The sequence below is a fragment of the Trematomus bernacchii genome, unplaced genomic scaffold (genome assembly GCF_902827165.1).
Source record: "Trematomus bernacchii unplaced genomic scaffold, fTreBer1.1, whole genome shotgun sequence".
In the NCBI taxonomy this organism is placed as follows: domain Eukaryota; kingdom Metazoa; phylum Chordata; class Actinopteri; order Perciformes; family Nototheniidae; genus Trematomus; species Trematomus bernacchii.
In genome coordinates this window covers 2386831-2458919 of record NW_022988098.1, presented here as the reverse complement: position 1 = coordinate 2458919, position 72089 = coordinate 2386831, and the positions used below count along the sequence as shown (strand labels likewise).

Here is a 72089-nt window from a genome sequence, read left to right as displayed (position 1 = left end):
ATGGGACAATATATGGGTTTTTATCGCAGACGGCAAGATTGAGATGTATTACATTAGTGACTTGTAACAAAAATCTGTCTGGCTTGTTGTTATAGAAGAGAAGTGAATACAGCCTGACTTAAGACGCATGAGAATTATCATGTAAGAAAAACAGACTTACAAAATGTTGCTTTGCTTTTCTTTATCCTTACTTACATGCAGGAGGACCTCATTATTATTTTAGTTGATTGGATGGGTTTTCACTAAAAGTGATGTCCACTAAAAAGAAGATGTTTCCCATCTGTGATGCATTGAAAATATTTGGTTATCAACAAAATGTATGGTAAATTATTCGATTAAGGTTAAGAGTAATTTAAAGAGTTTTAAGCATTTTGAACGTTATCTGGCCAATATTGAGGATTGCAATATTATCGGAAAGATAATAGTGACATCAAATGTCACTTTTGTTCATATTGTCCAATATAAAACTGCAGTGTAACTCAATTGTATTACTCCCACTCTCTGCTTATACACACACAGTCCTAATAAAGCAGAGTCATTAAACTGTTATTGGCTAAAGATTTGTTATTATAACTTTAATTTTGTAATCTACTTTGTCATAAATATTTATTAAAATTGAGTTTTTTCTCCAGTAATAGTCAGTTTTGATTTATTCTGCTCAAACACATTTTCTCTGCACAACTATAAAATGCCAGAACAAAAAACAGCTACAGCGCCTTTGATTGTGTGCCACATGAATTTCACCATAAGTTAGCAATTGAAGATACCAAGGAATTTCCATAACTCAGGGGTAATGTCTGAGTTGGCGGTAACTTATGGTACGATACCGCCTCAGTTTCCTTTATGGAAATGAGTAACCATTCCACCCCACTCCTGCCCACTGGTCCCCTCACAGCCCACTGCTGGACTTCTGTCCCGGGGCCCATCCGTTGGCTGGCTCCTAATCCGGTTAGGGCTGAGGGGGTCTGGCGCTTCCCATCTTGGCCGAGCAGGCTGTGCTAAATGAGGTTTCTACTTGCCCTGGGGAGCCCAACTTTAATGGACCCTGGTAAATTAATACATAAAGAAGAAGAGAGGCAGAGCAGTGCAGGGAAGGCTGCCTCGGACCAGAGGAGAAGGAAGGACAGTGACAGTAATTAACAGGTGAAGTTATCAGTCAATCCGCTGATCACTTCAATGTGAGTCTGTCTCTCAGATAATCAATGACAAAGCAGCATCGTGAAGCACAACAAAGCAAAACGAATGTACTGTAACCGGCAGCGTTGCTATAAGTTAAACAAGGCTGTAGTGATGCCATGAAGCTTGTAGTGACTCAACATAGAGGCAGAGGTCTATACACCGCTCAGAGCACTTCCTCTCTCCCACTATTGGAAAGAGACTATTGTGTGTATGAATGTATTTATAAGCTGTATTCACTGTTGTTGCTGCTCAGAGCCCTTTGGTATAGTTAGAAAATAGCTCCATCTCTATGCCTCACACATGCACAGACTCACAAACAAACAGCCCCTCCACTCCACCCTTTCCCACTGGGTCCATGGGATGGGCAGCGGACTCATGGGAAATGAGGTAACACACACATACAAACACACCCACACCCACACCCACACACACACACACACATATGCATGCATAGAAAACACAGTGGCAGTGTAGCGCCATTCAGGTCTCTGTTCTGCTCTGTCCATCAAAGCTGTCAATCTCGGGGCATTTCTCATTGCCTCCCCCCCCCCCCCACCCTCCACCCCCCTAGACCTCGACCCACCTTTTAAGGCCCAGAATATTTGGTCCTGCCGGTTGCCACGGTAACCATCCAGATGTTGGCCTCTGATTAGCTGGCGACGGTCAAATGAAATCAGAAGAGGTGTGATAAGATCACGGGGCGACAGAGACTGGGAGAGTGGTGGCCGCAAGCAGGAGAGGGTGGGGGGGGTAGGAAGCCATAGAAAAAAGGGGGGAGGTGGGCATTAGAGAGAGAGGCTTGCACACACATTCACAAGCTTTATGCAATTCACTGGGGAGTGCTATTTTCCCCCCCAAACACTTCCCTTTTCAGTCTGTGTAATCTTTCTGCTCGGCAGAATGTAAAAATGGCACCAATTTTCAGTCGCGCAAAACCAAACAATCACGCTCTCTGTTTGTTTTCTGAATGAGAATGTGCCATGGACATTTGTACTGAGTGACAACACAGCACCTTTGACTCTTCCTGTATTCTCCGGAGAAAGTCAAAAAATAGAAACAAACGGATGTATGGCTGCAGAGCCGTAGTTAATCGTACGGGGAGCTTGATGTGAAGTGACCTATGTGACTTTGAATATGCAGTCAACGCTGTGCTTCCTCTCCGGCGAGGCCGATTCCCCCGAGCGATACCACGGCTACAAACTGCACAATCAAATGGCTTTTACACAAACTCCAAACAGCACTTCTCTTCTCCCCTACCTGTCCCGCAAGTACCTAATCGCATCCAAAGTCCCATTTCCTGTCAATGAAATTACATTAACCATCTCCCTCTAGGTCCTTGTCCAAAGTGACCCCAAACTCGCTGAGACTGATAAGAGTGCTAACTAGGTAAAGGCTGAAGCACTTCCCAGTGTTGGGTCAGTGAAAAGAGCTACAGTGAAGAGAACTAAAGGAGGTGGGGGGGGGTGGGCCATGCCCCTAGTCGCTCCATTTTCCAATAAACTCCGACAATCAGATCAGCGCTGCTTTAAATGGACGACTTGATGGCAGCAGGCTGCATTAGCCGCTGGTGTTCTCCCAATGCGATTATACGGAGACAGTGACAGTTTCCAGCCAAAAGAGGCAGGTAACACACACAGGAAAGACCACATTTACAGCTATTTAAATAAACAGGAGACACACATATCAATGACCTTAAGTTTGCATAAAAATAAAGAATGAACATGACACACACAGTGACACCGATGCAGGACCTCTTGTGGCCAGCCATGTGTGGTGCTAGTTGGTCGCTCTGAGGCAGATGTCATTATTGTCGAGCCACTTGAAGTTGTTGGCCAGTAATTTGGGTGTATTAGCAGCTCTTTCGGGGCAGAGGTCTTGCCCCGAGGCTGCGTTATGTGTCTGAGTGTGTGTGCTTGTTCAGATGTGTGTACGCTTGTTTGTGTGTGTGGGTGATTGATGCACGTAAAAAAAAACGACTCTCTCTCTTGCTAATGGCTCCCCTGCTTTGAGGGCCAGCCTTTTACGGTCATATAATTACCCTAGATAGTTTTGATGCTCACAATGAGGCACTTTTCCGCTGTGCACGCGCCTGACATGAGAAAGCTGGCAACAAGCTGCTAAGTGCAACAGGCAGTGTCATAAAAATGGTTGCCATACCTAAGATAGCTAAAAACCTCGTTCAGGGCTCCTCCTCGGGACTTAAAGCGAGAGGAGAATGGTCCCTCAGTGTTGCTTATCAGGTAAAATAAACCTCAATGATGCAAACTAATGGCTTGGGTTATATGAGAACGCATGTGTGAGGTGCAGACTGGAAACTCTGCTCCTTATCACGGGGCTAGACAGAGAGGAGTGAGACTGTACTTAACAGATTTAGACGCTCAGTGAAGCCCAGCACCTGGACAGAGAGAGAGAGGGGAGGAGAGTCGAGTTACAGCGCTGTAAGAGATACAGAGGAAACCTGGACAGGTAGAAAGTGGGGAAACTTTCAGCGAGAAAGCAGCTGTATTTATCATTCATGCAGTTTATATGCTCCTTTTGCAATCTACAATTTCAGCATATTGGGTTTAGTCAAATGAGTTTCTCTTTTGTAAGTGCCACATAGCAGAAAGAAAGGCTAGATGTAGATGGAAAGATTTAAAATGAGTTTACTCGTGTACGCTGATAAAAGAAGACCACCGGCTGTTTTTTTAGTGTTTTATGTCGGAAACACATTTGTGCGACGCAGTGCTACCTGACGCCTTCTGATCCCGTGGCTGATGATGGACTGCGGATCAGCCAGTTAATTTAGGCCAGATAAAAGCCTCTCATCTCCGCCGAGGTAGATTACTGTAATAGCAGCCTTTCTCATCTTTTGATCTTTTTTTTACTGCTGCGTCGGTTCATTTGCATGTGTCAGAGATACAGCTTTATTTAGGGCGCTTATTAATGGGAACAGGAGGGATTCTAGATACTAAAACCTGAGGCAGATTAGCACTGACCCCCCTGGATCACACATGCTGTTTCTTTACATACATTCATGAACATATTATCTGTGTGTGCAGGTACACACTCACATCCTATGATACTGTAGATGTATACGTGAGTACGCAGGCATATCATCTAATAACTCTGTATGCGCACAGAAGAGAACACGCGCTTGCAAAGTGAACACATGCAAACAGCATATTTAGAGTGACGCCGAAACACGACAACACACACACACTTAAGACAAACACAAATACTCCTTCATGCCTGCCCCTCACTGACAGCACATTGGACTTCTAAGCGCTCTCTCAGGCCTCGCTCTGTCATCTTCCTGTCTCTCCCCGGCTGCTTCGCTGCAGCAGATATGGTCGATGTGGACGTGTACTTTGTCCAGATCATCCGTGAGATGAGATGAGAGGAAGTGGGAGGTATTGTTCTTCCTGTGGCGCTAAGCCCCTGGGCGATTACCCTGTCAGGAGGGAGAACTCAGCGCCGGCGCCGACTGCCACAAAACCAGCGCTAAATCCCAACTGATCGTAAAAGAGGCCGATTTTACACTTTAGATTCCTCCCATCTCTTAATGCGGCCGATGAGGCAGAGGATCTTCGCCTCTCCCTCATCTTATCCGCGGCTGCTATCCTCCTCAGACTTTGGCGTCAACCCCTAAGCTTGCGCTGCGGGGATAAGACTCAACGCCTTGTCAGGCCAGATCAGTGTGATTTTACAATGCAGTCCGAGAGAGAGGGGCCCGTAGAGCCTAGCATGGCAAAAACAACAGCACAGAGCCCCTTGCACAAGCTCTGCTCACAAGTGACTCTTACCACCTCTGTGTATCTCACTTGCTCAAATGAGATACCACAATCTAACAACACTGTTGTACACAAAACCTGCCAACTGCATCTCCTAAATCTGACTACCTCACACATACCTGCACTCTCTCCCACCCCTTTCCTCTGACTATCTTTAAGTTTATCACTGAGGCTGATCTCTCTGAATGCCTCATTGAACTCCTCCATCGCTTTATCTTATCTGTTTTCTCAGAAACACTCCTCGGGACAGTTCTTCAAATTCCTCATCGAGTCGTCAAAGCAGGTTTTTATTTCTAAGAGAGATCACCTGAGGATACTTCCCCTGAATTGTCATATGTGTGTGACAGATGATGTTTATGTTAAAAAGGAGTTAACAATGGCACGGCAGTTATGACAGGGCATAATGCATTCTGCTATCACATTATTATGAGGTTATTATAACGTTCCTTATGTGTCAAATTGAAGATGGAGGAGGGCAGATTGAGTGAAGGTGAAATAAGAAATAACTGAAAAGATAGTTCCCCAAAAGGAGCATCCAGCTGCTTGATGACACCCTCCTCTCTGCCAAGTCGTCCGACTGATTTCCTGTTTGAGTTTGATTATCATATATGGCCGCGACGGTATATCATCCCCTCCCTCACTTCTCCTCTCCTTTAGTTTTACGAGTGACAGTTGCGAATAAAGTAGAGCGTAAATCTCTGGCAGTAATAAAGCTGCTCAGGCCAATGTTCCTTCCTAATGCTGCTTCGTCTTTCCCTCATCACAAATTTGTACTTTTTTTTACAAGACAAGCCCCGACTGCCTTTCATTGCTCGCACTAAGTCATCCTCAAGTGTCAGCTCTCAATCCAGGTTTAAGAGTATTGGGAGTGTAGCAGGGATACATCCTAGAGAGTAGCAACACACATCATAAAAATTAGAGTGCGCTCAAATGCTCTGCCCTTACACACTTATCACAACTTTTGGACACACACACCGTTCCCTCTGCCTGACCACATTCCTGTAAAGGGCGATCATGAATCTTGGCCCAGGAATCTGTGTCCTCCGCTGGTAAGGCAGCCTGTGGCAGCTCTCCTCCTATCCCCATTAAAGTCATCCGTGGGTGGGCAGGAGAGCCCCACACCTCCCTGACCTCCATCCATCAGCCAGGAGGGAGTACTAGCTTCAGCCCACTAGATCCTAAATCCATCTGCATGCAGCACCAGCCACACACACCCAACACATGCCCTCCAGCAGCATCTAACCTGTCCGAGGCCCACAGGTGTCAAAACATGCACTAACAGCTCCAAACACACAGCCCGCAACCGTCTAATCAGTCAACTGCTAGATAAGGCCGTCAAGTGGTCAGCTTTCCAGCTAATCACTGACAAATCCATTTTCTGCTCCGCGTTTGAAAGCAAGGAGAAGGGCAGAATGACATGAATTCAGTAACATTTGAGAATGATCACAAGGGAAGCATGTGACTTATCTAATAAAGAATGCGCAACACACATTTATCACAAAAGGCTTGATTCTGGGGTCAAAATGCCCAGCCATGCTTCTTCATTCAGGAGGGGTTTCTGTTTGTCGACAATAAGAGATATAGGTCTTTGGTTCACAGGTGGGTCTCAGGATCATTTCCCCAAATCATTGCACCGTGTAATTGACCGGAAACTGAATCAGATTGGTGCTAAACTCACTCACTGTGTGCCAGACACATGATCGGATTGTTGTTTGACAATATGTGACAATTTGGAAAAGTGGAAACTCCTGAAGATGCCTGTGTTTATCTTTGTTAAGGATGCGTTAGCTGTGCACAAAGGTGAGCTACTTTTACGACACAAATTTGACACAAAACGTTACACTACGTCCACACTGAGCCGCCTAACTCTTAAAACACAATTTTATTCTATGGTTGGGCTTTCCCATCAGACATTTTCACACAAAAGGACAGCTTTTGAAAAACTCTCTCAAGGTTGGAAAAATAAATGATGTGTTTTAGTGTGGACATGGAGCTTTTGGAGAATGATCAGGAAAGTTAGGAAGACAACTTTCTGTCGCCTCTTTTCAGTTTTGTGATCATTAGCGCAGGAGTTACCATGTTCCTGAATAAAAGGTAGCATTTGAGTTGCTTTCAAACAGAGAACTAGAGATCGTGTTGTGAAAAATGCAGTCACAATATTTGTGATGATAACGCAGTAACAAATTCTATGTGCACAAAAGTGAGCTACTTTTACACACATTTGAAACAAGACATTACACTACGTCCACACTAAGCCGCCTAACTCTTAAAACATAATTTATTCCATGGTTTGGCTTTCTCATCAGACATTTTCACACAAAAGGACAGCTTTTGAAAAATAGCATTTCAGTAGCTATCAAACAGAGAACTAGATATCATGGCCGCTATAGGGCCACATTTTGCCACGAGTACACACATATGAAAACAACCCCATCCACACTTGGTCAGGGCAGGTAAGTATTTGAATAAACTTGTTTATTGGGAGTTCAGCCGTATTACAACACGCTATAGGTGATCAAAGAGAGCCCAAGTGGGATCTCTAAAGTGAAAAGGTTTAGACATTTTCCCATCGCAAACCTTTAGCTGAAAACCTCAAATGAAATGCAGCTGATATCCCAAGACAATGCTTGGCTACTCTTTAAACTTAATCTGGGTACTTCCCTGATCACCAAAGAAACTGACAGGACAGAGTAATTACTATAATTTCTGGTAGGAGACCCATATCATTACTTTTGAAGCAAGTATTTCACTCACTCACAATTGTACTGACAAGCCATGACAGTAAACACCATCCCAATAAATCAACCGGGTCCTGACGGGAGTCTTTCAGTAAAAAATGGATCCATGGAGTATGAAGACACAGAGTCAGATGGTCATTTGGCCAGTTAGAGCTTGTTAGGTCAGACAAACACAGACCCTGAGGCTGCCACAATGTCAGAGGCCAAAGACTGAGAGACTATGCAGGAAAACCCTCGCATGTGAAGTAAAAATGCAGTCAGTAAACAACAGATTATTCAAAAACAGGGGGTTTTAATAAATATGTGGGGACATGGATATTGCACACCCATGGATGTCAGCACTCCCTCAGTCGATCTGACTGTTTCTCACAGGGGTGGGACTGTGGGAACCGTGCTGTCACTTCCTGTGCCCGCGGGCCTCAGCCAATCGTCATCAGATAAGATCCTCAGCTCAGCCAATCAGAGCTACTTCACATGGTGAGGCGGGGGACGCGATAAGGACATAACTTGCCAGGGAAAACGTCTTGATCTCAATTGTACCCCCTTAACAAGCCGACCCTCTCCCCCCTTCCCACCAAAATAGTTGTTTGGAGACAAGGTTTCTTTTTGTCTTTCGCCCATAATTACGCTCCCTTTCATCTGCCCCCCTGTTCCCCTTGACCTCTACTCTGGGGTCAGTGGCCAGGATATCCCACTCTCTTGGGCCGATAATGTGCCTTTTAGGGTGGATGAAGAGGGGCATTCATGCCAGGGCAGACAGGAGAGCAGCGAGGAGAGTAATCACTCCATCACACTCTGCCCCCGTCTGTCCCGGCTCCTGCCCAAACACCCAAACAGCTCGCCTCGCTCCTCACATCAAAGACCTTGCGCCCGGACGGCAGCCTCGGCTCCGGCCCTGCGCAGCACAGAGGGCGACTGTGTCACCGGCCGGGGAAATCACAGCGGTCCACCAATGCAGTTGTCATCACCGTGGAAAACCCCCCTGAGAGTTTTCACGGTTTGATGATACAAAAAGACGATAGCAAGAGATTTGAACTCACACTACCAAAGGTGGAAGGACACTTGCTGCACGCACACACTGTAAAACCCACACACACAGTCATCAAACAGACCTTTAATGAATACAATGAGTCATTAAGGAAGTTTGTGACTCTTGGGGAATTTTCCATTAGCTGGACCAGTCCCACAGACCTTACATGCATTAGCATTGTTCCTGAGCAGCCATCACAGGTGGTGATCTGGCTTATAAAGTAGTCCCTGGATGCTGTCTGAGCAACACTAACTGCACTCAGGTTATGTCAACATTATGAATGTATTTCAAAGTGGAGGAAGCCAAAGGAGCGTCGCGGCATATCTACGGCATGTCTTGGTGAATCTGTCTGGTTTTATTTCACTGTAAAATGTTGGAGGGCCTCTCTTGACCCTGCATGTAAGGAACAATAAGAAACATGAGGGACAGTATCTTAAAACATTCCTTTAAAAAGAAAATGGAGAATGACTGGAAGTCTGCCAAAGTCCTGCACCATACATAGACCAACTGCTCTGAAATACAGCAAACTCAACTCTCAGGTCTTACGTGCAGGAAACCAAAGATCTTTATCGAAAATGTGCGATAATGGGCCTCATGCAGGAAGTGATATACAAACACATTTATCTTAGTTTTGTGCTTAAATTCAAATTAGTTATTTTATTGCCAGTACCCATTGATTGCTGGGATTCACAATTTGAACTCAACTCTTCAGAAAGGTAAAAGAAGATTTTACTAAAGCACTCAAATTGTTTATCCAACGCAAAGTCACACATTTTTGAGAAACATAAGCAAATGCATGAAAATCATAAAATCAACATTAGTATTATTATAAATGTTATTAGATATGTTTAAATAATCATCATGATTACATTTTTGGGCTTAACAAATAGTTAATTAGTCCATAGATCCCAATTAAGACTATTAAAACCCTTGTGCGTTCAGAATAGCACAGATACACTTTTTTAATTTTCCTGTAACGCCAGTTCTGACACTGGAAATCACGTTTCACGATTTATTTAGGTTTATTAACAGTATGTAAATTAAACTGCTGCTGAAGTAGTAGTCTTCTTACAGACTGTCATAAGGTGGCATCTCTCTGATTCTTGTGCATGTGTCAGAGCATTTGCACAGAACAAAACACCTGCCATTATATAGTATTTAGGGGCGTATCTATATGCTTATAATACACAATCGGACACATGGCTCCAATTTATGATCAAGAGGAATTCATCAGTCAGCACACGTTGGTAGGAGAAGATTTGGAAGGTTTTTGGTGCTTCTGAAGAAAAGTGAAAGATAGAAGAGCAATTTAAGAGCATGAGGCCCTTTTTAAATTAAGTCATTTCAGTCAGAATTGTCGATAAAATGTAACATGACAGACTGTATTGTATGTACTGTATTGAGCTGTGATGCTCCGGCTTCATCAGCAGTGAGGCCTCGTGCAGCCACCGGCCTGAATAGACCTCCACCAGTCTGCCTGCAGCCTCCCAGCCTTTAGAGTTTCACTGTGATCAATAGCTGGATTAATTGCTGAAAGGGCGGGGGAGGAGAGTGAGGAGAAGGAGGAGGTCGCCAGGGCCTCAGGCAGGGGAGGGTTTCAGAAGGTGGGGGTTAAGATGGTGCTGACAGGCAGGGAAAGCTGAAGGGATTTAAAAGGGCGAGCGGAGGGGAGCTGAAGTTGGAGCAGTACGAGCTGGAGAGGGAGTTTCAACCAGCCCCCCTCCACCCTACCCCACCCCAGGTCACCTGGCAGCGTGCAGGGCGGCGGGCCGTCAGATTAGGATCTGAGAGAGGGAGATAACGAGTTTATTGCCCCCTGGACGGGGCTGTTGGAGCCAGGGAAGGAGGAGGGCAGGCCAAGCAGGCCGGGGCGGGAGGCTGAAGGCTGCTGGGTGTTAGTGTTTGTTTTAACCTGGGGAGATAGATGCAGCCAGGCAGGGTCTTTATGAAAGAGAGCAGTAAAACAGATAGGCAGCATGGTTAGAATACCAGCAACACCACTCATCCATCACGCCCCGACACACACTTGCATATGCGCATGTGCTTGGAGACACACACTCATATACAACCTTATAATCTCTGTGAGTGTTTTTTATGTAGCTGCACCAATTGATTGTCAAGTGCTCAGTGAATAAATGATATTGCAAATAATTATAACACTTGTCATTTCCGCCGCTGTCCCAATTGGTGCGGGTTGAGTAAATTCATATCCCAACGTATAATTCCACTTTCTCATTGATCAACAATGTGTACTCTCATGTTATCTCTTGAGTTATTGGAAATGGGATAAGCCTGATCCTATTACAAGCAAACACAGAATAACGTATGAAATCTATATGTATTTCACACCGCTGTGATCTTCGGTCACTGAATTCTGCACACGTAGTGGGAGCCTGTATTAGCTTTGCGTGTCTGGCCCAGGCGCTGCAGGAGAGATAAGGGGAGCGGATATGAGAAATATGAAAAATAGCTCTGTGATAGGATGATCAGTGAGAATGAGCAATACGAGCCGCGGTGACAAATGGGACAGGGAGGCAAAGAGGAGAGCAATGCAAAACGGCATGAGAGCCAAGGACAGGATGATTTCTCCAAGAGGAGACGAAACATACTTTCTTAAAGCGAACAGGTCAATAATAACCTCCTGATATCAGTCATTTATTCTATTCCACATTTTTCAGTTTCAAGTCCTCTGTGAGAGTCTGTTTAACAGTGATACAGAAACACACTCAGCAGCACAGCAGCTGCATGGATTACAGTGCACATACTAAGGTTTTTAACAGCAAAAATGCTAAAAAGGGCCATTTAATCACAAAAATCTAAATTACATGTTTGCCTTTTTAGCAAACTTGATTCTTGTTGACAGTTGGAGAGTCTGATCACAGAGATGTATGCTTCCTCTTACACTATCAAGTATCTAAATGGCAGCTTGTGAATCTTAAAGTACCAAAAAAACTAGTTAGAACAGCAAAGTCTCTTTCCATAAATCATTACAAGGAAAATATACAGACGTTGTTGAGAGTAGTTTCATGAATTAACTATTTTCTTTATTTATTCAACCTTTATTTAACCAGCAAAGTGTCATTGAGTCCTGGCCAAGATAAGCAGCAGCACAGTTACAGAGCACACATTAAAAAACGACAACAGAGAACATATATGATTAAAATCAGAACATCATTATAAAAAGCATCCACTGACAGTAGTCTGCTTCTTGGTCATTAAGAAGTAACGTGGTAGACGGTATCCAGAGATCCTAGGCATGAAGAAGATGCATTCAAATAAACCACAGACCGTGTCTACCAAACTACCCACCATATCTACGCGCAGGAGATAGCATTTATCTAATAATTAACGAGAGATTGATGAGAAGATAATTTCTGAAAAGAGACATTGTTGTTTACTTTTTCGAGTTTGGACACCGCCAGCAAAGTGCCATCTTGTGGAGACATATTTGACAGAAGGGAGACATCTTCATGGCACATTGTATTTTGATAAATACAACAATAGGTAAGAGGAAAAGTATCTCATTTTAGAATTTGGGATTAACCGTCCCTTTAGGTCTTGCTTCTTAATACATCTTATCTTTCCAAAGATAAGATTATATCAGATGATATGATTGGGTTTATCAGTGACCAATCCAGCCAAACAATTGACATCCGCGGCATCAAGAGAAATAGTGTGAATGGCACAGATCCTCCTCGACACACAAACCCCCACTTTCTCTTAAACACTCACTCTCATACACACTCAAAGGGATTTTGGGGCCCTGTGGAGCGGCACGTGAGCAGCCCTCTGTCAGCTGTGTTTGCAGTGAGGCAGGCGAGGGGCACCCTGCACCTCCGAATGAGAGTAGCGACCCAGGGAAATGGGAGAAAGGAGGGGTGCCCCTGTGGAAAGGCCAAGGCCCGGAGAGGAGAGAAAAGAGCGTCCACAAAACAGCTTTCCTCCAGAGAGGGAGAGAGACAGAGAGAGGAGGAGGAGGAGGAGGCTGCTGCTGGAACAATGCCCTTCAGCTGCAGGTGCAATGGCTAAGACCGTGTGTGTGTGTGCGTGTGTGTGTAGAGAGCACTTTCTTTTTTGTGTTAATTGAGCTGATCTGTTGTCTTTTTCTCTGCTGCAAGTTTAACTCAAAGCTGATTAACATGTGGCCTTTTTGAGATCCTCTGTGTGCAAAGTGTGTGTGTGTGTGTGTGTGTGTGTGTGTGTGTGTAGAATTACAGAGTGAGCTGCATTGCCAGTGTGCGCTGAGTAATGACACAGGCACAGGGTGTGTAGACACAGGCAAACAGAGAGTGTTAACTTGATTTGCACTTGTATGGAGCACAGAGCAATGGTTAACACATCTGAATAAAGGCTCTGTGCGCTACATGTCGTACAATGGGACGTGCGCAGAGGCATCACTCAGCCACTAGATTAAATAGCATACTCAGAAGATTAGAGGCTTTATACCTATGGTAACAGTAGCAACAGGGCATTCAGCTCACCTACTGTATTTACTAGTAGTCTTTTCACTTTATTCAACTTATCCTCAGACAAGGGTTCGTATGATTTTTGTATGGGTAGTTATGTTGTTATTTTTTCATTTCCAACTACGTGAGCAATCCTGTTTTAAGAATCTGTTAAGGCACACAACTACTTGGTTTAGGAAATGAAAGTGGTTCAGTTCAACTTAAGTAGCCAATGTTGATTTTGTAACTTGCTTATTACGAGTAAGTTACATATGTAGCTTTTGGCTTCACTCATGGCCTCCTTGGTAGAAAGTCCTGTGAGTTTTGGACATGTTTCTCCAACCAAACCTCCTACCAATGTACTCTGACGTTGATATAACATCATCTGACTTTCTCAGTGGCAGCTCTGCCCTTCCTGCCTCACAATTATTTATAATACAAACAAATTGATTGAGTGGATTAAGCTATCATTTATTGTGCTTTACTTTTCTTTGGTACAAGTACAAAGCAGGGCTTGATAAACCAAAAACCACGATATTTTCAAGAAACATTCTGCATATCAATATTGCTAGGTTATTGTAAGGTTTAGAAAGGGTTCATTCACACATAATATTGTATGATATATTTGAAAATGATCAGTAATGTTGATTTAATATGATTTAATGATCATTTATATGATTTATATAATTTATGCGAAAAAACAAGTTTGTATTCTGAGCGAAGTGCATCTGTTAACAAATAAAAAGTATTTAAAAATAGAAATAATGTTAATATGACCAAGTGGGTAAAGGCAAAATATATAGAACAGCTAGAAAAGCTCACTCTACTGTAATGCATCGTTTAAAACAAGAAAAAGACAACACTTGTAATACGTTATCCAAAGTCTGAGATGATATCTAGCCTCATATCACTTATAATCAAAGATTACCCAGCTCTAGTAAACATGAAGGAGAGCAGCCAGTACATTGCATCACTTCAAACACAGCCCTGATGCAGTGACTTCTTCTCTTTACACAACTTTATAAAACACAAATACTCTCTATTATGACAGTGGTAGGGACCATGTTAGGTTAAATAAAGAACACTTGAGTTTCACATCAAAACTCTTCGGGGAATGGTCTTAATAAGGTCGGGGGTCCTGACGCCGACAGTCTGTCCCCAACAGCCGCCCCCATGGAGAGAGATCCTGAGATTCAGCCCCCAGCAGACTGGCCGGGCCTGTTTGGACAACTGGTTCCTATCCTGCTCTCACACGAGGCACGGCAGCCCCCAGAGGACGGCCCCGCAGCCCGAGGGCACACCGGGGCCTCAGCGCTAACACGCTTGGTAGCTAAAGGTACCAGTGTACCACCCACCGGCTTTTCGAGGTGGTCCTCACCTACACACACAGGAGCAGAATTGGAGGGCATAAAGCGTGCATACATGCGTGTCGGCTCTAACTCCCACACATACAAACTTAACGCACCTCAAAGTGAGAGCCCGGGGCCGCCGGCGGGGCGCTCAGACAGTAACACAGAAACATGTGTATGGCCTTAAAGAAGACACTTCACAGAGGAGTGTGTCCCCTGTTCCTCCCCCCCCATCCCACACCTCGGCCCGTCTCTTTCATAGCAAATGATTGGGAGAGAGAGGAGCAGAGGGGAAAGATGGGGAACCGTGATATGGAGGAGCGAGAAAGATGAAGACAGAAACAGAAAGATTCTGCTCTCCACCCCTCTCCGCAGATATTACTGCTTAATTAAAAGGGCAGCATGTGCTAAGTATTATTCCAGCTGAGATCTCTATCTCCAGCCTATGTAATAAGATCTTCAGCAGGCTTACAGCTAAATTTTCGAGCAAATTTCCTTCCTATTCTTTGCCCTTATTTCCTCTTGGCCTACGTGTGTTTTGTGCTGTCGCTGCAATCTTTTTGCGTGCCTGCATTGTGAGTGTGTGTGTGTGTGTGTGTGTGTGTGTGTGTGTGTGTGTGCCTTAGCTGAGCAGGACTGTTTTGCATGTTAATTAATGTAATATTTTGTACACCACTCGGGAGCGTGTAAGTGTTCTCTTGAATGTGTTCCAATTAAGAAACATCCCTCGGGCACAAATTGGTTTGGACACACTGAAAATGTTCCCATATTTTTACATATTTGGGAGACGGTGAGGAACGTGAACAAAATGCAGAGTTTAGACGCAGTGCAAGTGTTTAAAGATGTTTGGTTTCTAACAGAGGAGCCTCATTCTCCCCACCTGTCTAACCAAAAGCCGCCAATCCTCGTCTCCATCTGCTCAATATCTCCACGGTGATTCACGTCCGCTGCTAATGCTGCTAATACAGAGATGGAGGATGGCTTGGGTGACAGGCTTCGTGCTTTTAAATGAACATCTCCAAAATCTTAACTGTGAAAAACACTTTTAAAAAAGGACTATTAAATGCTGGAATACACCACAAATTCTGTCTATACAGCAATCACCTCCGACTCAGTTCATGTTATGAGGGAAGACAGATTTACATACAACATGCACTCACATGTACACACAGAGTAAGCACGATTGCCAAGTCATTCATGTATCATGGCTACTGGAGGGGGGGGGTGCCCGTGAGCCCCCTTTTTGCATTTTTTCCAAAAGAGTGGCTTTGGACTCACATTCAATCATCTGGTAAATTAGTTTAATCCTGCAGCAAATCTGTCCCCCTCCTGGGACATTTCCAGAGGTGTCAATCGGAGATAAGGGCTGTGTGACAATAAAGCCACCAAACCACGGGGGGTTGGGGGGGGGGGATGTGAAGCACTGTTCTTTAACTCTTCCATACATTTGAAGCTATTTGATTTATGGGAGCAGAAAGACAGACAGCCCTTTCTTTTTTCATTAAACTGTTTAAAGGAGGGAGAGAAATGACAGACAGTGTGCTGGACAGAACGGATACCTTTAACAAATCACATAGGATTGCGTAGTATCTGTATGTCAGGAAAATCGCACTGTGAGAACTAAAATTGACAAAAATAAGAAAACCTTTAGGTAATTTTAATACGGACAGAATGTACTTTCGGGGGAAAGCAGCGGGTGTTTATATGTAATTAATTATTAGTTTATAAAAGGGCATTGGGGTGCTTCAGGATTTAAAAAATAAAAATCTCTGACGTAGGTAGAGCCAAAAGTCTCATTTATAGTCCCATAGCGTGTATTAATATTTGTTGTCATTATATTTATTTGCTTTAGTTGTGCATTAAAGGATCTTAACCACAGCAGCTGGACCAGTGATATACAGACATTCATCACCATAAACAAGCATACATATTAAAACCTAAACACACACCGATGAGCACTCACACACACTTACACACACATTTAAACTGTCTCTGTATGTCTCTGTCTCCCTTCAGGTTGTGTCAGGCCTCTGCAGATCACTTCTGCCCTCTATTGACTGGGACTGGGTCTGCAGCTGCAGAGATGTGGGGTAAGAGAATTAGACTAGATGTACAGATTAGGTTGTGATTTAGCATGGCTTTATATAAAGTATCCAGAGAGTCAAAGTACAGAGTCATTAGCTGCTTAATTAGTAAAGGGCAGCTGGTGTTGGGAGCAGTGTAAAAGAGGAACCGGAAGATAGAAATGATAGTATGGTGTAAATGTTAATATAATCATCAAATAAGTCATGCTTCTTTGATTTAACTGTCATCACTTTAATTAGAATTTAATCTATTCTTTATTTATATTTACGATTTCAAAGATTCCTAAAACTTTAACCGGAAGGCAATTTCTAAAGACAGAATCTGACAGCAGATAATAAACAAAGGATTATTATGAAAAAATAAAAATAGAAAAGCCTTTATAAAGTACAAGTATTTATCACAAATTAAAAAACGGAAGTTAAGAAAATAACCATTTGATTTTTATAAATGAAAATATCTGGACTTTATTTAAAGAAGTTAGCCAAAGCATTTGTATTTTTCCTGTATTAAAAACAATGTTCAGTAACTAAGATCTTTGTTTCCGTCATTACTGCGGCTGAGTATTAAAAAGGTGGAGTCCATTAACTGAAGTGTCTCACATTACCCTAGACTAGCTTACCTCTCAACAATAAAAATACTCAATACAAACACACTCTGTAAACATATACAAGTTTCCACAAACAGTGAGCAGAGAGCTAAAGCGCTGCAGGATGGCACAAAGGAGCGGTGGAGCGCCGGATGATTTAATGCGAGTCATTTTAACATTAAAACAAGTGGGGCACAGAGGAAACAAAAAGACTAAAAGCGGAAAGGAAACTTCAAAATGTTCTTTGAGGAAAATGAGATCACAGGCTGCAATTATATAATTCTTGTCAAGTGATGGTGCCGATAGCCTAAGAGGAATGCACGCACACACACACACAAATAAACTCCAGTGGGAGAACAGCCTCCCTGGCTGCGTTTTTAAATGTTGGAAAGTTATGGGGGTCACATGGGGGTCAGGTACAGGAAGAGTGTGTGTGTGTTGCATGTGTGTGTCAGCCCCTGAACACTGGGCCCCTGATAAAAGCACTTCTTCTGATTTCCTCCTATGGTTTTAGTTTTTTGTCCATTTGGTCCCTCTCTTTCTAGTTATGATGAAAGTCAAAAAGCCAAGCGTTCCCAAGTGTTCCCCGATGCCAGGAGCAGATTTGAAGTGGGAGCATGACTTATAAAGTGTGTGTATGCGTGTGTGTGTGTTTCAGTGTCTCAGGGCTTTGAGAAGCAGTCAATCTTGATATGGCTCCTTCACATGGACTACAACACAACCGCATGAATACAAACATATATAATGAATAGTCAGTAATAGTATGGAGCGGGGCTTCCAGATGATCACTCTGAATAAACCAAGCATTCATTCTGTGGCCTACGTATCATGGACGCTACACATCTCCACATCTCCCAGTTTACAAAACCCATTTACAACACCGGGAGGGACTGGAACACAAAAGGTCCCAGTCTGAGCCCTTGTCCTCCACACAAACACACACACACACACACACACACACACACACACACACACACACACACACACACTCACACTCACACTCACACACACAGAGCACTGGTGGGGCCAGTGGGTCTGCTGCTAGGTTCCCAGGGAGCCTCACTGGTCTGATGGAGGCACTTTGTCTGAAGCCGGGGCAGACTGCAGCAGACTCCAGAGGAGATGCCTATCAGCTACTGGCTATGCCACGGCCTGGAGGAGAGAGGGAAGGAGAAAAAGAAAGAGAAAGGAGGGGGGGGGGGGGGGGGGTACTACAATACAAGATGCTGAATGAAAAAATAGAATAGCATCAACATTGAAAAAAACTGTAATTGCTCACTTGAGACAGAAGTTAAAAAAATTCACACCAGCCTGAACTTTGGAAGGCTGTATGAGGCTACGATAACACAGGAAATAAAGAAGTCCTCCGAGTTGTGTATCCAGATATTGAAATCAGCGGCGGTCAAGCGATCGGGATAAATCCCTCAACGGGCGAATCAAGTTAAGGTCTGCTCTCCATGGCAGATAACAGTAGCAGTGGAGGCCATAGGCGAGTGTTGACAGGCAGAGTGATGTATAGTGAAGCTGAGTCAGGTCGGTGACACGCTGAAGGTCAACAAGGAGCACGACCTCTCCAGGTGTGGCCTCCAACACGGCAGGCAAACACAGCACACTTTCTCCATCCCCGCTTTTATCCTGCTAAATGATCTCTGACAGGTTTGAAATAATATGCAATATACAGTTCATCTTTCAGCCTGTCAGGTATTGTAAGGTGCTAAGCAATGATAGGAACAACAGGAAGCGGATAGGAGGATAAATGCAATTCCTCGCTGCCGTCTTTTTTCCCTAATCTCTGTCTCATTACAGCGTGGGGTTATGGATTGGGTGGGTTAGCCGGGGCAGTGGTAGACAGATCTAATGTGTGCTGTCTGCTGCATGGCGACTTCTTAGTTAGAGCGTGAGGGCGCAGGGTAGGGGGGGATGGAAGGGGTGCTGCAGGGACTTGCACCGTGACCCAAGGATCTCCACGGCCTCTGTCAGCGGAAAATTCGATTACAACAGTTGGACCAGGGGGGGGAATGAAGAGGGGCGTCAGGCAGTCTAAATATGGAGGGCTCAGTACGTCCATAATCACTTTATACAAGTTAGATGAACCAACAGACTTATCTGGTTCTCGCTGTCCAGATTGCCAATGCCAGTGTCAAGCATACGTGTGTTGTGAAACGACTGTGACACAAATCCTAGTCGTTGCACCTCAGCGGTGTCCTTTTACAGAGAACCAGACGGAAAAAAAGTGTACAGTTGAATCAGTGATATGTCTGAATGGATGTTTTTTGACACAGTCGCAGCCAAAACAGGCCAATTCAGATGGTGCCATTCAAAGTTTTCTGAAAACAGGCACAAAACATGAAGCACAATGTTTGCTTGTTTTATCAACCCAAGGTGGAAAATCTATTTTTTTTCCTGCGATAGCAAAATATATTTTTCACCAGGTCGAATTATAGGATATATACAATTATGTGGCTGCTTATGTGAACAAAGATGAACTTTCGCTCCGATATGAATCAGTCAGATGTGTAGTCAATGGTGAGACAGCGAGAAAAAGGGAAGGAAAAAAAACAGGAAGGAGTAGTCTGGTGGAGAGCCACTGGCAGCGACTGGACGGTGGCGGTGGTGACGAGAAAGGGAAGCAAAAGAGTGTGAGTGTGTGTGTGTGTGTGTGTGTGTGTGTGCGGGGAAAGGGGGGTTGATGGACAGAGACAGAGCAGAAAATTGAAGTACATGTAACATGACACAAATGGACAAAAGTATTTAGCTAATGATTTATTATTAAACAGAGCAGGCAGCCCTCCCCGGCCCGAGCCCCCAGCCTAGCCCAGGCCCCGGCCCTATTGTAGGGAGATGGAGAGGCAGATAAGCACGGCTGTAATGGTAGTCAGATGGCAGGTGGGCCGGCCGAATCCGGGGTTAATCACTGCTAAGTGCTGTGGAGAGGGGAGGACACGGGGCCTGGCTGAAACACTGTATCCTGGGGGGGCACTGGGAGGACAGGTAAGTCAGCCCAGGTAACTCACCTCGGAGGCTCAGAGAGACAGCTGGACTCTCGCACTGGTTGGCTAATGGTGTTAACTCAACAGAGTCGCCACAATGATACGTTACATCAACACACTTGCCTCCGTCTCACTCTCTGTCGTGCTCTTTCAAACCATGTTAGGCTCTTTTGTACACGCTCCATCCTGCCTTATTGCTTGGAGCATTTCCGAGTAACACAAGTGATTTAATCTGTCTGAGAGGAAGGAAAGAACACTGTGTTACAGAGTCAAAAAAAATATATAGTGACTGTGTTGCTTTAAATGGAAATGTTCTGAAGCAAAACAAAACAACTTTCAAGAAATGTTTGATTTTAAAACATATCAAGGAAAGATTTCTTATAATGCTGACAATCTACAAACTAGAAAACTGACTTCTTTAACTCATTTAAATTCATTCACATTTGAACAAAGAGTGCACCCTAACTCCACACCCTAAACTGCATTTGCCTGGAGCCGAGATCATACTACATGTAATACAACAAGAAGCAGCCTCTCCTGACACAGCATGAAATGCGGGCCGCCGTGCGTTTAAACTACGGATGACAAACCCATAATGAAGGCGGTAATTGGAACAACATTTTCAGCTTCACGGTGCACGTCTTGCTCTGTATCCCTGCCCCATTGGGGCCTCACTCCCAAATCATTCCCAAACGTCCTGCAAATCAAAACAAAACACGGAGAGAGGAACACAACTTTACAGAGCAGTGACTTCTGATGGGCCATTTCAGCTGGAGACTGCAGTCTGCGTGGAGGTGGGCCTTACCATGCCCCTTAACATGAAACAGGCCGCTACTCTGGGCTACATTCAGCCGGGGACATTTCAGAGCACTGTTACTCTAACTCACATGGGCTGTTGTTGTGTTTGGAAATAAAAAGCTGCACACAAAAGAAAATAGCCAACACGCAATCTGCCCAGCGATAACAGAGATGTGAAGCGAAACCAAGCACACACACACACACACACACACACCTTCATCTTATAAAACAACCATCAACAGTATAACCAGCTTATTCCTCTGCCTGCACCCGTAAAATGGAGTCGTCGTAAACAACAGATGAAGTCATCTTGTTTCAGAACAAGAGAAGAGAAGAGGTCAAGTTGAACAGAGAGCCTTAGTTAAATCATCTGCTTGTAGTAAACAGTTGAGAGGAACATCTATCAGCCAGGCACGTGCCGCTGACAGTATAATAATAAGGTAGCGAGAGCTGGAGCGTGCGCTGAAAACAGATGAAGAGAGCCACTTCCCTCCAGAGAGAGAGAGAGTGAAGGAAGAGGGGACAAATAGAAATTGAAAAGTAGCTCATCACCTTCTCCATCAGCGTGGCGGGTGGTGCTGGTGTGACTGAACACAGCAACACTGTGGACCCTGTTCATAATCACAAGGTTACTGTTCATTGTTGGACGTGACCCGGTGGACATGAGTGACAAGGTGGGCAGCCGCTGTGCTACTGTGCGGATAATTAGCTCATGACGACAAAGTGAACTTTGATGTACAGTCTCCCGCTGTAACGCTTTAATGACCTCAGAGCGCTTTTTTTGTATGTATATGTTTGTGTGGAAAATGCCTGCACACACTCAACACATGGACACTAAATGAGCACACACTTTCCCTCGCACACACACCAGGCTTCAGCCAGCCAGTGGGCTTGATGTCAATCAAGTGGGTGTCTAATTAAAAGTAACAGGAGGAAGCTGCTGGGGACAGCAATCGCTATCGGACTCACATTTTCATATGAATGGCCTTTTTTAATTAAACTGAACGGCTAATAAGCCTCAGTATCCAGACCATGTAGCAGTTTAACAGACAAAGAGCCACAAAGAAAAACACACACACGCACGCACGCATAGAAAATAATGGGGGATGAGAGGTAAAGACAGAAGGATGAATAATGAAGAGTCAGAGTGATGCATTGCCTTTGAACCTGTTGGCACTCCTTTGTTTGTGGAGGCGCTCTGCCAGCAGCTATTGTTGTCAACAAAGTTTATTGAGCGTTGATGGTATTAAAGAACAATAATTTGCCTTTGCCATGAGACGGGGAGAAATGAAAGAGAGGTAAAAGAAGGAGCACAGAGCGCTATCTCTTCCTCAGATGAAAAGGAGAGTGTACAAACAATTTGCGCACGTGTGTTGGTTATTGTGTCCCACAGCTAAAGGGTAATTAAAAATGTATTTGAGTTAGGGTGACTGAATCAAACATAAAAAAACTGAAGCAGCTGTGTTTATTCAAGTCAAGAAAGGAACGAGTATTTCAGCCAAATGATTTGGGCTATCATGTGATTCAATTGTAAATGAAAAGTAAAATGTCACTGTAAAATCCAATCTTATTTCCATCAATGGATTTAGCAGCTATTGAAAAATAAAGCATGACAGCGTAATTCAGTGACAATTGAATGCTTAGCGGCATGGTTATATGATGTTCAGAGTTGCACTGCCAAGCTCTAACAATGACATTTAGCAGCTCAAAAATTAGCTTTGTTCACGAGCCAGACATCATTAAAGTGTTGATCCACTCCTATGTGAAATTAGCAAGCCACTCAAATCTGGTATTTCTGAAAAAAGAGGACAGATTGTGTTATTCGCCATCCCTCCCTTCGTGTATCAACAATGCGTCTGTAAACATACATAATCTCACCAGGTTGCCAAGATGTGTGTGGAGAGAGAATGGGGAGAAAAGGCAAAATAATAAAAGGGGATGTATGATTCCCATACTGCTAAAATTTCTCTGTGGAGGAGATTATGGTTAACAAACACGACAAATCTCCATTTCCCCAACCTTTTACAGCAGATAAAGGGCCTTGGATCGGTTTGCCACACTAAATCCCAGATCAACTTCTCCTTAGCTATTCAAACCACCCAGCAGGTTGTCTCTAAAAGGCTTGAAAGTGAGCCTAGAGATAGCCGGCTCCGGCATCTCAAATGAGCTCTCCGCGCCGCGTGCGCTCCACCCGCTAATTCTCCCTCGTTCTCACTTCTTCAGAAACTTTTAACATCATGACCCGGAGAAACATTTGCAAACTATAACAATAAAATTAACTTGTAATGAGCAAAATAATTGCACATCAAACGCTGCTCGACGGTGGAGCGCGAGCTCGGAAGAAAGGGCCCAATTTACAGATTACATGGCTCATGACTAGCGAAGTTCAAAACACAGAGAAATTGGTTGTGAAGTGAGAAAAAAGGGCCCTTCCAAAACGACTCCGAAGCATAGTTTAAACTTGTGTAATGGATACGCTGCGGGCAACTGGGCAAATTTACCATGCAAAGAATCTCCATTCTGCACGCAGCACTTCAAAGGCGCAAGGAACTGAGTTTCAGGCAGCCAGTGGGCACGGGGAGAGGGGGGGAATGAACTCGAGATGCACATTTGTCTCCTGGAGTGACAGAAATTGGCGGGGGGTGTTCAAAATGAGAGATTTAGCTGATCTAGGGCAGAGTAGTAGCTCAGTCAACACCACAGTGCTTCCTCAATCTTCAAAAACAGAGGAAAATCATAATTTAGAGAAATGCTGAGAGAGTTAAAATGGAAGGCAAGACGTACATCAAGACTCAGAGCGGACTGGACACATTTTTCCCTCCTCTGCTGAGAGCAACAGAAAGAAATGGAGATAGGGAGATAGAAGCTCGAGCCACCAGGCCACGTTGTGTTGTGTTTTATCAGCCAGCGGTCTTTATGTTGTGTTGGTAAAGGAAGTAGAGGGGAGATTACAGTAGCAATGATAAAGTGACCAATGCCATGCCATGTCTTACCATCAGATACACACACACAAAACAGCAGATTACGCCGAAAAACACAGAAAACTCAGATACACTCTGGACTGCAGTGGACAGCTGATATCACATGTTGGGGGGAACATTTCCGAATTCACCAAAATAGAAGCCCAGTGTGAAATAGCTAGCTGGGCTTCTTTCTGTACAGCAACCAATTGTAGTATTTAAAGGTTTTGTACTCCTTTAGAAACTTCTGTATTTAGTCTTTGCTAAAGTCAGTTGTCGTAAAAAATAAAATAAAACAAGGTCACAGGAATGTTATGCTAAAATGTTCAAAAAGTCAAAAGAAAAAACCCACAAAGGTTCCTGAGACAAATGTGTTGCTATTTATTTAGCTGTCTCAAAACGTCCTAAAGAGACATTTTCTTGGCCCCGCTGTTTTGTGCTCGTTTCTCACATTGCCTCCGCTCTCACCCCTCACTCACTCCGCCTCTCCTCCTCCCCTCTCTCTCCCCCTCACAAGGCAGTCTCCTTCTCCTGTTCCTGAGCCTTATCTGATGGGAGCCCTGCCACTGTTTGCATAAAACACTGTTTATAAGGGGTTGCATATGTTAAAACATTAAAACACACATTAGAGTGGGTGCACACACACACACACACACACACACACACACACACACACACACACCACACACACACACACACACACACACACACACACACACACACACACACACACACACACACACACACACACACCACACACACACACACACACACACACACACACACACACACACACACACACACACACACACACACACACACACACACACACACACACACACACACACACACACACACAGACAAGTTGAGCTGTTCTGACCTTGCTAAAAAGCTGTGCGCCTGACGTGCAGTGGATTTGTTTAAGTAAGGCTTTTCCTTTTATATTGTCAAGGAAAAGAAAAGAAAAAGTACACCGCAGACGTGGAGAACATTTAGGTTGTTTAACTATAGTTTAATAACATGGCAGACACATTAATACCATGATTTATTAAGCTTTCATCCTAATACTTTAATGGGATCAAGTTAATTGATTGACTAATTTATTTTACAAAGAATAACAATAACTTAGTGTTATTGATGTAGGTGTGATGCAAAGTATTTAATACACAAATATAAAATAAACAGCACATTAATTGTTATTATAATCGCAAAAGGCTCGACATTTATGTGTGCTTTTAAAAACATTTAAAAACAAGGGTACAGAATAGACTTTTTGTCCACCAGTGCTGGCGAATGTTAAAATGGTACCAGCTATTCAAAAGACTATCACTGTTTTTAGCTGGTGAAAAATAAATGACTCAAACTAATTGTTTTGTTTATCGTTTTTAATAAGGCCTTTCAACATTTGAGCATGTGTGTGACCTTGTTCAGTTGCTAGCAGTGACTGTACAACTGTAACTGTACGAAATACAGACGTTTTACAGGAATTACAAGAAGAATACAATTAACTGAAAAGACGTTTTAATGAAAAAAGGAAGAAAAAGGTCAAACATAGTTGAAAAGTCCTCTACATTATTTAGCGTTTTCTTTACTATTATACACTAAACTAATCCAATATTTACCAAGAAAGGGGCACTCTTCTTTATGATCTCCACGAAACAAGACCCTTTGATTGAGGTCACTCTGCCTTATTTAACAAAGTAAAGGGCATTGCTAATTGCTGTGGCAGCAGGCTACACAAGCCATTAGTCTTTGCATCACTCTCGCCTCATTTAAAAAAATCTGCCTGCTAAGTGGACCACTATTGTGCTCCGTCAAAATACCGCCATTTGCTTTCTCTGAAAATTAGGTTACTTTTGCAAATGTACACTAATTTACTAAATGTACGCAAATCTCAGACTGCAGCATTTCAAAAGGTCATGATGTTTGTTTAACATGCAACTTGAACTCTGTTCTTTTACGTCAACTATTTCTCCAGCCATCCCCTCCCCTTCTCCATCCCTCCCTATTCTTAGAGCTCTCAAACATTAATCAAAGGTCCACGTGTTTCGAGCCATTAACATCTTTCCCTGTTTGGGATTTAAATTGAAAACCCAAGGGAGTTTGACCTGTGAGATACATCAAGATGTGGTTTCCATTTGTCGACCACAGCACTTCCTGGGGGACATTTTTTCTCAGCTCAATCCGCAAAAAAATGTCTCCTTGATACCCTCACGTCCAACAATGGCTCTCTATACTTTGGTCAGTCACGTCAACATGTCTTTTCCTGTGTGGACAGAAAACTTTAAACTGAGCAGACAGGGAGTACGGTTCCCAGGAGGTGGAGGAGTGAGAGTTGTGTATAGATTGGAGAGGGTGCTGTCAACAGAGACGAGCCTTTTGCCCCGACTCCTGACCTGACTACTTCCGGGTCACGTCGTGATAGCCCTCCTGAAGGTTACTCAGAGTGCCAGCAGTGTTTCACATGACCTCCAACACATCACATTCCTCAGCGCTAATATCACGAAGCTCTCTCTTACTCCCACACACACTTCCAGACGACACCACTTGCCCACTCAGTCTACTTATGTCACATCCGGTCATGTCTCACCACAGAGACGGAGAGTGTCGATCGCGGCTGTTTGATGTGTGAACATTAGACCGGAGTTGGGTTTACTGTCAACAGCTGAGTCATGGGGGTTAATGGAGACGAAGGCCAGTGCAGGGGTCTTAAACGTAGCACGCTTTCTTGGGCCACGCGTGACTGAAGATCATCATCATTAGAGCCGGGGGTATGCAGGGATGAACTCATCATGAGGAGATGATGGTGCTCATTTGTCATGTCTCTGAGGGGGAATAACTCAGCCACTCAAGAAAAGTGTGAAATGCATCAGGATGTACTCAAATGATGTGTTTAGAATTATGTTCTTAAAGATGCAAGATATTTTAGTTTCTTGTCTATTGTTAACAGGTGTAGGGGGTCATATAGATAATATAGTAATATATTTGTGAAAGACACATGATTATTAAACTGCAGTGTAACACACAATCAAGTATCACTTAACTTCTTAATAAAAAAAAAGCTATAAAATAATAAAATGAAATATAACCTGTTTTATTACATTACAAAATATGATATACATTATTAAAAGAATACGTCACATTAAAGGTAGGGTAGGTAAGTTTGAGAAACCGGCTCGAGATCGCTAGAATTTGAAAATACACAACCGGAGAAAATCTGCCACTTCCTTACAGAGCCCCTCCTCCAACACACACGAACGCGCACATGACCAATGAGGGCACGAGATAAGTTTGTGCACAGATGGAAGGCTGACAGGCAGGTAGGCCATCCAGTTATTTTAGCCGGGCCGGCTAAAATGATTGGTCGTGCTTTTTACAGTATTACGGCTTCCACAGATGACATTTTTTTATGGATTTTTTGTCAAAGCACTTAAGATATTCATTGCTATCGGGATGTTAAGAGCATTCCATGGAATATAACAAAAAGTGTTTCTCGAGCCGGTTTCTCAAACTTACCTACCCTACCTTTAAAGCCATCACACATGTCCGAATATATATTTGACTATTTCTGGCAAGAGGTTAGACTATGTATAGCAAAGTGTCAGATATTCTATTGTTTCACACATTTTGTATTTTAGTCTGAATCGAGAGTTCCTAAATCTCTGAATGAACCCCGACTCAGCGCTAAGTATAATTGGAAACACAGAGAGTTGTGTCTGGGTCCGTTAGGAGTATACAAAGGCTGCACCGAGGTCACATGATGGGTTCCCACAACGCACAAACTCTGCTTCCTTAAAGCTACAACAGGAAGCAGAGTTTCGGGACAGACTAATGGACAATCATTATGCTTTCTGGCTCCGTTCACTCTCATATGTTTTACTAGTGTGAGAACACAGAGCCTGAAGGCCCGCGGCACAGAAAGGCAGTGGTATCTGCACTTTGTTCATTATGCTGCACGAGTGATAGCCCATTTTCCCATTTCTTGGCTTTTATTCATTTTAATTCATCCTCTAGTTGAGCCATTTCCCCATCCACCCTGCTCTACCCAGTCTCCAGGTCTAAACTCTATCTCTTAAATCCCCTCTGATTGGTGGAACTGAATGAAACACTGAAGAAATAAAATAAAAAACTGCATTTGCAAAGTTTTCTCTGAACCAAACCATAACTAATTGTCACTGCCTTTGAAGCAAAACTCTTCATCCATTCTCCCCTGTGTTTAAAATGTGAACATGTAGAGGGGTGGCATTGATGGAGGCGGAAAATCAAAGCACTATTTTTCAAACACACTTTAATTCCTCTGTTCTCTTCCAAAGTTAGATAACCCAATATTGTTTGTTGAAATAGCTGACAGCCTCCTGTCTCAGCACCTGTCCATTCTGGCTCGAATGGACCAGAGCGGAAAGAAGAAAGGGACGTGGTACCGGCAATATGGCTACAATAGTTAAAGTATGCTTGAGAGACAGCCAAAAGAGACAGACCCACCAAACTGGGCCAAAAGAGAGCTCCCTGAATGGTGTGTGTATGAGGAGTGTGTATTTAGGGGGCAGCAAAGACGGGAGATGTCAACATTGTTCCTTGAGAGTGCCCATCTCCATTTGCATAATTTCCACTCCCCACGAGCAACAAAGAAAGGAAGGAGATGCTCATACAAAAAGCAAATTGACGAGGGGACAATGATGGCCTGAAGGGTCACTTTGAGGGGACTACAATTTCCTAAATCGTGGTTTAATATTTTGTCAGGCTAGTTTTGGAAACGGCTATTTTGCCAAAGCTCAGACACACGCCTGCTTTTGTCTGATTTGACGCGTAAAGCACATTAAACATGAATAGTCACATAATACAAAAAAAAAGAAATAGAAAGGAAACAATGCCTTTTATTTCACTTGTCAGGATGTGTTGACTCTGCTGCAAACCAAAAATGAGCAGCGACAGGAAAAGGCCCAGACGATGGCGGACAATCAATGATTAATGCTCATCCTTTAAAAGTTTGAGATTCACAATTCACTAAAGAGCACAACCCCCCCCCCATGTCACAACAAAAAAGTGAACTAACACTAATAGCTCTAATCAGAGGGACTACGGCTCGGACGGACCGTTGCATCAAAAGGGCATAAAAGTATGATTTGATTATTTTATTTATTTGTATTATTATATTTTTTCCTTAACTAATGGGGTAGGGGTGGAGATAGGGGATGGGTATTTTTCTTTCCTGTAACAGACAATTTGTTCTGTACTTTGTTTAATGTGCTGAAAGTGCCATGTCTGCAAAAAGCCCCAAAAATGATGAAAAAAACAGATAAAAAAAAAGTATGATTTGAGTTAAGAAAAGCTTACAAACTAGTTAAATATTCATAAAAAGGGCTTAAAATAACAGATATTGATGTTTAAAGTTGGGTGAATGCTCTGCTGGGGGACCAGGACCCAGGCAGCTGGCAGAGGGGCAGGTGTAGGGAGTGAGAGGCTGATGTGAGGGCGAGGGAGATGGATGATGGATGGTGTTGATACAGGAGGAAGCAGCCCGGCTTTATCTAGGCAGCACAAGCCAGACCTGCCGAGGTGATGGGTGGGCTGTCAGCCTTTTGTTTATGGACCACCGCCCATCTCCCATCTCCTATATGCCCCAAAAGCCAAGATCACTCAAAAATAGCTACAACCTCACCGCTCTTTGTCTTTCCATCTCTGATTCTCTTCATTTTTCATTTTCCTCGCTCACAAACGGTATTTTGTCTTAACGGGTTTTGTTTCAGACGTACAGTAGCAGAGGAGGAACTCTTTAAGAGTGTTCATACAATTTGTACTCAATTGGTTGGCGAATGTGAAGGAGTACAAACTATATTAATTGTAATAACTGTAACTGTTGATAGTGAAATGTGTCTTTGAGACATTTAAGTCCACGGAGGAGGAGACAGAAGAAAGAAAGGAGGGGAAGAAGTGAACCTAATCCAACCGTATCCCCACGAGTTGCACGCTTCCAATTAACGACTGGTTGGTTTATCAGTCTCCGACGGGTGATTGCTGTTTTTAATCATTTTCTTTCTCTACACGGTTTCTTCCACTCTATCAGTTCTTCCCACTCTTATCATCTAACCCCTCCTCGCGTTGTCTCGCTTCCCACCCCTTCTCTGTTCGCCGTTTCATCATGTTTCTCGTGGAGCAGCACTCTCACGCTGCGTCCAGCATCAGCGCTCGGTCTGTATGTTGAATAAAAACTTTGCAAGTTTGAAAAATCTGCCTATGGTTGTTCTTCAACCACCTTTCACAATTACATTTCCAGCTCGTCATAAAACTTTAAAACCTAAATAATAACATTACAAAGTTAAATGTGATCCATGCATTGACTGCTCAAGTTTGGGTCTTTGTCTCAGGACAACAGAGGGTATGTTTTCTTCTGACTCATCGAGACACATACCTGTAGTACTAGACACAAATCAACAACCACCTCCTCCTTCACCTGCCTTTGTTAGTGTGATTGATTTGGAGAGCTGAAATGTGCCTGTCAGGTTGATCGATCTGCTCACCTGATGGGGGACAGGTTCTCCCCGTACCCGTTGGCATGGTAATAAATGAGTGGGGGTAACGTGGCATTGACGGAACAGCGGTTATGGCTTCTTTAATTTACCCGACGCATCACATTGACAGAGACTCATAACAAGGTGACACAGCGCTGTGATGGTTACGCTCAGTCACCTTTTTGTCGGGCGGAGAGAGGAAGGTGGTGTAGTGTATGATGTGTGTGGCACAGTGTGCGTGTGTGTGTGTGTGTGTGTGTGTGTGTGTGTGTGTGTGTGTGTGTGTGTGTGGAGGCTCACTGATTCGAGGTTGCCTCTCCTCCCTCTGGTCAAGGTGTTATTGAGAGCGGGGCTGTTATCTCTGTCCGTGAAGACGCCTCACTAACGGGAGTACACCGTCCCTACCAATCCCAGCGAGCCGAGCGACGTGTCCGGGTGGGTCGTTGCTAGCCACATACTCCTGGGCGGGCTATAACTCATCTCTAGACGGGGATAGGGCCTTATCTCAGTCCCCCTCCACAGGCCTGCCCCTCGCCTGCTCTGTCTTAGGGAAAAGATTTCCTGGTGCCCCGGTGTGTGAGTTATAGTCGGGGTTAAGGTGACTGAATAGGCCTGTCTGTTTGGGTTGTCTTAGGGGATTTATGTCTACGTGGGCGGAGGAATGTGAAGCTTTGTGTGTGTATTTATCAAGTAGGTGGATGTATGCGGAATTGAAATGTATTCACCATGCAAACAAGTTCTGCTCAACTTAATGTATCATAAACACTATTGTCATAAAGTTATTTAATCATGTGAAGGGCATCCTTACAGTTGCATCTCAGGGTTGCCCCCCCCCCCCCCTCGTTCCACACACACATACCCCCACCCACCCACCTACCCCATCCACGCCGCCTCTCTCTGTCATCTCGGCCTATCAATCAAAAATGTATTAAGTCCGGAGTCGGGGCCGATCAAAGGCAGAATTCCTGGGAGGAGAGCAGATAAGGCCTATCTCATTAATAAGTGCTTTACCATCGTAGGGGCCCGCGCGCCTCGCCACACCCTGCCTGCCTCCCTTTGATATCTAATTATCCATCCGTTTCATTCTGTCAGAGAGGGAGGAGAGGGACGACTCACGGTGTCATCACAACCAAATACTGTTGCGCGTGTGTGTGTCTGTGTGTATCAGGATCTGGGCAACCAAAAACATTTATGACATGCAGCAAATCCAAATGTGCACAGAGTGGCACATGTAAACAAATGCAAATAAGATGCTCTTGCAAAGGCAACCGGGCCTGCGTTTGTACAGCACCCCTCCTGAATGGCTGTCATGCATACAGTGTGATCCTGAGATGGAGAGAGGGATCTATTTTACAGAGCATGTAACACTAACAGCCAACTGATGCCGGGACTCGGAGGCGGCTTACAAGTAGACCTTTTAACAATCTGTAGGAGCAATGAGCTCTTAGAGTCTGAAGACGGATAAGATAGTAGCGGGCGAGCAAAGAAACAAGATATTAAAACATCAAGGTAAGATATTGAGGAAAGGGGATAATGGAAGGAGAGCAAGGGTTAAGAGGATTTTTAAGAAACGCCGGGGAAAGACTGATGGACAAAAGAGGAAGAAGAAATGAAGAAGGAAGGGAGAGGCAGACAGGAGAAATGAGAGAATGGGAAATGGGAGGCAGAGAAAGAGCAGGGCATTCTTTTCCCTTCTCTCCTTGGTTTTCTGTAAGAGTAGCTCGGGAAGATAAGGCTAAAAGGTCCGTCAGTCTGTTGTGGAACAATCCGTTCTGTGTCTCTCCCCTTTTACTCTCTCTCGCTCAAGATACTGCCTTTCTCTCTGTCTAATGGCACAACTCAGATTTCTAGCGATGCCTCTTGTGATATGGCTCATCTCTGGTGGCATGGTTTACTGACATCACTTGTCCAATACAATATACTCTCATCCCATAAAGAGCAAAGGAGCCCCAAGACAAACAGAGCAGTGAAATTCTGCGAACACTTTGGGCTATTTCTCTTTTAAGAAACAAACTTTTAATAAAGCTAATATTCAAAACCAGTGTCATTTATTGATACAAAGAAAGTCTATTCAAAGCCACAATAAAGGGCTGAAATGATGTCTTCGTTTTAACAGAGCTGTTCAAACCCTCGTCCCTAATCGCTCAAAGCAGAGCTCGGAGACAAACACAAACCAAGGAGGATTTAGAAGAACAAAACGGACACAAAACACAGGCCCACATGCCTAACAAAGACTCCAAAGTCTGCCTCCCCATCCCGTGTCCTCCTTCATCTCTTGGCGTTCCTCTTATGAAGAGACTTTCTTCAAGAGAGGAGAGGAGGTGTGTCAAAGACATGGGTCACAATGTTTACAAAGACCACTTTTAATCCAATCACAGCATCCCTGTGCTTTTATTTCCTGTTTCATGGGATTAAAATGAAATGAAACATAATAAATTAATTTATGGCTGAATAACATATTTTTCCCCGTTTCTAAATAAATGGGTTTAAAGACTAAAAGGGAATCTACAAAGGCAATAATTAAAGTCAAAAGAAGCAAATTAGTTTTGCATGTAGTTGCTATATTTCTAAAGAAAATGTTGATGTAAAATCCAACAAACAAGGCTCAGTAATCATTTCATATTATTTATAAAGGCGTCTTCACAAAGCCTTAGTTCTGAAGTGAAGACACCAGTAAATCTGTGAATAATCAGCCGTGAATACATCCCTCTCTCTGTCTCCGACTCTGACCTGTTGTGAAGCAGCCTGAGGGTTTGAATAACTGTCTGGTGCCAGGCTGCCTCACCCCAGGCTCTGGTGGGAATGAAGAAGAGGTCAGCAGAGGGGTGTGTGTGTGTATGTATGTATGTATGTATGTATGTATGTGTGTGTGTGTGTGTGTGTGTGTGTGTGTGTGTGTGTGTGTGTGTGTGTGTGAAGGTGTATTCCCTTGGCTGATGCTTCATCGAGCCTGGACAGAGAGGTACATGGAAACACAAAATGGGCTAAGTGTTTCAAGAAATGGGAATAGGTGGAAAGAGAGTAATCATGAGACACAGAGGGCTAGACAACGGAGCTCAAACAGTCGCAGAACATCATGTGATTATAAAGACGCCAAATTGGCTGTGTTCAAGCCAATGGCAGACTCACAGTCACAAAGCTTATTTTAATCAAATTTGGACCCCATCCATGCTACTTCAAATTAGAAGTGAAGCAAATGTCGATGTTTTTACAGCAACTTCAAAATAACTTCTGGTGATGATGATGATTACGTAACACGCCAACAGGACGGCAGCCCGAATGGCCTTCAGCCAAGCTCTTCGCTAAGCTAATACCTTTCTCTTGAAGCACCAACAGGAGTGAGAGAACACATCAGACCAACAAGCAGATGAAAGAGAGGTCAACGCGCCGGGTGAAGCTCTGCTCGGGCTGACCAGGGCCAGAGGCGCTGCCTGCCTGGGTGGCACTGCCGACACCCCCAGACTAACGGGTCTGGTTGTGATTTGGTTGCGCGGACGCTAAAACACAGCAGAGTCTTCCTTCGTTTTTTGTTCCCAGGATGCCTTGGCTAACGTGGGTTAGGACGGGGTGACAGAGAGGTCAGAGGGGCTCCAGTCGACTGTGCCCTGAAGGGGAATCCTGGGGAGGGATAGCAGAGTCGTGGTTGAGAGAGGGGGGGGGGAGGCTATCCCTCAGGAGCCTGGCCCCTCCCAAATCAAAACAAACAAACAGAGTGGTCCTCTGATCTAATCTGGCTGGATTTAAGCCCTCCAAACAGAGCGCCTGGAGCAGCAACTGCACAGCGGCCTGTCCCTCACAGCTATTTAGAAATACTGTAACTACAATAACTTAGGATCCTTATTTTGAGAGTTAAAGGGGGAAACATTGAATGAAACTCATTTACATTATTGGGCAGTTGCATTATTCTCTGCTTTTAACTCAATATGAGCTCTCTTTTCGCCAAAACTCAGACTATGAGGTACAACAACTATTACTATAAGCACTGTTCTGAATACACAAGTTAACATCATTTTACATTTAGTTCTGCTTTACACACACTGCGAGGGGAACAGTATCGTGTTGGCTACTGCCTGAGAAAGCCAACATGTTTGTGTCTTTGAATAGTCACCCTAAACATTCTTTCTGTTTTTGTGTTTTGAAGCTTTGCTATGGTTTGGACAGTAGACTAAACTTCTCAGTGGCTAGCTGTGACTTCAACACAATGCTAAACAAATTCCTCTTTCTCAGCAAGTGTGTCCACCAATCGCAGCGCGGCATTCTGTCAGCTGACCAGCGAGAGAAGATGAGGGTGAGATTAACCCAATCAGGGGTCAGGCTGAGGTTATCACAACCACTCCAAAACTAAAACAGATGGAGAACGGAGTGCAGCACGACTCAACATCTACTGTCGGACTCGTATCTTAAGGCCATATATTCTCCTGCTCCGGTGGACTGGAAGAATATCAAACTTGGTTTTGGTTTTGTATTCTGGGTCAAGGTGTTCTAGCAGAATATGGCGTGGATCAGCAAGTCTCTCGCATATGATACGACACATGATACGACACATGACAGGAGTGTAAATCTTCCAGAAAGATGAATGTTCCTTGTCCTTCAATGGGACAAAAACAATTAAAGATGCTAAATAAAACCCACACACAAACAATGCTCAAACGGCTCTTTCTGTAAATTCATGGCCACAGCTTTTTAGATCATACTTCTGAAGTGTATTATTACATTATGATACAAATAAAACACAAACGCTATTTCCTTTTTAGTAGTAGTAGTAGTATCGTATTTTCTCTTGCTGGTGACAATGCAGATCTGTTTTGAACTGGTCTCTTGAGAGTAGAAATAAAAAAACGTGTCTAGTTTGGCCCGAACATCATTCCTGTTGTCTGTCAGTCTGCGCTTGCTTCCCCCCCCCCCCCCCCCACCCCACACTTTGTCTATTTTTGCATAATTGTTTGCTTGTTCTCTTCATTATCTCTCCATCTGGAATTCAGCTCCCTGCAGTGATAAACAGAAGGCCCCTCTCAGTCTATTTCTCCTTCCTTCTCTCTCTGCAGCTCCATGTACCTAGATGAGATGTAATTGTGATTAACAGCGCCATGACAGGAGGACACGAGACTTTTGTCATGTCGGAAAAACAAACAAACCAAACCAACGAGATAAAGTGATGGAAATATGTACAACATCTTATCACAGATGCTAATTGTTTCCGTGTGGGAGGGGAGTGTGCCCGCGTGGATATCAGCGGTGCACGTGAGGGAGGGAGGGAGGGAAAGAGGAACTTGAGAATATCCTCCCTGTGCGTTTGGCCTGCGCCTGACTTCAGAGCTAAGCCCTCTCTCAAGAGAAGGTCAACACCAGGTTCAACTTTTCACCTCGGCCGGTCTGAGGGAACACACTAAATACCGAGGATTCCGCCACAGTGCGCGGCAATATCGCCTGGCCTTCGCTGCATTTCTGAACAGACCGGCACAGCGCATATCAAAACCACAAAAACTCTATAATGCATTTTCAATTTAAAACAAATACCACAACAAATGATCTTGCACCAGGGTTAGACTAAATGAAAAATAATCATATAGATGCATGTGCTGGAGAAACAAAAGCATAGCTCAGGACTGTTTTTGTTGTTATTTTGTTACTCTTATTTCCTTGTATTTTCTTATAAAGCGCACTATATAAATATGATATATTATTATTATTATTAATAACAGTATAAATCTGCCTAAATATTGAACTGCAGATATGCAGCTATGTTTTATTTCCCAAATTGGGATCAATAAAGTACTATCTTATCTTATTTACATTATAATCATGCAAGTTGCTTTTTAAAACTTAGATCACTTGCAAACTAAATTAAATGAACACCAATGAACTTGCAAAGCCAGCAGAACATCAAAGGCAACACCATGCTCTCCTGTACTGAAGGGCCCAGTGGGCTGACTACAGCGGCGGGGAGTCGGTGAACCTTGTTTAACTTTTGGGCATCATGTCTCGTGGTGCAATGTATATGAGAGTGTGTGTGTGAATGTTTTAACATGTGTGTGTGTGGGTAAGGCGATGTCAGCGTCGGTCAGGTGTAACCGTACAGACAGACAGGCAGGCGGCCGGCTGGCGTCAGCGGCCACACGCCTGTCACGACACACCACACGCCGAGGAGCCGCATACCGCAGCACCCACACTGCGTACACACAATGAGCGCTCAGTCCCCGCATCATGCACCAGCGGCAGCAGCAATGTGAAATATTCACACAGGGACAAAAGGTAGAGAGCCGGGGGGGGGGGGGGGGGGGAACCTGGGAGGTGAAGACAGAGGAAAGGGATTCAAGAAAGTGGAAGAAGTCACATGAAATAATAACTTGTGACAAAGTTGAGCACGCAGACAGGTCTCACTGCACTGATGTTTGAAGGAAGGCATGTTTGCATGTTCAAGTTTTGCAAACTAAGAAAAAAAAGTTATCTCGATCATTTTGAGAATAATTAAAACAACTATTTTAGATGTATTTTACAAGTACTTTAACTTTCTATTAAATCCATTGCAATAATTATTAATCATTATTAGGCGCGGAAAAATCTGTTACACAGTTAGTCAATTGACATTTAATCATTACCATTTTCAATAATCAAGTTATCGTTTCAATCTTATGTTTGGGAGTATGTATAAGAAATATTCTACATTTTTTAAATGTTCCTGTTCTTTTTTGCAATATTTAACATCTTTGGTTTTTGTCTGTTAGACAAAATAATCAGTTTCACAATGTCGATTTGGGCCCAGGAAACTTGTTTTATGGACGATAAAACAATACATAATATAAAAAATAACTAAATATTCATTATTATTGAAAGTATTAATCCTTATATGCAGCACTAACACACACACAAACTTGATGTCAATCTCCGCCTCAAAATATTGCAGAACTTTCCACGTGAAACTAATTATCTTTAAAATGTTGCAACACTTTCACTACAAATAACTTTATAAGAGCTAAAAAACGAAGTATTATTCCTCAGTAGTCAGACTGTGGGACCTGAGCTGAGAGACTACAGATGTACTACAGCTCTCTCCCGCCCTCTGGTGGAGAAGCAGCAGACCTACACTAACGCTCTGCACTTCTGCATGACCTCCTTAGTGAACTCTTAGTCTGACCTGATGTTTCGAACCTTGCAGGGATCTGGTGGATGAACAGCAAAGATATTAATGTCAGCCATGTGTGAAGAGGTCGCTTTAGCATTTTCTGCAACCAGGGCCGAATGGAGTACAGTGGGGCCCTCTCAAGCTATCGCCGACACCCTGAGCCCCGCACATCTGGTGTTAATCAGGAAAGCTTACACAAACACACACATACAAAGAGACAGACACACACAAGCAAACACTTCTGCAAAGATCCCCTTAAGAAAATCCCTCTCAACTCCTGAACTTCCGACATGACTGGGGTCAACACACTTGCCCTGGATATTTAGTACACACACCAGAGCCATGTAATAAGAGCTGTTGAGTTGTTACAGTACAGTGTTCACACACACACACACACACACACACACACACACACACACACACACACACACACACACACACACACACACACACACACACACACACACACACACACACACACACACACACACACACACACACACACACACACACACACACACACACACACATTTTAGAATCGGCATTGGAAAGTGTACAATAAATGCAAAAGACATAAATCCAAATGAGGGATATAAAAAGGACAACATAAAGAGAAAATGTGTGTTCTTAGCTAGTGATAAAATAAAGACATGACCAACCAGTCACTACACAGCATTGTAAGAGTTATTACATCACTGAATAAAGGACCCGATAGCTTAGTTTGTGCTAAATTACGTAAGATTTTAACAAAGCTATATGACAAAAACACCACTGTATGTCATTCATGCAATTCTTCAATTAAAAATGAGAAAAAGAAACTAAAAATGTGATTAGTAAAAGGTATTTTAAACTTTCATCAATGAACTCGCATTTACATTCTAAAAAGTGAATCCTTTGGTGGTTGTTATCTTTTAGACTAGCTGATAATAACTCTAGGCTCAAGTTAAAGTTGTAGGAATATAAGGGAATGACCTATTGTCCTCATTCTTCGTACTTAAAGATGATAAAAGCTTTATTTTCCACACCGAACAGGTAAAACAAAGCGAACAAGGAGAATCAGGAAATAATTTTTCACCAAAGACATTTCGACAAATCACACAATGACTGCTGTTATATATATAAGTGCTGTGAAAAGGGGGAAATAGTATTTGGTTTAATTTTAGAATAATTATGTTTCAATCTTAAAAATGTGTAGAGCAAAAATGTAAAGGAACATTAATAAACGTGATGCAACAAATCATGTTTAAACGTACTGCGGGTGATATGAATACAGTATATATGAATGATGTGTACTGCTGTAAACTATAGGCTTACCATGGGTCTTTATGTGTGGCTTAGTGAGTGTGAAAATGACAAACCTCCGTCCACACGTTTATTCGACACCCGTTTCTGGTCTTCTCTCTTCAGGTAAGGAGTAGCCAAGAAACAGTCTCCTGGCCCATGAGGAAGATTCTACAGGGCGACATATACAAACATGTTTGAGTATAAGAGATACTTAATAACACCCCAATTACAGTGAGTCAGAAAAACTCATGGCTAGCTAAAATATTTTAAACTTCAACCCCATGATTAGCCCCAATAATTTGTTAGCTAAAAACATTAGCTAGCTTGTGTGAAGAAACGGTTAGTTAGCTTGGGGTAGATTTGCGTGACTTTAGCGGCACAGTGTTGTGGTAATTGTGCCAAATTCATCGGTTAGTATCTTTGTAGTCTTTTCGTTTGTAAAAGTGAAATAAACTGATGAAAAATAGCTAAAATAGCTAAAATCTCACCTTTGTGTGGCTTGTCAAACACTGTTTTCGAATGCGGCGTCTTCTTTACCTCCCGTTGCCAGCGCAACAACAAACCGTAATGAGCTCACTGCTGCCCCTTGTGGCCATACAACTAAACACAAGGCTCTATCTGCGCATGCGCTTTAATGACATTCGCCAAATGGCCATGGCAAAAACAATCCAAATAAATAAAATGCCACTGTATAAATCCTCTGACAAACAAGGTTTAATGAAGCAGTACTCTGACTTAATATAAACTTGTACTAGGTATAGGAAATTATAGGAGATCTCCACTTTGAATATAGTATTTGTCATATCTTATTTTACTGTACTGTTTCTTGTATATCTATACTTTGTACAAATATTATGTTTATTTGTTACAATAGTTTTTATAATCGTATTATTTTTTGCTCCTTTAAAAAAATACCAGATTCTTCTTTTGATATCTGCTCCATTTACACCAAAGCAAATTCCTCGTATGTGAAAATCTACTTGGTTATAAACCCGATTCTGATTCTGAAAAGCTACAACAATCAAACACAAACTGGTGTACATGTACATTTATTGTCATCACATACAAAAAACATAGGCCCAACATTTTTTTATTTAAAGAGCAAAAATTCCCTGTAACATCTAAAAAAATATATACCAACCTGTGGCCAGAAACAGCTGTGTTGGTTTTACCTTTGAATCTTAGAGATGATAAAATACGTTTGTGCACAATTTCAATAATAATATCACAAGAAGTACATCCATAGATGATAATTTATCTGTGATGGTGCAAAGTTGGCATAAAGCCCAGATATGGCAAAAATTAGAGTTGAAAAGTACAAAATGTGGTTGTGTTTTTTAACGTACCGGTGTACAGGTTTCAACTTTTTCGAAGCGAAATCAAGTTGTGTATAGTTGTATACAAATGTGTATGCGATAAGGTACATTCAGTTTAAAGGCAATGGTATGGTTTGTATGTGAAGTATGCAGACGTATAATTCTATGACAGCCGGAAATTGGAAAGCAACATAATATACCTGACAGCAGTACATCAAGAATATAGTTGCACCAGAGTGCACAAATTGTCATTCACATTGTCGTTTTTGGGAAGCAATGTCCATCATGAGATCAGGAATCATAATTGTTATTTTGTATCGCCATTAAATAAGACTGTAAGGATCCTGGGATTTATAATGTTTGTTTCAGAATGTGTGCAATGTTGAAATGAACACTCAATGTGGCTCACTATAACCTGCAATCTCTCACAAATAATAATGTGGTCCCAGTGCATTGCTACTGGGATTAAAACATTTCTACATTCAAAAATCAGCCTTGAAAAAGCCCTGACACAACGTAGTCCGAGGCTTCTCCATCAATAAGGCCAGCTCCATCATTGTTAGCAAACCAGCAGGGAATACTTTTCCCATTCTTCACATCCCTGCTGAAGTCCTTCTGCCAGTGTCTGCGAATTAGAATTAAAAAAAAGCTGAAACACTCCTTGAACTTGTATGCGTTATGTGTTTGTGTGTTTAAACCATATTACATATTACCTGGTTACGTTGAGTATTTGTCCCTTCACATACATGGTGGCATCTATTTTCTCCTTGTTCTTATGTGGATGCAGGTCTGTCAACTCAAACCCAACGCCATGGTAGAACTGACCTGGAGGAAGATTATTTGTATAAAATAAGGAATCAGGAAACATAAAAAAAGCTGCACAGTGATTGCATAATTAAAGGAAACTAGATCTTTACCTAGCAAACCATGAACCGAATCAGACAAGTGGTGACTGTCCAGGTTGTAGAAACCCAGGTAGTCCTGTTGGTCGTGGCATTTCTTCCAAACCTTTGTGTGTCTAATGACCTCAAATTTAACCGAGTGCTTCAGCGTCACTGTCAGGCTGCAGTTCTTAGTTAACCTGAGGTCCATACTGGAGGAGAGACAAAGGTAGTTAGGTGTATTTGTGATTCACAGGAACCATGAAAAGCAGAGTGAAGATTTATTTTTCAATGCAATTTTAGGTCCATTTAGTTTTCAGTGTAAGACTATTAGAATATATTTACATACATTAATTAAATAAATGTTATTGAATCAATGGACATTTTAACACATTCTCATTTTAAACTAGAAAATCAGCAGATTAATTCCATACAAGATATTTTTACGAGCCAATAAAATGAGGCACGCAACTTAATTGATAAATCTATGTGCTCTGTCATCTTTGCCATGAATTTTTGAAGGTCTAAGCATAAGTATTTGTTTTGTGTTTACCGTAATTAAAAGTATTTCAAAAACATAAAATCAAAAGTTAAATAGAAACTTTCTTTACATTCATTTTAAAAAGCATTTTATCCTGGCATGACCAAAATGACAATATTCCTCCTATTACTTTTAGATAATATTTGTAAGGCAATGTTACTCACTTGGTTTCTTTGATAGAGGTTGTATCGGACCACAGCAGCTTGACCTGCTTGCCTTCGTGGAAAACTGAGATTTCCTGCGTGCTCACCTCCAGCCTCACGCCCAGCTTCTGGTGGATGATACCAAAACGGCCAAAGTAGGTATTGATCTTACCATGCGGATCAATTTTCTTCCTGCCGATAATTTGGCCGTTCACCACAAAGCCTGAAATAATGACACGTTTTAGTTTGTTGGCCTTTCTTTGGTTTTTCACAAAAAAAGTAGAACTCTAACTCACCTGGTATTGGGTCTCTGACCAGGTTGAAAACGGTTCCTGGTTTGTCGTTGATGTTGAAGCATAGAGCCTCATCTCTGTCTGGCAGCTCTATCATGAAGTGAGGATCCCCGTCCGCTGCACAAACATTAAAGTGTCATGTCAGGAAAACAAACATGTAGCCTATAAGAGTCAAACTCAAGTTTGTAACTATGATATTTTAATACAATCTTAAGCAGCTCTAAAACCATTCCTCAGTGCAGCAATGTGAGAAAAATACTTTTTGAACATTAAAGGGGACCTATCATGCAAAATGCACTTTGTGATGTCTTTTATACATAAATATGTGTCCCCGGTGCGTCAGGGGAACTCACGCAGCGTCAGAAAATAAAACCCTCTCTCTTTTCCTCCGTACCCAAATCTTTTAAAAATGGGTGTACAACGAGCGGATACAGATTTGCTGCCGATCTGAAGTCAAATCGGCAGCGGACCCACAGAAAGTTGCTATCAGAAACAATGCCTGACGTGTTTTGGACGTAATCTCGTCTTTTTTTACATTAGCAAGCCTCGCTAACACTCAGAGCTAACCTGTACTTTAGAGCACATGTGTTTAAAAAGCAGGAAATAAAAAAAAGGAACTCACCTTGTGATAAACCTGCAAGAGAAAAAGCATTTGAGCTCCATACTGTTTCAGAAATAATTCCTTGATGTGGTTTAGAACAGGATAGCGTTTTTATCACAGCAGAATTTAACTTTATCTCCTGTAGAATTCTGATCAGGCATTAGCTCCGCCTCCTCTTTTTTTTTTTTTCAAGCTAAGGACCCAAAATCCGCATTTCTCTAACAGGGCTGCAAAAGAGGGGTATGAGCAGTATGAGGGATGGCTACAATGGGGAATCTGTTTGGTATTTTAAGCAAAAAACTTCACAGACATGTTTTGTATAGGTATGGCCCTACAATATATTTTTCCAATATAGCATAATAGGTCCACTTTAAAGCATGTAAACATGTCACAGTAGAGGCACAAAACACAAATATGAACCTGAAATTAGCACAATATGTCCTATTTTACGACAGGAAATAAACAAAATGGAAATTGTTAAATGTCACAGGATTCATAACCTTAGATCTGATATGGCAAACCGCTGTAATTATTACATTTGAAGATTTAAAGGTCCCATGTCATGGCCATTTCTACTGATCATAATTCCATTGTTGAGGTACGGGCCGTCTCCACGGCAGCGTTAAAAAAATCTTGGAGGTGGGCGTATCTGAAGCTTGAGGATTTTTTGCGAGCAACCAATCACATGAATCTCCCGCCCGCGACATACGAAGCAAAAAAGCCCGAAGTAAACTGGATATAAACTCCCCAAAACAGGCGAAAACCTACCACTGTCTCTGCCACCTCCCTCCATGCCTGGCTCCTCCGGTTTATATCCCGGTAGGTCTGGTCATAAAGCACCGGGTGATTGATTCGCTACCGCTAATTTCTCCTCCATTTTTTGGAATATGAGGAAATGACCTGCGGTATTTCTCTCCCAGCATACACGCCGTTTGATTGGCTAGAGCTTGAACTGTCAGATTTGCGTACACGGGATTTGATTGGCTGACGCTTCCACCTCAGCCTCAAAAGTTGAACATTGTTCAACTTTGGATCTTGAAAATCCTGAGAATCTCCGCTCGCCTGCCCACAATGCATTTCGGCGAAAGCGAAAAAAAGTGACGTCACCCCATTCAAAGTGAATGGGCAGAAGCGTTTCAAGATTTTTTAACGCTGCCGTGGAGACGGCCCGGTATACTAAAATAAATGTATATTGTGCAATTTTCCAAACTCACATTGGTTTCTCATACAGCATCTCTGTATAGTATGTGTATTCACTCTCTGTCCTAAACGGCTTGTTGGAGCTCCTTCCCCCCCCTCCCTGTGAGCCCAGTGGCCGTCTGCGAGACAGCGAGACACAGCGAAACCCAGCCCGGAACACACACACACCCGCAGCCTGGCTGGGAGTTTGTGTGTGTGCCCAGGCTGAGTTCCGCGGTGTCTCGCTGTCTCGCCGACCCCACACCAGTGAGCCAGCTCACAGTGTCCAGCTCCTCGCAGCAGCGAGCCTCGCAACCTCCTGCCGAGTGTGTGTGTGTGAGGAAGTCCGCGGATTGGTCAAAACGTAACGGCTCCGCGGACACCACTACAGGGTGTACTTTGAGGGTTTGTGACTCTGCAGACCGTTTACAGCTACATAACACACAAGGCGACGGGTAATAACCAGAAAAGCATGACATTGGACCTTTATGTTAAAGTGACAGGGGAAATTAATGCATTGATATGATAGATTGATGTGATAGTAAAACTGCTGCTGTATGAAAAGCTTACCACTGCTGGCACGGGAACTGCTACCACTGGCACGGGAACCGCTACCACGGGAACTGCTGCCACGGGAACTGCTGCCACGGGAACTGCTACTTGCACCACTACTGCCACCACTACCGCCACTACCGCCACTAGCGCCACTAGCGCCACTAGCGCCACTAGCGCCACTAGCGCCACTAGCGCCACTAGCGCCACTAGCGCCACTAGCGCCACTACTGCCACTACTAAATGATTTGGCAAAGATAGGACTATGGTGTTGTCTCCTACTGGCCGAAGAACCTGTTATGAAAAATAATGAATGCTTGTTCGGCCCAAAATGTGATTGATGAAGTCACATGATTACATTAAAAGTGATTGTCATACCTGTGTGTTTTTCTGCTTTCTGTCGCTGGTCTGAGAAAGTATAGAAAACACACAAAACAAAGTTAGTTTATTGTCTTTGGCATATTCTACATACACTTTTTGATTTAACCTATAATATACCACGGCCCAAAACTATAACATTAGGAGAAACACGCTGCAGCTTCAGAAACAATGCAAAACTTGTGTCTTGTTGTCATCATTTTTCTTTTTCAACCCTTGTGTAGCATACGTACAGTATAGCTATCAGAATATTGTGACTATACATTTGATAGGTATATTTCTTTAATGAAGGGTTGCATGTTTTATTAAATGACTTCACATAAACGTTTTATGTAGGTTATCGAATAAATACGGCTTCCAAGGGTTAAATCTGGTCAAACCTTTTCTAATTTTCTTCTCAATTATGACAGGCATCGTTATACAAACATGACAGACAAACTAAGGGTAGCCCACAGATGGATCTAACACTGTCTTTATGTGACTTCCTGTATATTCTTTGACGGCTGCTTGAAACTGTCCGATTTAACGGCAGCTTTTTGCACTACGCCCTACTGCTTCCACCTGATCTCGTCCATTTCCACTTTGAATATTACCCTCAGTCAGTTTGTCAGCGATGAGAGGGCTGTCTGGTCCATCCTCAGTGTCAGGCTTAGTGACCACCATGGAGGTGAGAGGGGTGACGAAGCTGTATTGCACAGACATGTCCAGGGCCTTGGCAGTCCCATTGCCTTTCTCCTGCTCAGTACCAATGTCACTGGCAGATTTAAAAAAAGAGAGATTTGATAAGTTGAGTGTTTTTTAATGACATTGGAGGCGCTAGGTGCAACAAAAATATGCACCATGAAATTATTTGAATTCCTTTGAATAATCTGTCATTATTGATGGAGAATCTTGCTTCAAATCCTGGACAGGTAGAGATAAAACTGACAGACACATTTCCAATTAACAAACCTGTTCTCGAGGAGCTGCTGGATGGTGAGGTAGGCCCACAGACGCTCAGAGAAATTCCCAAAGATGTACTCTTGCTCAGGGTAGATCAGATCTAAATTGATCTCACTGGCCTTTCCCTGTTCCTGAAAGTCTTCTTCGGACTTGAGAAGGAGGAGAAATGTAATGAGTTATTACTGACAGCAAAGTTATTTGTAGTTTTATTTGATAAAAACAAGACTGAGAGTCTAAAGCATCGCTAGCAGCGCTTTGAGGCTAAATGCTAACGTCAGCTAACATGGTCACAATAACAGTCTTACAAGTATATATCTTAGCAAGCTATCATGCAAACATGTAGAGTACTTTTAAGCACAAAGCATAACTGTGGTGTAGGGAATAACAATAGTTTTGAAGGTATTTGATTGTAAAACAAAGTATTTGACCAATTTAAATGTTGACCTGATGATTAAGCCTCAAGACAAATGTAATGGACCATGTCAGTAGGATGGTTCCTTTTGACTGTATGTACAAAATTACATTAAAATCCACCAAAATTGTTGTATTTTTCAGTCTCAAAGTGAAGTGAAGCCTTGAAAAGTAAAAAAGGAACATGATAGCATAGTGACTTAGGCTACAGCAATCTACTTAAGTTTAATTTCTTTAAAAATACTACACTTAGCATTGAATATTCAGTGACAGGAACTGTCTCGAGAAACAACTACTATACAGTATACAGTAGAGCTTTTTCATGCTTATTGGCATATTACTGCCTATTCCTCACCCCCTGAGCGAACACTTCCACCATGAAGTTGTCCAGGTCGTTGTCGGTCAGTCGACCCGCCACCACGATCTCTGAGCCGTTAAACAGCTGGCTGTAGTGGTTAGTCGTCAGGGAGTCCACTGCGTTCTCAGGATAACGCAGGTCCACCTCCAAGAGCAGAGGGTTGGCCACCTCATCATAGAAACCCTGGAACAAAGACATACTCCAAATCAGGCCTTGTCTGTTCTCTATTGTTTGGGAATATATATGACAAATATTCCCAACCTTGCATGGACATTATCATTATTTTGTTTGATCTTTATCCAAACCTGGAGTTGTACGGCTGCATCCGAACCCTCATAGATCCTGCGGGCTACTCCCTTGTTTTGTTTGCTCATTACATCCAGGAAGGAGTATACCACATCATTTCCGAATCCAAGACAGAACATAGACATCTTCCCGTTGATAGCAAAGCGCACATTCTCCTGAATCTGTGGAAGCCTTGACTCCCCTACATGCAGAAACACAAGTGTTATTTCTAAGCATGCAATAAAAGCATTGTGATTTCAACAAGATAGTTACTCAGCAAAGTTGTAAAGAGTCATTTAGAAAAAGGTAATCTTCATTGGGTCTTTTTTGAAAAATGGGTGTTTCAGAAAGAAATCAGTAAGAACAAATCCCTTTTGACTTTCTGACACCCCTAATTCAATAAAATGCTTATGCAGAATGCACAAATCTTATTATAATCTTCAAATCAAGACATCTTACCGCTGTTGGGCATCCCGTCAGTCAGTAAAATAATCATATCTGTACTCCTTTCTGGCAGGTTCATATCTTTTCTTTCTTTCTCCAGCATTTTCACTGCCCTCAGTACAGCGCCATTGATATTGGTGGCTGAAAAGAAATAATACAATGAGCAGGTAAACATGAACATTTCCTGAGATAAATTACAACCTAGGAAACAAAGTAACAATCCTCAATAGGAATAGTATAGCATTTTCTACAACATTTATTTTCTTCGTGAATCTTATATGAGATGAGCAATAACACTGCTGTCAACTCACTTTAAAGCAACAGTCAGTATCATGGTGTTATGGGAGTGAGTCTTTCTCCCTTGTTGACACATTTTAAATGTGTAAATATTTAAAGGTCCCATGTCATGCTTTTCCGGTTATTACCCGTCCCCTTGTGTGTTATAGCTTTTTATGCATGTAAACGGTCTGCAAAATCACAAACCCTCAAAGTACACCCTGTAGCGATTAAAACTCTAACACAGAAAATACCTGTCTATGCTGCACCAGAACGCCTCGTTGGAGATTTTTTTCCTGGGTACAGTGATGTGACCATACCCAAATGGTATGCGGGTGCTAGTGGAGCCTCGCAGACCCCATGCAGCAACCAGGAAACTACACCAGTAATAGAGCTCACACTGTCCCCTCCTCACAGCAGCGAGCCCCGCAACGTCCCGCCAACACGGCACCCAGACCCCACGCAGCATTCTCATCTGTTTGTCATTACTGGTGTCATTTTCTGGTTGCTAACAAACGCCATTGTAACACATAATCACTGATGTTCCGCTGTAACGGTGGTGGACTCATCAGAACAGAGTGGGCGAGCTGACCAATCAGAGCACAGTGGGCTCATAGGGAGGGGGGGTCAGGAGCTCCAACAAGCCGTTTAGGACAGAGAGTGAATACACATACTATACAGAGATGCTGTATGAGAAACCAATGTGATTTTGGAAAATTGTACAATGTAAATCTATTCTAGTAGACCTCAACAATGGAATTATGATCAGTAGAAATGGCCATGACATGGGACCTTTAAATTAATCTGATTAGGAAGTGCACATCAAATATGGCATACAAGTTGGTACCACATGTTTTCTTCTTACATCCATTGTCTCTTATCTTCTTGACGTAGGCAATGGCTTCAGTCACATTTGTCTGTGTAGCTTTGGTAAGATAGTTCTTCCAGGTGATAATTTGATTGTCAAACAGGATAAGAGCAAAGTGGTCCTCTTCGTGGAGGTCTTTCAGAATGGCAACCAGTGCATCGCGGGTCTGCAAAGGTACCGAAATTAACACATGAAGATATACAAAACGGTGTTGCATACAGTATGGATTTCACTTACACAAAAAGCATTTTACCTGACGCATCTTTTGTCCACTCATTGATCCACTCCTGTCAATCACAAACACCACATTCTTTGGGACTCTGGGCAGGTCAGGAGGAGCGAAGAAGTGCACAAAGTATCCGTTCACAATCTGAAGGGAAATAAAGCACTTGTTCAAGGCTATTATGAATATATAATACCAGGCCAAAGCTATGCTAACATTCAAAGGAATATGGAAGTAAAACTAAGATCAGGAGTAAAATACTATTTTTCATTTTAAAGGGATCTTTCAGAATGTTGGAAATAAGATAAGATAAACGTTTATTGATCCCCAGTTGTTTTAGCAGCAACAGTAACAAGATAGAACAATAACCTGGTTTTGACAGGGGCAGCAAACAACGTACTTTAGCCAGCTCAAAGAAAGACCCACCTCAAAAAATCTATTAGTTAAAGTGTATTTTAAGAATATTTTTAACCTAATGGATGACAGCTCTTTTTGAAGAGGAACTTATGTTGACTTCAGAGCGTCGAGATCCTATGACAAAAACAATAATGTTACCTCGCAAAACCCAGAAGATACTATTCACCAAAGTAACATAATAACACTAACAAACTTACCAATTGGGCACAGGTGAACCAGCAACATCTGTATTTTGTGAGGTAAAATTGTTGTTTTTGTCAACAAGTCTCGATTGATATAACGGCCTATGCTTCTCCCTATAGGAGAAAGCTGTTTGACAAGAAGGTAACGCAATATTTAAAAAAAGCAAACACTTAGACTGAAATTGTTTTTTTTGGAGGGATTCTTTTAAAGGGCAAAAATGTGTTTTGCTGACGCGCTCTTCCAAAACAACATTGCTTTACTTCAGTACTTCTGTTTCTCTAAACGTGGGACGTGATGAATGCAATCTAATGTAGGTAGAATAAGGATAAGTAGTTCATAAAATCTGAACAATCCCTTTAAACCTAATTTAAAAATGCTGTAAGCTATCCAAAAGTCTATTTAGGCTTTGCTCCTATAGCTTATAATATTGTGAGTCTTATGTGCTGCTGAAAAGTCTTTGTTGGCTCCTGACCTGAACTTCCCCGAGGCCCTTTTTTCGTTTCACATCGTACTTGATGATGAAATCTCCTTCAATGATAGTGCCTTCACATCCTGGACATTTCCTCTGCTGATCCAGTGTTGGAGAGAAAGAGATGTGTGCCTGAGAGCCAAAAAAAAATATATTTCATGACATTATTGGAGACATCATTATTGCTTAAAATAATCATCATAATGTTCAGAAGCTTAGAAATCTGTCTACCTTTGTGTCTGTGACGGTTTTCTTCACCAGGGGGAGCAGCTCGTTGGAGAGGAAGGTCGCAGTGGTCTCAACAAAAGCAATACCCTGAGGCTCATAGATGTTTGTCACAATCTGTCTCAACACACACGCACACACACACACACACACACACACACACACACACACACACACACACACACACACACACACACACACACACACACACACACACACACACACACACACACACACACACACACACACACACACACACACACACACACACACACACACACACACACACACACACACACACACACACACACACACACACACACACACACACACACACACACGTTATCACTGAGGCAGATCAAGTGTGGACAGGCAGCTTTCCAGCTCCTCCTGACCAGTATGTTGTTACGAAGTAGAATAGAGGAGGAGATCATGTCCAACCTGGAAGTCCTGCACCGGTTGCTCCGGTTTAACTCGGGTCAGAATCTCATACTGGCCCAGTTTCCTCTGAAGGAGCTCCTCGTAGGTCAGAACGAAAGTCACGCTGCTGTTGGCGGCGATATTGACAGAGACTGAAAACTTCTCCATCTTTCGTCCAGAAGCCCTGTAATGATGGAAGTGTGTTACTTTAATATTCACACAACGGGTTCACTGTAAAATGTTTCAGTCCAACATACTTCACCAGTCCAGCAGTCTGTCCAGAGGAAACAGCCTTCTCATATTGTTTCTTAGCTTTCTCTTTCTCCTTTACATCTCCAACGTACATCTGACCGTCGATTTCCCTGTGAGGAAGAAAGAGACTGTTAAAAAATATGCTGGAGAAAGTTTTTAGATACCACACTGTAAAAAAAAGTCCTGAATGAAAATGTACTAAATGTATTAAAAGCAGACCATAAAAATCAATTTTACCAATATAAATCATTAAAATAGTAAAAAGGTAATGCAGCAAATTCTATCCAAATATTTGAGAAGCTGGAACTATAAAAAATGACTTCAATCGTTATCAAAATATTTGCCAAATTATGGTCTGTTAATATATCAAACAAGCAATAGATGTGCTTCCTTTTTATAGGTTTTAAAATCTTAATATGTAAAAGTAATAGAGAATGAAGTTATCAAATAATTTAAGTGGAGGAAAAAGCTAAATATTTAGTACAGTATTGGAGTAGATAGTGACATGAGATTAAAATACAAGTTCTTTCAAATTGTACTAAAACACTGTACATTTAACCACCATCTGTGCTCACAGTTAAAAGTCAAAGACATTTGGACTGACATGCTGAAGTTGGCGATGAAGGCGGTTTTGGGCAGGTCCACCTCGAAGAAGATTTCCTGGGAGGAGTTAGCTCTGTTCAGAGCCTTGGAGGTCATGACGGTGTGGGCGAAACGTAACGTCACGGTGCAGTCCACCCTCACGCTGTACACCTCCACCATCTGAAAGGGATGAACACAGTTTCATCCTGCCTCAGTTACCGTCATTCTCCATCTGTCCACCAGATGCCCTCAGACTTTCCTACTTCCCTTGTCTGTCCTGCATTAACCTCTTCCCCTCCCCACTTTCCCACTTTCCCTTCTAAGCCCTGCAGTATTAACCCAGCCCTTTTTCTACTCACGCACTGTCACATTGTTCCCTGTCCTTCTCTGTCGGCTCCATTCCTGTTTTACCGGGACCATCATTAAGATCTGTTCAGGCTTGCCTCCAACCAGTAAAACCTTTGTTTTTTCTTGTTTGCCAATACATCACTAAAACCCTCCTGTCGCCTGGTCTGTCTGCTTTATGGCTCTCACACCCTTGTTGTAATTTGACACAAAATACCCAAAACCTGTCATGCCGAATATAATACGATGATATGATGATACTTTAAGTTCAGTTTGAGTCTGAATTTGTTCTTGCACCACAGAAGCTCCATTTGCATCATCCACAGGGACAAATAAGAAACAAGGCAACAGACACTTAACGTCACATTATAATCACAAGAGAATTTCCCAACCATACATTTCATGTGGGATTTAACTCTGTTTTAAAATAAAGGATTTAAACCTCAGATCAAATGTAAGTTTAAGGGTTGAGTTAAAATGCTTTCTAAACAGGAAACAACATCAATAAGTTATACCCACAACCAATATTAAAACATGATATCACAGCAAGATCAGTGGCTAAGACAACTGGCAGCTGGTTGTTGTCTCTCTACTGAGTTGTGCATCGGATGTCATGAGAATTGTCCCCTTAATGGAAAATTCATGTCACAAAACCCAGATAGGTCAGTGTTATGTAAACACAATGTGAGATGGAACTTTTATAGATAAGAATAAATGCTCAGAGAGACAAAAATCACTTCCCGCATGTTTATTGTCTCCAGCAAAGCACAGAGAGGAATACATGCATGCCAATGGGCACTGTGGGGGAAAGAGTGGACATCTGGAAGCAATGAGCTTTATACAAAATGTGGACTTGATTTTTCACACAGTAACAATGGCACTACTGTGAGATAGAAGCTACCAGTCGCCATGGCCATGTGTATTGCATTATTATATCCATATTTCACAATGACTTTCCCAGTGATTGAACCTGATACAATTGGTTACTTACATTTGCAGGGTTTGTGCTTCGTTTCTGTAGAGGAAAAAGAGACAAAGATATAATTGACGAGTTTATTTTTACAATCAACATTACAGGGTGAAAGGAACATATAAACACAGCTGAGTACTTTATATTATTGCAAGTAATTGTAATTGTAGTACCTTTATTGACCTGGGGCCCATAGCTTCTTTTGTTTCCTAAACAACAAAGTATGACAACATGGTTATTAAGAAAGGAACAGCAGGATTGGAAAGAAATATCCACATAATAAATGATGGTTTGCTTTCATAAAACCAATACTGCTTCAGTAGACATTTGTCATCTTCTAATCTTCATAATTTCTTATGAACATGGCCTTTACAAAATGTATTTTACAGTTAATTTTCGAGAATACTACGAAAGCAAGGTGTGGCAAAATAATCTGATGAAGGATTTAATTAGTGTGGGAAAAGAGTTGTGGATCTAAGGTGACGCAAATCACAAGCTGGCAGAAATCAATGAGTAACGGCAGGTACACTGGCAGCAACATACTGTAGATAGATAAGTCATATAATGTTAATGTAATCACATGACAGAGAAGCGTAGGTGGGAAGAGGGGACACACAAAGAAAGGAGGGGGCAGGGCAGGCATCACAATGACACACCTTCTTCTTAATGCACTATTTCTTGTAACTGCATTGATTGAGCTATAGAAACACGCAGTAGAAACATGGTGTTTCATTCAAGTTTTCCCTATTATTTTCAGGTTCACATGTGTGTGTTGTGCTTCTACTGAGACATGTTAATATGATTTAATGTTCATGTTATTAAAATAACTGACTTTGCTTTGAAAGGAAAAGGTTCAGATGTTAAGTTTTCTTTAATGTTCAGCAGTCTGAAGATATGACTTGAAATTAGCCTAGGCTGGAATCTCATTAAAATGTGTCTTTTAAAATAGTTATTACGAAAAAAGTAACATCACACCCCCAATAAAAAAAGACTAAGCTGGGTTTTTTGCAAGTTTTAAATATACTTTCTTTCAGCTGTAAAAGCTTAAGTGTTCCTGGAGATGCTCGCGTCTCTAAAGCTTTGGCATCGTTTTCATTAGATTTCCTGAGGAGCTCTTTCAGGCATGATTGGCAAAGGACCAAATCCACCTACTGTATAGCCAAGAAGAAAATACCAACACGCCCTGAGCATATACCACCTTAATTATGTGGCTTCTTGTTTGTATACCTTTTAGACATTGCCACACCTCTCCAATACAACAAAAACACATTCCTTAGAGAAAAGGGGTTTTCATTATTATGACAAGAGATAATGCGCAAAAAGCCAATTTTCTTTGTGGTTAAATAATAATTTTCAAATCTTTATTTATCAGAACATTTCATTCTTCTGGCAATACTTGCTTTGTAAAATGGTTTTCTGTAAATAAGATTCAGCAGATTCAGAAACGTTTAGGTTATGTTTAAATAATTAAGTAATTAAATATATTTATTTATGAATCAATCGATTCAAGTTCATTTATATAGCACATAGTGGTCTTTAAAAATATAAAATAAAATAGAAGATAAATATAACTAAATATAACATAAACATAAGAAGTCAGAAGTGTGCAATAATAAGATCAAATCAGAAATATAAACACACAAACTTGTACAGTAAAATGACAATAAAAGATAAATAAAAAAAGTAAAATTTGATATAAACAAAAGAAGTCAGTGTGACTGTCGTTCAGAGAGACAAGTCAAACAGTCTGATGGCCTAAGGCAGAAATGACTTCCTGTGGTGCTCTGTTGTGCATCTTGGGGGAATGACCGTAAGATGAACAGTTCACTTATTGTTTTTTGTAAAGGAGTACAGTGGCAGACTCAGGCTGACTGAGGGGCAGGGGCAGAAAAAAGGGGCACCAAAACATGTGAAGAGTTTACCAGAGGTCATAACAACGATTATCGGCTATGCCAGAAGGACTGTAGCCTGTTATGAATGTATGAGTGAAATGCACGCTGGTAACGTTTCAAAGGTAAAACATGTTTAATGAAGCAGCGTGAAGACTGTTGCCACTAGATGATGTTACATGTCGTGAGCATGTCAAATCAAAGAGTCACTTAGGGAACAAGACCATTAATGTCTCCTCCCCATACTATTTGCATATCTCAGGATCACTGACTTTTTAAACTCTGATGTTGGAAAAACATATCCATTCAATGCAGAAAACTTAATTTTCGTTCACCTGTATCTCTGGTATACTAGTTGAACCTGAAATGAACCTGAAATCAGCAAAATATGAATCCTTTAAGTTTAAGTAAAAATACTGCACACTGGAAATACTCTACTTCAGTAAAAGTCATGCATTGAAAACACTATTCATGTAAAAGTTATAAATATAATCAGATAATGTACTTAAAGTCTCAAAAGTAAGCATTGTGTGACTGCGTGTTATAGCCTACTATGATGTTTTGTAAGTTGTCAGACTTATTAAGGAGAATATAAAATATCTTCTTATGAGATGTTGTGAATATAATGTTGTATACTAAAAAAAAGAAGTAAAAGTAGTCTGCCTTGATTTGTACCCAAGAACGGTAGCTACTTGCGTAGATTTACTCCGTTACTTTCAACCCATGATGACAGTACATGGATCACGTATAACTAGTAGGCTAGGAAGAATTCATAACTTGCAATAGATATTACATTACATTGCATTTAGCTGACGCTTTTATCCAAAGCGACTTACAATAAGTGCATTCGACCAGGAAGATACAACATTGAAGAAAACAGAATCATATAAGTACATCAGGTTTCATAGAGCCAAAACATTTCAAGTGCTACTCAACTGGCTTTAGATAAACCAGTCCTTTATTAGTATATAAGTGCTTTGTTAGAAATTCTTTGTTAGTAATTCTATCGCTCGAAGTGGAGTCGAAAGAGATGAGTTTGCAGTCTGCGCCGGAAGATGTGTAGTATGTAGATGTGTATATTGTTTTTATCGGATATATTCACGTGTTTTCAAATCGGAAATTCGGGAAATCCAAATAATCCGGAAAAGTTACATCCCTGTATTTTGCTATTTGCACAGCTTTGATAAATATGCCCTCTAAACAGATATTACTTTTTCTATTTTTATTCCTGGGAAAACACTGTTGCTGCTACTAGACCTGCAAAACACGCCTCTTTAAAACTGACTTTGTAAACAATACATGGACTCCATCGATTGATCGCGAGGGACAACAACACAGCCATTTGTGCTCATGCCAATGGACAAATTATGCACATGCAATTTATTTCAAATACCTGTGTCGGATCATCTCCGCGAGAAACCACCAGAGCTCCTTGGGCCTGAGTTGGGAGAAAGATGCAAACACAAACCCACAGCAGCATGACTCTCCACGGTGCAGGCATGGCTGGGAAACAGAGGAGCCTCTGCACTGGCATTGCTGAAAACAAGTGAATAGGAATTCGAGGCATGTGGGTATCAAGACTTCCCACAAGACTTTTTACTCCACCCACCCACGCAACTCAGGAGGAGTTCAGTAGTGTGGTGTTATTGAGTGTGTGTGCGTCAGCGCTTCCCGTAACAAGGCCTACTAGTGCATGTGCGGGAAACTCATCAACTCAAATTATACAAATCTAGTCAAGACTTGTTTAGCCAGTGGGAGTTCTTACGTCTGTGTTTACATGTGTTCACTACAAGCTTAAAGGGCATGTGCATAGATTTATGCATTTCTTCTACATTATACAAATATATTGACCATAAGTCTTACAATTATTGCTGTACATGTTGGTATTCTTTAGGTTGAATTAGGACATTTAGATTTTTTTTAAATGAAGAAAGGTTTCAACAATTTGTCCCCCGCTAAGGTAACGTTTATATAAATGATGTGGTTTTGGAGTCCCACAGTAGACCTCACATGAACTGTTACAGAGCTTTTTTCAGAGTTGCGCTGCCTGGAAACTATTTGGATCCCACTAAACATCCTGAGAGATCCTGATACAGCAAACATTTAAACTACGATACAAAAAGCACCAGTGTGGAACTTTGGGATTTTAGCCTTTGCAGCATTTACATGCACATAAACCTAACACTCTACAGTAAAACTATCACACATTTTCAAATAGATCTTTTGAAAAACAGAAAAGGATATAAAGAAATCCAGCTCTAGTCAATCATTAAGAACGGTTTCCCATTTATTTCAGTACAATTTATTTCTGAGGTTTTTCCCACCTCACACTTTTTTGGGATAGTGTCCATTTTTACAAGACCTGGAATTACACTGATAGAGACTGTGAAACTTTCTATACAATGCTGTGAATGAAGTCTGTTTGCCCATGGGAACAAGATGTTGGATCATTCATGGTGTAAAACAGGCATATTTGTTATTGTTTGAATTATTATTTCTTTGATGGACATTGTGTAGCCTAACCTATTTTTAAACAGTTTTAAAAAGGCCTGAAACAACGTAGTCTGTTGCATCTCCATCGATGAGGCCTGTTCCGTTACTGTGAACAAACCAGCAGGGAACATTTTCTCCATTCTTCACATCCTTCCTGAAGTCTCTCTGCCAGCCTCTGTGGACAGAAATGTACACCAAATGATATCTTAACTGCATGTACAAAGCAACATCGATGTATTCATTTTAAAACACTCATTGAATGCTGACTCTCCCCCACTGAGATGAGGCATGTGTTAATGCATGCAGCGTACCTGGTCACATTGAGCTCCCGGCCTTTCACATACATGGTGGCGTCCGGTTTCTCTGGGACTTCCCCCGGACGCAGCTCTGACACCTCATATTCAATCCCATGGTAGAACTGACCTGCAAGACAAATCACCATTTCAAGTAAATATAATTTTAAAATAAAGGTATTTTGGCCCTGTATCCCACCCCCTATTAAAAATAAAAACAACAAGAGGTAGGAGAGTCCAAAACAGTGAAGTCATTTGATAAACCGTACCAATTTAAGCCACTTTAACTTTCACTGACCTTTTTATATTGTATAATATTTTTCCGGTTGCAGGATAAGGTACAATTCTACCTGAGCTGGCAATGCAATGTGTAACCTTTACATTTTGATAATTATTAGTTACCATGTGCACCATATCAGACCAATCATAAAACACAGCGACACATATTATGGAAACATATCCATGGGCTGACTGATTTTATTGGTGTCAATTTATCTTATCATTATCGTTTTTATATTTCGTCTGCTCTGAGGAGAAACCAAAGTATGTTCAGAAATGCAATACCCATCACTTATCTTGACCTGGTATTAAACTATAAACCATGCATCTATTCTCTGATGTGTGTCATGCTGTACCTAACAGGCCGTGAACGACAGGGGACAGGAGGTGGCTGTCCAGGGTGTAGAAACCCAAGTAGTCCCGATGGTACGGATGCTTTGCCCACACTTTGTGGAGCAGGACGACAAACTTGACCGAATCCTTTAGAGTCACCGTTAGGCTGCGATCCTTGGTCAAGAGAAGATCCACACTGGAGGAGAAATAAGAGGAGGAAGTTGCCAGTTATTCCTCCTAAACTGGATGGTATACTTCATTTAACTCATGTAGGAGGATAGTTCTCTTTCACTGAAGGAGAACACCATGTGATGGTGCAGACTCTTACTTGGTTCCTTTGACAGAAGCATTATCGGACCACAGCAGTTTGACCTGTTTGCCGTCCTGGAGCACCACGATGTCCTGAGTGCTCACCTCCAGCCTCACCCCCAGAGACTGGTGGACGATGCCAAAACGCCAAAAGTAGGTGTTAATTTGACCATCAGGGGGAATCATCTTCTCTCCGATGGTCTCACCATTGACCAAAATACCTGAGGGAAAAATGAGGATTGAAGCACTTGTTTCTCAAATGCACAGAGTTACTGCAACATATATGAAAAGAAGGTCTACAGAGAATATTTCTAGTAATGGTGTTTAAAAGTCATGATGATTATCAGGACTTAGGGCGGACCTGGTATTGGGTCTCTGACCAGGTTGAAAATGGTTCCTGGTTTGTTGTTAATGTTGAAGCACAGCGCGTCGTCCCTTTCAGGAAGCTCAATCAAGAAATGAGGATCTCCATCCACTGTAGGGGACAACAGAGTTTAAAGATACCAGTAATAAACAAAAATGATAGTTTACAGCTATGCTAGCAGCTACAGCTATGCTAGTTTACAGCTATGCTAGCAGCTCTGTGAGGCTGTACAAAGGCACAGCAGTGCATTGAGCTAAATGCTAATAGCTGCATGCTAACATGGTCACAATCACAATAGGCTACTAACATTTTATGTTATATGTTAAGCAGGTGTAATGTTTAGCCTATCATGTTGACCATTTCAGTTAAGCAAGTTAGCATGCTAATATTAGCTTGTTAACGATAAACACAATACTCAAAATAATGATAAGATATGTCATTGCAAGCGTAAAGGTTTTGGCCTGATAGTGGCACTAAATGAAAAGTCAGCCATTAGCCGCTTTCACACCAAGTACTTTGCCGTACTTAGTTCCCAGCACTTAGTACCCCCCATGGAACTAAGTACAGATCGCGTTCACACCGGAATACTGTAAGTCCCTGACGTAGCGTCCACACGGCGGCGTGCGTTGAAGCTTGCCGGCGGGCGTGTCTGAAACTCGACCAACAACCAATCACATGAATCTCCCGCCCCGGACACACAAGCACGCGGTTTGATTGGCTAGAGCTTGTACTGGCATATGATTTGATTGGCTGACTCTTCCGTTGAAGCTTCAAAAGTTGAAGCTTCAAAAGTTGAACATTGCTCAACTTTTGAAGCGAGCAACGCGAGCAAAGCGAAGCGACGCTCCCACAATGCAGTTCGGCAAAGCGTGACGTCAACCCATTCAAAGTGAATGGGTAGAAGCGTTGAAGCTTCAACACACGTCGGCCAATCAAATCATATGCCAGTACAAGCTCTAGCCAATCAAACCGCGTGCTTGTGTGTCCGGGGCGGGAGATTCATGTGATTGGTTGTTGGTCAAGTTTCAGACAAGCTCACCGGCAAGCTTCAACGGACGCCCCCGTGTGGACGCTGCGTGAGGGAAGATTACGCAGATGAAGCCGCTGACGTCACTTCTTCTTCTTCTGCTTTGGGTTTACTGGCAGGCCGCAAACAACTTCAAGGCGTATACTGCCACCGGAAGTACCCGGAGTTGGGGACTGGCCAGCAGCTTCTACTGAAGCCTTCAGAGTAAATCGCCAGAACGCCGACACCTCCTGATCACTCCACCGCTCCCATGTTTTTTTTTGTGTTGCCATAAGTTATTCTCTCTCCGTTGGTGCACGGGGCTAATGCTAATGCTAATAATGCTAATGCCAGCAAATACAATGGCGGCTTCACAAAACTTTTCCGAGTTTTACGGGGCGTGGTTTGCAATTCGCCCAGCCATCAGAAATTTGAGCTTTTTTCTCCCCAGGAAAGTACCTGCTCTCTAGCAGGCCCAGGAACTATCGGAACTAAAAGGGAAAAGTACGGGGAAAAGTACTCCGGTGTGAAAGCGCCTATTAAAGGTAGGGTAGGTAATTCACTTCAGAAACACTTTTTGTTATATTCCATGGAATGCTCTTAACATCCCGATAGCAATGAATAAATTAAATGCTTTGACAATAAATATATACAAATATTTAATCTGTGGAAGCCGTGGCTGTAAAAAGCAAGTCCAATTATCTGCCCCGATCCGCGGCAGATAATTGGATGGCCTACCTGCCTGTCAGCCTTCCATCTGTGCACAAACTTATCTCGTACCCTCATTGGTCATGTGCGCGTAAGGAAGTCTGAAGGAAGGGGCAGATTTTTTTTGGTTGTGTACTTTCAAATTCTAGCTTACTCAAGCTGGTTTCTCCACTCTTACCTACCCTACCTTTAACAAAGACATCATCCTCTGAGGACAATAATGTTTGTCCAGAATGTATTGTCAATTTATTTAATAGTTTTGAATATAGACAAACAGACAGACTGACATTGCCATCCCAAGATCTGCAGCTGCCATTGCTACAAATGTACTTACCTAAATATGTGGGTGTTGAATGGTAATAATTTGAAAGAGGTCGGAGGGCTGCAACCTGTGGATATCTTTGATATCCTAGAGACAGTAACAAAAAAAAGTTTTAAATCAATAGCCTACAGTGAATTCACTTAAGTCAATTAATATAATGTTATAAATACTGCCTTACCAACTCGTTCTTCCTTTTGTCTTTGCTCTGTCAAAAATTCACATTTCAAACACAATGAGTAAAGACTAATAGTCAGTGATGCTTGAGAATGATTTAAGGTCATGTTTTGTTTGTAGATTCCTAGCAGCCATGTGAGGTTGGCCTATCACATTTGAAACCCTCTTTTCCCCACCTTACCCTCAGTCAGTTTATCTGCAATGAAAGGGCTGTCTGGTCCATCCTCAGTGTCAGGCTTGGTGACCACCATGGAGGTGAAAGGCGTGACGAAGCTGTATTTTAGAGACATGTCCAGCGCCTTGGCAGTGGCGTTGGATTTCTCCTCTGCGGTACCACTCTTGCTGCAAGAAGGAAAATATAGTAAAGTTGACACCACATTCAGAATAGCAACATGGTAAGTGAACTGTATTTATATAGCGCTTTATTCAGTCTTTACGACTCATCAAAGTGTGTTACATATATAAGTCTTCATTCACCCATGCAATCCCATTCATACTGAGGCTGTCATGTAAGGTACCACCTGCTCAAGGAAGCTAACGTCACATTCACACACCGTAGTCCATGCTGTCGGGAGCAACTTAATGAATTATCTTGCCAAAGGATACATCGACATCTAACTGCAAGGGCTGGGATCTAACCCAAAACCTTCCAAAAGCACGACCTCACTGAAATGTATACAAGCTCTCACACAACACAGACAAAGTATCAATAACAAAAATGTTCATGAGACTAATGGTAAATAAAGATTCAAAAGCTAAAGTAATTCAGGTCTCAGTTTGAGTGAATTGACTACAAAATACCTTGTCTCCAGTAGCTGCTGGATGGTGAGGTAGGCCCACAGACGCTCTGTGAAATCCGCAAAGATGTACTCCTCATCTGGGTACAACACGTCCCAATCCTCAGCACTGGCCTGGCCCTGCACTTTAAAGTCCTCATCAAACTAGAAGCAGGAGAAATCATATTAAAAGTAATAAATAGGTAATAAACGCACAACATCTTTCCAGTGTCTCTAAATGTCCAACATTTCCTTCTCCTCACCCCCTGAGCGAACACTTCCACCATGAAGTTGTCCAGGTCGTTGTCGATCAGTCGACCTGACACCACGATCTCTGAGCCGTTAAACAGCTGGCTGTAGTGGTTAGTCGTCAGGGAGTCCACTGCGTTCTCAGGATAACGCAGGTCCACCTCCAAGAGCAGAGGGCTGGCCACCTCCTCATAGAAACCCTGCAACAAATGTGTCATCTCATTAGATGTATTAGATTTGCTAGCCCCCTGCCTCCCATTTCCAAACCTGCCAGTCACACTGACACTATACGTCAGGCCTGTTGGGTACAATGAACTTCAGTCTGGAGTCAGCCCCTGCTTTTGCCCCCTTTCCTGCTCCTGTCCAGGACCCTTTCGAGGGGTCTCATCTGGCCTTTGGAGGTCCTCGGAGCCTCCGCAAAACATCAAGACCTCATGGAAGGAGACGCAAGGCCAGCCAAGCAGCCCGAGCCCCAGCCTCCATGCTTCAGGCTCCAGTTCCCATGGCCTGTTGGCGTTTCGGCCCACTCAAGCGCCCCATGTCCTGTTTTACTATAATCTAATCCAAAACAGTGATTACATCACTGGGGAAGAATGTAACGTAGCTATTTCATAATTTCACACTCTGTTCTATGTTATTTTATTATTACATGAGTTTACTACATGAGCCAACCACTACGCTTGTCACAGTCTGCTCCCTCACTTACCTATTTTCTGCATTAGCATTTCTCACCCACCTAGTCACACCCTGTTTCTCTCTCACACTCTGTTACACCCATCAGCTCCACTATAGGCCCCCTTCACTCTCAGTGCCAGATCGTACTTCGCAGCATGCAGTTATTTCCCGCATTACCTCCCAGATTGCTCTCCCGGTTTCGACCTTGTCTGTCCCTGACCAGCCTGCTTCGCCTGTTTCCTGACCCTGCCTGTCCCTGGATTATTCTGCCTCGTCTGCCCCCTGACCCTGCCTGTACCTGCGTCTCCCGTCTTGCCTACTCCTGGAACCCTCGCCTGTCCCCGACCAGCCCTTTGCCTACTGTCTGCCGGTTTGTCTCATACCAGAACTTTTCAGTTGAAACATTTTATAATAAAGCTGGTTACCGATTTCCCCTGGTTTTCCGTGTGTTGCATTTTGGTTCTCAGCTCGTTCGTGACAATGCTGTAGCTATTTTTTATATGACAATAAAACCTTTTGAATCTTCACAAGAACTGCATTAACGGCTCAAACGTGTTTTATAGATTTGAGCCTGTAGCCTACCTGGAGTTGTACGGCTGCATCCGAACCCTCATAGATCCTGCGGGCCATTCCCTTGTTTTGTTTGCTCATCACATCCAGGAAGGAGTATTCCACATCATTTCCGAATCCAAGACAGAACAGAGACATGTTTCCTCCCATAGCAGAGTGCACATTCGTCTGGATTTTCCCAATGTTAGACTCTCCTGCAAACGTAGATAAAACATGCAGAAGTTGAATGCTGAATACAAAGAACATCAATTAAATGTGTAGAAACACAATACACAGTATATCCTATGCACACACTCTGCACGCTCACCAGCGTTTGGCATCCCATCAGTGAGTAAAATAATCATATCGATGCTCCTCTCTGGGAGTTTCTCCTCCTGCCTGTCTTTGACCAGCATGTTCACGCCTCTCAACACTGCATCGTTGATATTGGTTGCTAGAAAAAAACACAAGAAATTGTAAAAATGTAAAGTATGACGGTGAGTTTCACCATTTATGGAGTTAAGAGGACATTTAGCATATAAGCTAGTGTCATTTGTTTATTGTTGTTTTCTATTTACATCCACTGTCCACTATCCTGCTGACATATTTCATCGCTTCATCCAGGTTTTCCTTGGTTGCTTTGGTCAGTGACTCTTTCCAAGAGTCGATTGAGTCATCAAACTGGATGATGGCAAAGTGGTCGTCCTCGTGGAGGTCTTTGAGGATGGCCAGCATAGCTTCCCGTGTCTATAAAGGATTGCAACGTCAGAGGGCAAATTGTAAGCATGTGGCCATTCAAATATCAGAAAGACATTGAAATACTGAACAGTCATCCACCTGTGCCATCTTTTGTCCACTCATTGATCCACTCCTGTCAATCACAAACACAACGTTCTTTGGGACTCTGGGCAGGTCAGGGGGAGCAAAGAAGTGCACAAAGTATCCATTCACAATCTGAAGGAGAGAATCAATAAAGAGCAGAAGTGCACTCATAAGTGAGTGACAAGGCAAGAGAAGAATTAGTATATATATATATATATATATATATATATATATCTTATTGACTCATTTTATACCGAAACCTTGAGAGGAAAATGATTTAAAAAATCTGGTGATCCTTTTTTCAAATCTAATTTTGGAAAACACGTGGAAAAAAGTCAAGGCCTTTTTTTTACATGTGCATACGTGTATTTTGTTTGTTCTCTTAAACCAAGTGTGATACATAATTATGGTTGACACACATTTGAAGACAAAAGACATACACAATCTCAACTACCCCATCTTATTAAGAACATGGGGTAGTGGTGATTTTGTAAACCTCTTAGGGCCAATATAATGTTCCCTACTTGTTTTCATAGAGAAAAAGTCAAGAATAAACCAACAAAAACATATTTGTACCTCACAAACAGAGGAAAGAGTTTTCTCACTTTCATCTCAGGGCTGCGTAATTCATGTTGTTGGGCAACAGATTCATGCATTAATTTAAATTTTACAGTTCAGCCTTCAGGCCCCATGCAACACAGACTGTTGCAATATTGTGCAATAGAGACACATACATTAATATAATATCACAACACCTTAAAGGTAGGGTAGGTAAGTTTGAGAAACCGGCTCGAGATCGCTAGAATTTGAAAATACACAACCGGAGAAAATCTGCCACTTCCTTACAGAGCCCCTCCTCCAACACACACGAACGGGCACATGACCAATGAGGGCACGAGATAAGTTTGTGCACAGATGGAAGGCTGACAGGCAGGTAGGCCATCCAGTTATTTTAGCCGGGCCGGCTAAAATGATTGGTCGTGCTTTTTACAGTATTACGGCTTCCACAGATGACATTTTTGTATGGATTTTTTGTCAAAGCATTTAAGATATTCATTGCTATCGGGATGTTAAGAGCATTCCATGGAATATAACAAAAAGTGTATCTCGAGCCGGTTTCTCAAACTTACCTACCCTACCTTTAATATGTTTACTTAGCTTTCAAAATGTTGCCACTCTTTTTTCTATATGTAATATGTTAGCTCTTATTATTGTTTTCTGCTAATTCATTTTTACATAGAACAATATTTCTGACAGCTGACCTGAATGTCCCACTGGCTCTTTGCTCGGTTCACGTCATACGTGACGAGAAAATCTCCATCGATGAGAGTTCCCTCACAATCTGGACACTTCCTCTGTTCCTCCATAGTTGGTGAGAAAGAGATGTGGGCCTGAAAATGGGAAAAAAATACAACCAATTTAGCTTATCCCTAAATCTTTGGAAGAAGTTTGAGTAGCATCATCAGAGACAACTTCTTTCGAGGTCTGGTCGTACCTTATTGTCTGTGACGCGTTTATTCACCAGGGGGAGCAGCTCATTGGAGAGGAAGGTTGCATGGGCATCCACATAAGAAATACCCTTAGGCTCATAGATGTTGGTGACAATCTGTCTCCACACAGGCAAACACAGAAACAGAGATAGTTTGTAAGGTAAACCACTCATTTCCTATATTTGAAATCTTAAAGAGACAGTGAAGTGAACATGAACATGGATTCACCTGAAACTCCTGGACCCGTTGTTTGGGTTTAACTCGGGTCAGAATCTCATACCGGCCCAGTTTCCTCTGAAGGAGCTCCTCGTAGGTCAGAATGAACGTCACGTTACTTTCAGCTGCGATGTTGACAGACACTGAAAACTTCTCCATCTTTCTTCCAGAAGCCCTGTAATGACCCAGACATCATTGACAGCCTATAATGTTAACCCATGCTACAGTACACAAACACAGTATGATCATTTTGAAATGTATTTTATTCTGGGTTTATGCAATAAGTAGATTGATTTAATTACTATACTTAAGTACAAATATGAGGTACCTGTACTTTACCTTGGGCAATTCCTTTTCCTGCTACACATACATTTACTCTACAATTCAGAGGTACGGTTGACGACTATAAGGTTAAAACATATGCTCCATGTTTACCTGCTACAACAAACAAAATAATGCAACAATAATTATAATACATTATTTTGAAGTTGGCCATTCTGCATATTGAGTACTTTTTGTACTTTAAGTATGGGCTGATGCTAAAACTTCTGTAATTTTACCGAAGTAACATTTTGAATGCAGGACTTGTACTTGTAATAGTATTTATACACTGTTGTAGTTTTATCTTTTACTTAAGAACAAGATCTAAGTACTTCTTCCACGTCTGGGTTTTTATGTGTTGTTCATCTTGATTGACTCACTTCACCAGTCCAGCAGTCCTTCCAGAGGAAACAGCCTTCTCATATTGTTTCTTAGCTTTCTCTTTCTCCTTTATATCGCCAACGTACACCTGACCATCAATTTCCCTGTGAGGAAGAAAGATAGAGAACAAAGTCAACTAACTGTATCATTAAGAAAAAACATCTTAACCTGTTAAGCCCTAGAGCCCCCTGTACAGGGGGCAGTGGGGTGTTTTTTCACGAAACTGTGTCTCAGGGCTTCTTAATATTTAAAAACCTATTAATGTGTCATACCCATTTAACGGGAAGAAACTCAGCTAACTGACAATACGAACCATTTTTACCGAAACAAAACACAAGTCTCACAAGAAGCGTCTAAATGAGCCCTGAGCGAAAAAATGCTGACACACTTACCACAGAACTCAAGGTAAATATACCCTTATTACTTATCGTAACTGCAAAACAAGTTATCAAATTAAAGCTGAGATTCCACAGATTCTATAGGTATAAGTATCATCACTGAGCGATCAGAACTCGTGACAGGGGAAGCAAACACAGACGTCACAACACGAGAATTACGGAACATTCACGGGAAATCGTCTCAAATTAGCTGTTATTCTGATCAATAGTCATGTTCAATGGCATTAAAATGATAAAGACGCCGCTGAAGGTTAATCCATAGGTTAATCCAATGTGTCTGTGTCACTTTGAAAGGATTACTGATAATCCATCATTGCATTTTTATGTAAAAAACGGAGATTTCATATTATTTTTATTTTTATAAATCTCTCTAAAGAGGTCAAATGTCACTTGTTTTGCATCAATCTTGATACAGGGTACTTATTATATGTTGTAGTTTGGATTCCTAAAGCCTTTAGTCTACCATCCCATCATTCAAGGGTGGTTTTCACTATAAGTAATGTTTTTTTTTTAGGCGGAGGTAAGAATTTACCTTTTTTTACAATGTTCCATCTGAATTTACTCTGACACAGAAACATCTATATTGATTCTGACACTTCTACATCCAACTCACAGATGTAACCTTGCTTTGAGAAAAAAGATTATTAATTTAACCCTTTTAGAAGTGAAGTTATAGTCATTTGTTCTGGGCAGGGCATTTTATGTTTTTTGGGGGGTTTTCCCTGTCCTGTAGTGTGTTATAGAGGTTTGGTGCATGTCAATGGTCTGCAAAGGCAAACATCCCAAAGTTGCCTGAAACTCCTCCTTTGGACTCCTTTGTTTACTTCTGTAATATAGTTAGATCAATATTTAACACTTGTGCTTCTATTGGGTAGCGCTCCAACACATTGTACGTGATAGGTAAGGGACGGGACATCACTGAGCGGTTGACCAATAACAACAGAGCCGGCCAGCTAACCAATCAGAGCAGACTGGGCTCTGGTTTCAGACAGAAGCTGAAAAGAGGTGCAGCAGCAGGCAGCGTGAGAGAAACAAAGACATTTTTGAACATTAAAGTATATACACATGTCACAGTAGAGGCACAAAATACAAATATGAACATAATAGGAGGAAGCAGGAATAAATACTGCCACAGAAATGGTCATAATGCAAGTGTGAGTGGAGACAGACTGACATGCTGAAGTTGGTGATGAAGGCGGTTTTGGGCAGGTCCACCTCGAAGAAGATTTCCTGGGAGGAGTTAGCTCTGTTCAGAGCTTTGGAGGTCATGACAGTGTGGGCGAAACGAGACATCACGGTGCAGTCCAGCCTCACACTGTACACCTCCATCTGAGACAGACAGAGAGGGAGGGAGTTGAAGGTGAAGTTGAAAAGCCAGTGAATAAGGAGAGCACTTCACACATAGCATTTTTTATACAGTCAATTACTCCAATACTGTTTTTTTCAGCTATGGGTCCAGACCACAGCATGACACCCTGATTGGTGCCAAAGAAAATGTTTGGAGAACATTATGTCACTGATTCCACTTTGGGAGTGTGTGTGAGTCAACCTGGGTGCTGCATGCTCTACAGGGATAGTGTTGATATTTGAAAACTAAACTCCTTTTCAGTGAGTTTAGTTTTTTATAACCATTTTTGGTTGATTGTAAGGAACATATTGAACCTATATGAGCACATGTATTGTTAATTGCCAATGCTTCCTTCAAGCTGTCGCTATGTGTAACCTGCTTGTATATTTATTTTCTAAACTCAAGTATTTTATTTCCTCTGCTTTTGATTTTGTACAGCGTCATACATTTTTTTTCGAGATTCTTTTCTTACATATTTGTATGCATTCATTTTTAAGATAAGATAGTATAAGATAGGATAAAAGATTTACTTCATTCATCCCAAATTGGGATATTTTTTGTCATAGCGGCATGTTAACAGGTGTTACACGAGTTAAATATATAATAAAATATAATAATAAACACGTAGAAGAAAAAAAGAATAAGAAACAATAAATATATAAATATCAGCAGTAGAAATAATATATGTAAATATATATATATATGTAACCAGCGAGGTAGTGTGAGTGCAGTATAGTATCATTTGTAGTTACATTTTTGATGTGGACATTGTGTATGTGCATGTGTTAATAAGGTTGCTAAGCCATTGTATACCGTCTTTACAGCAGTACATGAAGTTATATTGAACTGAATATGTATCTTTATAAGTATTAGTATTAACAGAAAATCAAACATTTTCTTACCATGTCCTCATTTGTACTTCTTTTCTGGAACAAAAAAACAAACAGAGAAAAAATGTGATTATTTTGGGATTTTAGAAAATGTAAGAATGATTAATGTTAATTAAGAAAGATCCAACTTTTGCACAATGTTTTCACCATATTATGAAAGGGCTTTCTGTAAACAGTTTCTGAAAAGTACCTGCAGTGATTTGGCAGCGCCTCTTGGCTCCTGAAATACAAATATGCCAGGGTGAACCAACGTGGTGCCAGAATATAAGGACCAGTTCATCAGAAATACATTATACTCATTGTCATACTTACAAATACAAAAAGAAATGAGAATGTTAGTAAAACCAAGGATTTCCAAAGTAGCAGTGTTGGTGATAAAGAGATTATTCATAAGAAAACCGATTAGTGGAAAAATAATGAACCAGCTGATAAACTGATAGCTTCTGTGTGAAAACAATGTAATTTAAGATAAATTCAAAAAAAAGTTACCTGCAGAGCTTCTTGGTCTCCAGAAATGACCAGAGCCCCCCGGACCAGGCCGGGCGGCCCCATGCAGGCGCTGCCCCACAGCAGCAGCAGTAGTCCAACACCCTGCAGTCCAGACATGACCAAACGTCTACTGAACAGCAGCTTGGCACTGCTGAGAATAAAGCTCTCTGTCCAGGGGGAGGGACAAAGTGCGTGTGTGTGTGTGTGTGTGTGTGTGTGTGTGTGTGTGTGTGTGTGTGTGTGTGTGTGTGTGTGTGTGTGTGTGTGTGTGTGTGTGTGTGTGTGTGTGTGTGTGTGTGTGTGTGTGTGTGTGTGTGTGTGTGTGTGTGTGTGTGTGTGTGTGTGGAGTATTGACCAACAGACCTGGGCTCAATGTGCAGGAGGCCCGGACACCGAAAAAATCAGTGAATGTTGACCTGTGTGTGGGAGAGAAACTCCTTCTGGAGGAACATTAGGGATTTTAGCCTTTGCAGACCATTCACATGCAAGAAAACCTATATAACATACTACAGGAAAGGATAACCCCCAAAAGCATAAAAAGAACCCCTTTAATGATAAGTTTGCCAACACCAAGCCTTAAGACCGGTTTATTAGTGATAGGTACATTATGTCTACTATAGTTACTATAGCAGCTAGATATCTGTGATGCTCCCTGTTATTTGTAGTAAAATAAATACATTTACTAAAATGCTGTCTCTGTTTGCTTCATTCAGCCCTCACTTTTCTCCTCTTTTGCCAGTCTCTTTCCCTCAACCACTTGTTTCACTTACTGTAAGTGTGTGTTTGTGTCCTTTCACATTTACCAGCAAGCAAACAGTAGAATAGTGTAGAAAATCAGGCGAACTCTAGCATGTAGATGAATCAGAGCGTTGTGATGCGAAACCGGGACAAAATGACCACAGAGCACCTTTGAGTGTCATAGATTGCTTAGATTTAACTTTGGTCAGCATATTTATCTCGTGTAAACATATAAACAAACAATATTATGTGTATACTTGGGCTAAAGGCAGCTATGTGCTCTCACTGATGACGCTATATGCTTGCAAACATAATCTAGCACTTTATGTTGGCAAACTAAATTGGGCTGTTGGAAGTTTACTTGATCAGGTTTACAAATTTTTCGTAGAAATTAACCTCTTTTTATAATTTATTCCCAAATAAAATGTAATACAGGTGATACAGGGGGAAATCATTTATTTAGGAAAAATGTTCAGTTTAAAAAAAGAAGATATCAAATGTTTCAACATACATAAATACATTTCACAACTCCTTCAGAGCATCAGCCACATTAATCCAAGCCAAGTCTGATTCACTACACAAATAACAAAGTACAAATACTGTTAACATAGCAGTAAAGTCAACACACCTTAATGGCAGGTTAAGGTGAATGTCTGCAACGATCGTTTCTGTTTCAAAAATCAAAATTATGATTGTTATGTCCCTACAGTAATCCCTGCCTCTTATTTACAGCTCACATAACCTCTTTTAATAATTTCACTCAGAAATATTGTCAAATGTTGTGAGTGCTCTCTGATTTTGGACAATGTAGCCTATACACACGTTATTCTGTGACACTTTACTACCTACCAAGCTAGATTCAGAAAGCACTTTCAACTCATTGACCTGTAATGAAAGTTGGTTGTTTGTTTGGATTCTAACCAAACTCACAAATATAGACTTGAGCCCATACGCTCTGAACACAGACACATAGATATGTAAGGTCAGAAAAACAGATGCTTAAACCAGGTGACTGCTCATCCTCAACAGTTAAAAACAATACCACTTGGGTATCATCAAAAGAAGTATGTGAGAGGTTGAATGTTTGCAACTTTCTGTGTCATCTCTTTAGCACTTTGGCCGACTGAATATTGTCTGAATTGTGATTTTCATGTCGCTACAGTGATCCCTGCCTCTTATCACCAGCTCACATTAACCCTTTCCCTATTTCACTGAGAAGTATTGCCAAATTGAATTAATGATCTCTGATGTTTGACAAGGGGAGTGCGGCTGTCTTTCAACTAGAAGGTTGTGGGTTCGGTCCCAGCCTGTGCAGTCAACATGTCGATGTTTCCTTGGGCGAGGTACTTGACCCTGAGTGGCTTCCGGTCGGATGGCCAATGGTGTGTGAATGTTAGGTTCCAAGAGCAATTGCCACTGCTCTGTATGAATGAGGTGTGAAAGGGTGAATGACTTGAATTAAGTTTTCTTTTTTTATTACTGGGAAAACACTGTTGCTGCTACTAGACCTGCAAAGCACGCCTCTTCCTGCCTGCCTGGGGATTTATCACGGGAAACAACTATTACAAACGCCTGACTTTGTAAACAAAGCATGGACTCCATCGACTGATCGCGAGCGACAACAAAACAGCCATTTGTGCACATGCAAATGCACAAATACTGCCATGCAACTTATTTATATTGTTTAGCCAGGGGGAGGTAATTAACTACAAGCTTAATGACAGAGATGGCAAAAGCACACACATCCTTTACTCAAGCAGAAGTGCAGATACTCGTGTTTAAAAATACTCTGGTAAAAGTAGAAGTACTGACTAAACTTCTTTACTGAAGTAAAAGTAAAGAAGTATGGGCTGCGAAATGTACTTAAGTAAAAAGTACCCATAACTACCAACTGTTTTAAAGAGTAACTGACCTCCCTTTATTTTAATAAAACAATAATGTAATTGTCAGCTAATGAATGTTTCGATGCTGAACAAATCGGTGAAACCTGTGTGTGGGAGAGAAACTCCTTCTGGAGGAAACTTTAGGATTATGGCCTTTGCAGACCCTTTACATGCACAAAAACCTATAGCACACTACAGGAAAGGGAAAACCAAAGCTATTACATATTTTCAACGAGATATTTTATGTTGTACTAAACAATTACAATGAAAAAATGAAATTGATATAAATAA

At 41.9% G+C, this 72089-nt stretch overlaps 2 protein-coding genes across 3 annotated transcripts; both read right to left on the bottom strand.

Annotated features, from left to right (window-relative positions):
- Positions 1–39882: 39882 nt before the first annotated feature.
- Positions 39883–55861, bottom strand: LOC117475468 (inter-alpha-trypsin inhibitor heavy chain H3-like). Of its 2 annotated transcripts, XM_034121689.1 has the most exons (23): positions 55686–55861; positions 52577–52612; positions 52425–52448; positions 51111–51268; positions 50512–50616; positions 50276–50438; positions 49841–49951; positions 49613–49741; positions 48571–48687; positions 48315–48483; positions 47189–47314; positions 46750–46931; positions 46442–46627; positions 45685–45824; positions 45327–45487; positions 44734–44763; positions 44374–44649; positions 42646–42657; positions 42027–42140; positions 41752–41953; positions 41083–41258; positions 40879–40990; positions 39883–40790 (listed from the first exon to the last, which is right to left on the bottom strand). In XM_034121689.1, exons 1-23 carry the CDS (start codon positions 55857–55859, stop codon positions 40655–40657), a joined length of 3039 nt encoding a protein of 1012 aa, XP_033977580.1. In that variant the 5' UTR covers positions 55860–55861; the 3' UTR covers positions 39883–40654. The 2 variants fall into 2 exon arrangements, with proteins under 2 accessions (XP_033977580.1, XP_033977581.1); XM_034121690.1 differs by lacking the exon at positions 42646–42657 and having other exon boundaries at positions 55686–55860.
- A 700-nt stretch (positions 55862–56561) lies between these two features.
- Positions 56562–69324, bottom strand: LOC117475469 (inter-alpha-trypsin inhibitor heavy chain H3-like). Its single transcript, XM_034121691.1, has 22 exons — positions 69178–69324; positions 68879–68908; positions 68701–68724; positions 67625–67779; positions 66052–66156; positions 65363–65525; positions 65140–65250; positions 64907–65035; positions 63660–63776; positions 63401–63569; positions 63151–63276; positions 62856–63037; positions 61613–61798; positions 61375–61514; positions 60755–60915; positions 60578–60604; positions 60412–60486; positions 58361–58474; positions 58019–58220; positions 57714–57886; positions 57097–57208; positions 56562–56960 (listed from the first exon to the last, which is right to left on the bottom strand). The coding sequence occupies exons 1-22, from the start codon at positions 69292–69294 to the stop codon at positions 56822–56824; spliced, it is 2757 nt and encodes a 918-aa protein (XP_033977582.1). The 5' UTR covers positions 69295–69324; the 3' UTR covers positions 56562–56821.
- Between the last annotated feature and the right edge of the window lie 2765 nt (positions 69325–72089).

Bases quoted from the DNA above. Each gene is read 5' to 3' on its own strand.
- LOC117475468 (XM_034121689.1), bottom strand. From the start codon at position 55,859: ATGCCTCGAATTCCTATTCACTTGTTTTCAGCAATGCCAGTGCAGAGG. The intron at 45,825-46,441 runs GTGAGGAATAGG...CTCCTTCTCAAG, and splicing joins TGGAAGTGTTCGCTCAGGGG to TCCGAAGAAGACTTTCAGGA. The intron at 41,259-41,751 runs GTGAGTAACATT...TCTCTCCTCCAG, and splicing joins ACCTCTATCAAAGAAACCAA to TATGGACCTCAGGTTAACTA.
- LOC117475469 (XM_034121691.1), bottom strand. From the start codon at position 69,294: ATGTCTGGACTGCAGGGTGTTGGACTACTGCTGCTGCTGTGGGGCAGC. The intron at 61,515-61,612 runs GTGAGGAGAAGG...TCCTGCTTCTAG, and splicing joins TGGAAGTGTTCGCTCAGGGG to TTTGATGAGGACTTTAAAGT. The intron at 58,475-60,411 runs GTAAGTACATTT...TGTCCCCTACAG, and splicing joins TTCAACACCCACATATTTAG to TGGATGGAGATCCTCATTTC.